Source organism: Megascapheus bottae, chromosome 8, assembly GCF_031878675.1.
Source record: "Megascapheus bottae isolate mThoBot1 chromosome 8, mThoBot2.hap1, whole genome shotgun sequence".
Taxonomy (NCBI): domain Eukaryota; kingdom Metazoa; phylum Chordata; class Mammalia; order Rodentia; family Geomyidae; genus Megascapheus; species Megascapheus bottae.
This window is the reverse complement of record NC_143516.1, coordinates 724753-796061: the sequence shown is the minus strand read 5'-3', so window position 1 is coordinate 796061 and position 71309 is coordinate 724753. Positions and strand designations below refer to the sequence as shown.

The 71309-nt window shown below is 53.8% G+C and overlaps 1 protein-coding gene across 1 annotated transcript; it reads right to left on the bottom strand.

The window, feature by feature from the left end:
• Positions 1–28999: 28999 nt before the first annotated feature.
• Positions 29000–67138, bottom strand: Thbs2 (thrombospondin 2). The gene is made up of 22 exons (XM_090337807.1): positions 67038–67138; positions 64405–64483; positions 62522–63081; positions 60814–60898; positions 58818–59011; positions 56313–56453; positions 55632–55728; positions 52664–52834; positions 52156–52332; positions 50922–51095; positions 50439–50566; positions 50189–50341; positions 49126–49344; positions 47026–47133; positions 44736–44895; positions 38222–38340; positions 37461–37695; positions 35634–35861; positions 34958–35229; positions 34107–34204; positions 32328–32467; positions 29000–30843 (listed from the first exon to the last, which is right to left on the bottom strand). Exons 2-22 carry the CDS (start codon positions 64460–64462, stop codon positions 30836–30838), a joined length of 3525 nt encoding a protein of 1174 aa, XP_090193933.1. The 5' UTR covers positions 64463–64483; positions 67038–67138; the 3' UTR covers positions 29000–30835.
• Positions 67139–71309: the final 4171 nt, after the last annotated feature.

The window sequence follows — 71309 nt, the reverse complement described above, 5'->3', positions numbered from 1 at the left end:
CGCAGACGGGCACACCGGGGCTGGGAAAAGCCGTGAGCTCATCTCGTCCCACAAGGCAGGGCTGTTGACCTGCAGAAGCGTGTCCAAACCCAAGAACTGTGATGATGCAGGCTGTTTCTGACAGGCAGAGCCTTCTTGTCCGGGGATCGTTCCTATCTGGCTGGCCTCGTCACAAGCGGGGCCGGCTCAGGTGTCTCGGTCAGGCTGACATTACATGAAGTAGAGCAAGGAGCTGCAGGAGAAGAGGCTCTGAGAGCCGTCCTACCCCGCCTTGCCAGCCCACTCACCCCTCGTCCCTCCCCTTTTCTCCTCTCTCTCTGACACCCCCATCTCGTGCAGGCTGGCAGTTTGCTCTCCTCAGTAAAGTCTTTTCTGCTCCTTTCTCTGGACCTAATGGTTAGAGGGGCATTGAGTATCTCCGCTAACGACCGCTGTAAACAGCCTTCACACCAGACAAATCTCCCAGCCTTCACCTGTGACACCATCTGTCCTTCCACGTCTCCAGTCACCACCACAACAGGCATGGGCCCTCCGAGGTCAGCTGAGCACCAGTCCTGCAAGTTCCTTTGGCTACTACTGGTGTCCTCGTGGGTGGACACAGGCCTGGCCCCAGAGTCAGCTCCCGGGGCAGTGGGGACCTTGCATCCTTCCACGCTGGGCGCCTGCAGTCGAGAGCTGAGTAGGAAGCTGTGGTAGGAAGTCTGTCTTCCAGCACAGTTGTCTCAGACTCCTGAGCCCCTCAGCCACCAAGCCTGTCTCCCTGCCATTACGGCCTCAGAGGCCACCAGAGCGGCTGCTCCTCTTCCTCAGTGGCTCCACCACTAGCGGCGGCCGTGGGATCCGGGCTGGGCTCATTGGGAATCTTTTCCTTTCTTCTGGCTGTTCATTCTCCAAACCCCTCAAAAGCCATCGCTCTTTTGGAAACCGAGGCGGGTTCATTCACACTGTGTTTTATACATTAAATCCATACTGTGTGTGTGTATAACATGTGTGTGGATACAATGCGCCTTCTTTATTCTCTTCACCTCTCAGTTCCCATATCTCCTGTTAGCGACCCACTAACGACCTCCTTCCGTGTGGCTCTCGGTGGTTGACCTTACCGCACGGTGCTCTTTAGTTCATTTAGCAGAACTGTGGGCAGTAATAAGCCGTGGCTGACCTGAGCGGTGTGGAGGGAAAGTGTGGTGCAGAAAAGGCAGGCAGCGCATGGCAGGGCAGGCACAGCGCACCTGGGGCTTGTCCACAGAAGCACGTGTTTTCTTTTAAAGTTCACGTTCCACCCAGGAAGCACATGAATGCCTTGTGAAGATTCACCAGCAGCTAGTATTTGATGCAGGCCTTCTATCTGGGTCCTTGCTCTGGGGACATCTCTGCAGAAAGGGCAGTGGGAGAGCTCTGCGAGGACAGGAGATGTGGCGTTTTATGCTGCTTACGTCTCTCTAATTGGCCTCCCTGTGGCTGGCGTGTACAAACACTCCTCACCGTTCATTCCCTGAGAGACACGCGCGTCCAAGCCTGACGAGAGGTGAGGTGTCAGGTCATCCAGATGCCGCCCACCCTCTTTAAACACACCGAAATCTGAAGAAAGCATCCACAGGCGGGACCTGGTGGTTGCACTTCCAGTCCTCCCTACTCGGGAGGCTGAGACCCGAGGAGTGTGGCTCAAAGCCAGCCCTGGCACAGAGGCCCACGAGATCATTATCTCCCATCAAGCACCAGAACACTGGAAGGGGCGCGATGGCTCAAAGTGGTAGAGCACTAGCCTTGACCTGAAGAGTCAGGGACAATGCCAGTGTCGGGGTTTTTAGTCCTTGGTCCCTCCCGACCCGCAGGAGGGACAGAGAGAACACGCCCCGACCAGGATGAGCCGAGAAAGGAGAGGGCTGACTGACCACTCGCACCCAGCCCTCCCTCGCCAGAGCACAATCAGAACTCCATCAAGGCAGGGACTCGTTTATTGAGGAGGTCCATTCAGCTCATATAGGGTTCAGGAGCCCATCAGCACAAAGGTGGGCAGGGCTGGGGAGGTTCTCTCATTGAGGAAGTAGGATGCCTGTGCTGTCGAGAGGGCAGAAGGGTTCCATCCCAGAGGGGGCCTCACAAACCACAGCCATGCAGCAGGCACCATCTCAGCCAGGTGCAGTCCCAAGACCAGGGAATGCGCACTGGGCCAGGAGTTAGGCCTCCTTTACAGCGTAGGTTCCCATTTCCCTGATGTGATGTGCCCCATAGCCCAGGTCCAGAGTTCAAGCCCCATGACCAATCAGAAAGCAAGGAAGGAGGAAAGGAGAGGAGGGAGGGAGGGAGGGAGGGAGGGAGGGAGGGAGGGAGGGAGGGAGGGAGGGCAGGAGATAACACTTCCAGAGGCTCCCCTCCTTGAGTAACTCCCTTGTTACAGTCCCATCACGCCCATGAGGCCTGGGTCCATCCTGTGCCTGACAAGCGTGTACCAGCTGCAGAGGGACAGAGCCATCCACAGACACAAGCCAGCACCACCAAGGTCATGGGTTCAGGCCGACACTGGCATGTGGCTGAGCTCTCTCCTGCATGTGGTCCACATAGCTGCCCCCTGTCTGTAGCCAGAACCTGCCTTCTCCTGATGGCCTCCAGCCCAGTCAGTGACCTCACTGCCACACTAGGACATCACAACACCCTCTGGCCACATTCCCTGAGGAAGAGGAGAAGGCAGACAGCAAACGCTGAGCAGCTTCAAGCCTCCACCTGAGCTCTGAGAAGAAAGATAAGCAGGGGGGCACCTCTTATCCCAACATTTGCCTGACTTTGGAATTCTTTCCAGAAGAAGAGAAGTGAATAAACACTAATTTGCATCTGGGCAGCCAGGGGAAAAGTGCAAAGGGGCCTAGCTGAAAATGCTGGTGTGTGTGCACGCAGCCTTCCGCCTGCTGCTTTGACTGTATTTTTACTTTTGTAAAAATCCCACGTATAAACTTCTGACACTGCAATTCCTGGAAATTATTTTAGAGTCAAAGAATTTAGTATGTCAAGAGAAAAAAACAGATTTTTCTGTAGCTCTAGGACCCGTGCCAACTGAAGGGGTTCAACGACCTTCTGAAAAAACTTCTACAATGTGGGAACTAAGCCTAGGCCTGTGAGGACAGAGACCAGACCTGCGAGGACAGAGACCAGATCTGTGAGGACAGAGACCAGGCCTGTGAGGACAGAGACCAGGCCTGTGAGGACAGAGACCAGACCTGTGAGGACAGAGACCAGACCTGCGAGGACAGAGACCAGACCTGCGAGGACAGAGACCAGGCCTGCGAGGACAGAGACCAGGCCTGTGAGTATTGAGACCAGACCTGCGAGGACAGAGACCAGGCCTGCGAGGACAGAGACCAGGCCTGTGAGGACAGAGACCAGGCCTGCGAGGACAGAGACCAGATCTGTGAGGACAGAGACCAGGCCTGTGAGGACAGAGACCAGACCTGTGAGGACAGAGACCAGGCCTGCGAGGACAGAGACCAGGCCTGTGAGTATTGAGACCAGGCCTGCGAGGACAGAGACCAGGCCTGCGAGGACAGAGACCAGACCTGTGAGGACAGAGACCAGGCCTGCGAGGACAGAGACCAGGCCTGCGAGGACAGAGACCAGGCCTGCGAGGACAGAGACCAGATCTGTGAGGACAGAGACCAGGCCTGTGAGGACAGAGACCAGGCCTGTGAGTATTGAGACCAGGCCTTCGAGGACAGAGACCAGACCTGTGAGGACAGAGACCAGGCCTGCGAGGACAGAGACCAGGCCTGCGAGGACAGAGACCAGGCCTGCGAGGACAGAGACCAGATCTGTGAGGACAGAGACCAGGCCTGTGAGGACAGAGACCAGGCCTGTGAGTATTGAGACCAGGCCTGCGAGGACAGAGACCAGGCCTGCGAGGACAGAGACCAGGCCTGTGAGGACAGAGACCAGGCCTGCGAGGACAGAGACCAGACCTGTGAGTATTGAGACCAGGCCTGCGAGGACAGAGACCAGGCCTGCGAGGACAGAGACCAGGCCTGCGAGGACAGAGACCAGACCTGCGAGGACAGAGACCAGGCCTGTGAGGACAGAGACCAGGCCTGCGAGGACAGAGACCAGACCTGTGAGTATTGAGACCAGGCCTGCGAGGACAGAGACCAGGCCTGTGAGGACAGAGACCAGACCTGCGAGGACAGAGACCAGGCCTGTGAGGACAGAGACCAGACCTGTGAGGACAGAGACCAGACCTGTGAGGACAGAGACCAGACCTGTGAGGACAGAGACCAGGCCTGTGAGGACAGAGACCAGGCCTGTGAGTATTGAGACCAGGCCTGCGAGGACAGAGACCAGGCCTGCGAGGACAGAGACCAGGCCTGTGAGGACAGAGACCAGGCCTGCGAGGACAGAGACCAGACCTGTGAGTATTGAGACCAGGCCTGCGAGGACAGAGACCAGGCCTGCGAGGACAGAGACCAGGCCTGCGAGGACAGAGACCAGACCTGCGAGGACAGAGACCAGGCCTGTGAGGACAGAGACCAGGCCTGCGAGGACAGAGACCAGACCTGTGAGTATTGAGACCAGGCCTGCGAGGACAGAGACCAGGCCTGTGAGGACAGAGACCAGACCTGCGAGGACAGAGACCAGGCCTGTGAGGACAGAGACCAGACCTGTGAGGACAGAGACCAGGCCTGCGAGGACAGAGACCAGACCTGTGAGTATTGAGACCAGGCCTGCGAGGACAGAGACCAGGCCTGCGAGGACAGAGACCAGGCCTGCGAGGACAGAGACCAGACCTGCGAGGACAGAGACCAGGCCTGTGAGGACAGAGACCAGGCCTGCGAGGACAGAGACCAGACCTGTGAGTATTGAGACCAGGCCTGCGAGGACAGAGACCAGGCCTGTGAGGACAGAGACCAGACCTGCGAGGACAGAGACCAGGCCTGTGAGGACAGAGACCAGACCTGTGAGGACAGAGACCAGACCTGCGAGGACAGAGACCAGACCTGCGAGGACAGAGACCAGACCTGTGAGGACAGAGACCAGGCCTGCGAGGACAGAGACCAGGCCTGTGAGGACAGAGACCAGGCCTGCGAGGACAGAGACCAGACCTGTGAGTATTGAGACCAGGCCTGCGAGGACAGAGACCACGCCTGTGAGGACAGAGACCAGGCCTGTGAGGACAGAGACCAGGCCTGTGAGTATTGAGACCAGGCCTGCGAGGACAGAGACCAGGCCTGCGAGGACAGAGACCAGGCCTGCGAGGACAGAGACCAGACCTGCGAGGACAGAGACCAGATCTGTGAGGACAGAGACCAGACCTGCGAGGACAGAGACCAGGCCTGTGAGGACAGAGACCAGACCTGCGAGGACAGAGACCAGGCCTGTGAGGACAGAGACCAGACCTGCGAGGACAGAGACCAGGCCTGTGAGGACAGAGACCAGGCCTGCGAGGACAGAGACCAGGCCTGCAGGGGCAGACAGCAGGCCTCCACAGAGAGGAAGGTTTGCAGGACTCTGAGGGGTTGGTTACACAACACAAGAGTGGCAGTGGAGAGGCATGGCACCTGCAATAAGGCCATAAAAACAGACCGGCTTGAGTGCAGATAAGGGTTAGATTAAAATCCATTCTGATGGTAAAACCTGAGCTGTTATGTTTTCTTTTGTGCAGGCGTTTTAATGATTTTTTTTAATTTTTAAAATTATCTTCAAGCAGTTGTAGGAAGGTGTTGCCATGTAGCAACGTGGTGTATGCACACCGTGTATCTGGTCACCCTCTCCCCAGTCTAGAGCTTGACTTTGCACTGCTCCATCCTGTGCCAATCCTTCTGCCGGTCCTTTTGAAAGGACCGTCGAGGCTGTCCCTGACACAGGGTCAGCAGGGAGGAGCATTCAGCAGGACCCTAGTCCAGGAAATTCATACGCTGTTCACCCATATCCTGTGGTGGTGTCGGGAATTCTGGGGTCCTCCTGAGCTCTGTGGCTCCTTGAGATTCGGGACAATCAGTGCTAATGTCACTGAGGTCTCGAGGAGCGTCGAGCCTACGTTTAAAATCTGCCCTTCACCACAAGTGCTCAGGACTTGTCCCGGGTCCAGCCCACGGCCCAGCCCAGCTCAGAGTGGGGTCCACTCGTGGGCCTAAAAGGTCCCAGAAACTTAGAACCAAATCTTGGTATATTTGTAAGCTGTTTGGAAATTCACATTTGTTATTTTTGGTAAAATAATTCCAGCAGTTCTAATTGGCTTCACAGACCCATGTAAGGATGGACCAGGAAAGGTCAGGTGACTTATCACAGAACTCAGAGCACTGAACACACTCCCTCCTCTTGCCCTGGGGTCCATTGTGCTCTCTTGACTGTGCTGAAAGACCGTCTTCACTAGTCTCACATCAGGCATCATGAAGTTCCTTGACGAATGGTGTCGTGTTGTCCCCGACGCCCCAGGACGCGTTCTAGGGACAGTAGCTGAGGGCGAGCGGGCAGGTTGGCACTTCCTGGGACTTTGAAGGATGTGTGCCCACGGGTTCCATCAGCGCCTCTCCCCAACGAGGGGCCAAGCAAGCGAGGACCAGTGCCCTGTGGAAGCTGTGACGACAACGACGACAACGACGACGACAACAATGAGGTAGAGTTCTGTGTTAAGTGCTCGGCTCAGTCCTGGTACACGGAGAACAATGGTGGAGATGGGGACGAACCAGCAACCCCACCCTGGCCCAGCTGAGCCCAGCACCTGCCAGGACGAGGGGTTATGCTTTACAAAGATGAGCAGGCCAACCACACCCTCATCCCAACAATGGAATCCAGCAGAGCAGTGAGAACTAGTGAGGCGTCCATGCACCGCGGGGCTGGATGGCGTCAGCTTTCAGCAGTCAGAGACTCCGGTGGGCCTAGCGCCCGACTGGGACACAGCTATGTCAAGAGCTGCATGGAGCCGAGGATCCCTGCGTCTCCACGCAGCCCTCCATTCCGCGGTGATCCCTGCGTCTCCACACAGGCTGGCTCCACAAGAGCCTCCAGTGCTGGCCTCCAGCACCGGCCTCCCACAGAAGCACGTGGCGGCCCACGGAACATGCTGGAGCTCTGAGCAGGCTGCACCGGCCCACGCGCTCTGTTCACTGGCTCCGTGAGTGCCCACACCTTCTCCTCTCAGTGGTTCCTTGGCAGTTGAAGGACGCCCCTCCCCTCCCCAGCCTGCCAGGACCCCAGGTCCTCCGTGGCTTCTTTATTCAGGACACGAAAGGTGGCTGGCTCTCACTGCTGCTTTCTCCCCTCATCCGTGTGTCCAGTCCCGGGAAGTCAGGCTTTGCTTTTATTACTTCCCCACCTCATGACAAACCCTGCTCCTCTGACTCACAGGCTGTTGACAGATGAACACCGGCCAAGCCAGCCTGCCCCAAGCTCCTGACTTGTGTGCGAGCCCACAACGCATCTCCCAACCTCCCTGCCCAGCTGCAGAGCCTGGACTCTTCCTGGGGTAAGGATGGCCCTCGACTGACACCCATGAGGTCACGGAGCATCGAAAGAAAAGCCACACAGTCCGGAAACCAGGGAGACAATACAGGCAAGAGGGAGACAGTCCCTGCTGTCTGCCATCTTCTACCACAGAGGCCCTCTGGGCTGCCTGGTGGCAAGGTGACATGGCAAGGGGAGGAAATGTGGCCACAGTTTGACTGCGGCCCATCACAGGCATGGAAGAGTGACTATGCTGACCACTGCGTTGTTTTTATAGACAAGGAAATGGAGACGCGGGGAATTACAGGGAGTAGAAACTGTCAGGTAGGGAAAAGATAAAACAAGAAGACGCGTACAGCCCGGTCTCACCAACAGCTAGGACAGAGCGGGGAAGGGCTGAGGCGGGGAGGTGGGGAGGCACAGCGTTCACCTGAACAGAGCAGGGAAGGGCTGAGGCGGGGAGGTGGGGAAGCACAGCGTTCACCTGGCGCGATGTGAAGGTTCATAGGGCCCACCTTAATCATCTCCCCGTCCATCTAGGGTGCTCTCTAGAGTAAGGGATGGCTGCTTGGAAATTAACTGTCTGTGGGGTGTGTGAATGGATGTGTCTAGAAGCCGATCTTAGGAGCACCTGAATGCAGACCTAGAAAAGTCCCTGGGCTCCAAGTCTGATGATTTCAAGGAAGATGAGGTCACTGTAGAAAGTGACCCAGGAGAAAGAAATCGAGCCAAGTTGTGTCGAGCGTATGTAAGTGGGGGTTCGTGGACATGGCTTTGCAGGTGTTAGCAGGCCAGGGCGTGGCCTGCACATCCTGGATGAGAATCCACAGGCCTCAAAGGTGCCCTGGCCCCCTCTTTCTAGAGCCTCCAGGAGGGGTGGATGGAGATGGTAGGCCACCCTGAGGGTGAAATGTGGAGACTGGGCCTGCAGGAGAGCAGGGTGGGCCTTGGGTTCTTGTTGAGAGGTAAAGAAGAAGATAGGAGGGGGAAGATAAACATGAGCTATACACATGCCCTCCAGAATTTGGGGTAAATACGAGAAGAATGGAAATTTAGGGGCATCACAGGTCAAAGGTCCTACTGGCACTTATAATTCTAGTGTGTGTTGAATTTGGATGGAAGAGACCTGGAAAAAATGTCTTGCCAAGACTCATTTGGAAAAGGAGTATCTTGACATTAGTTGTGTTACCAAATGTCAGGCTGGCTTAACTTTTGAGCTGTGTACTGCAATAGGACCCTGAGCCCTTGAAGGCAGCTCTAGGCCCCGGCAGGAGGCCCCTGGCAGGAGCGTACATTCTGATCTTGCACAGACAGCCTGGGAGAGACACGTGGCAGTTCTCAGCCTTGGCACAGGCTTGGGAAAGAGAGGGAAGGGGAAACAGAAAGAGAAGCTGGTTTTATGTTGCAAAATGAGTTAAGAATAGACAAACTCTCAGCAATTTTGTCTGGCCAAATTATACTTTGGGGCCCATATCTATACTTTACATTTTAAAAGCTCAAATTATTTTTTAATCTCCTGAAAATACATCATCTTGCCATTTGTTTTTAATACCATGTCTTCAACTCTTCATACTATTTAAGGGAAAAAAACCCACATTTTTCTCCATTTGAATAAAGGGATGTGATCTTGTTCAAGCTAACTACTATATTATGTTATTTATTTGCTTTTAAACAGCTTCTATTCTGGTTTCTCTTCATAGAGCATAAATCTTTCACCTTTTAAAACAGCTTCTCCTCGGAGACGCCTGAGCACAGCACAGCACAGGGCAGCAGTCCACGTGCACTTCACGGTCTAAGGCAGGCGGGCTATCTCAGTGTAAAGGAGGAGCTGATCTCAGAGAAGTTCTTAACGTGACACTTGAGATGGAACCATTCAATGCTGTGTGACCATCACAAAACACAGTGGCTGCTGCCTTCATAAGGAGAGGCTTGTGTAGCTTTTCTTCGGAGGCTGGACGCCTAGCGCTGCATTCTCAGCCCCTGGTGAGGAGTCCCAGCCACGCACTCCATGGCATGGCGGAGGAAGAGGTCAACCTCAGGACCGGGATCCAGAGGACTCGCTGTCACAGCACCCACACCCCCGGATCTCGGGGCTCCTCCAAGAGCTGCCTTAGCACATTTAAGAGCAGCTCCCCCAGTGACGCCTCTCCGCACAGCCTCTCCCTCTTACCTGCCCACATTGCCTGCCAGGGCACCATGCCAGGGGCCAAATGCACAACACAGGAACCCAGGGGAGACGAACCACATCGAAGCAAAGAAAGAGTAAGTCGTGAGGGCCTGCGCAGGGCCAGGGAGCCTCACGTACAGAAAGCTGAGTTTATCTATGGAATCCCTCTCCTCCTTGCCAAGGAGGAGCGTGGACATAAACCGTATGACATAATTAGGAGCAGTCTCCAAAGTGGCTGTCATGTGAGTGTTCTCTGAGACACTGGCTCCATTCTCATTTAATTAACACAGATAGGAAGACTTGAACACTTGAAAATCTTTAAAAAAAATAATATTTAAGCCAAAGGATTTATCTCACAGAAGATATTTTCTAACTCAGCCAAGAATAGCAAATAGTTGCTAGTTCTGGAATGTGTTGCAGGGCCATAAGACACTCACACACTTGCTGGTGTGGATTCGTCTTCTGGCTGTCCGTGTGTGACCGCTTGCCTGAGCCCTGGGTCCTGGGAAGACAGGAAGTAGCCCCGATGGCCCCCAGATGAGTGGAGGTTGAGCTCTTGCGTTCAAGCGATTTCTGGGTACTCTCGTCTCCAGACAGAGTGCCTTTTACTGACATCTGCCACTTGTTGACATTATAGACTTCACTTGATAGACTTCACCAGGTTACTTTGCCCAGAGGCTAGCATTGGGTGAGACATCCACGTAAGTATCTGAATGGGCCGCTCAAGTGCCCCACCCCAGCTGGGCAGAGCCATTGCCAACAACACACAGAAGGTCATTGACATTCAAGGACAGTGGCAGAATTTTCCAGAACGTTTCTATGAACGCTACTGCAATGAGATATGACAGCAGCTACAATCCTTCTTTTATAACAAGCCCATGCAACTTGGAAATCAACAATTATAGTCGATTTTTGGCTTCAAAATGAGAAGGAATCCATATGACCTTTTCTAAAGTACTGGTAGAAATTTGATAGAATCTAGAAACTGACAGAGAACATACATAAGGTTCGCCTCACCAGTGGGAAAACATGAACACCACCTATTTATTTTCTGAGAGAAAGGGAGAGGGGAGAAGGAGGAGGCCCTGCAATCAAACTTAGTGCCAAAACAGCTCAGTGCACCAGCCCTGAGATGTGGCCCCCAGAACGTGTGGAGAGGCTAGTAATGACCAGCCAGCAATCCGGAGCTACAGAGTTCTTTCTGTTACAGCCAAAGACATTCCAAAGCTAGCCTTCACTCTCGGTCTTACAGAGTGTGTTCTAGCCACCTACAGAAATGACAAAGTAGGGTATCGACTTCCGGTTCAGAGACTGTAATGACAGCTAGTGATGTCGTCTGCTGATAAAAAGCAAAGCTTTTAGCTAAAAGTACAATGGGGAGAAGCAGCAGCAGCAGTGCATGTGTCATGGGGTCGCAGACATTTGGGGCTCCTCACTCTACTGGAGGGCTCTGCTGTAAAGCTGACTGGCCCCTCCCCGCAGCACAGGCTCTGTGCTGTCAGGGCACCTTCCCCACAGCCCCCACAAAGGAGTTTTCCTTCTGTTTCCCACCCACACTATCAGCCAGTTAACACAACTGACAGACTGGAGTCACGGTGTCTGCACAAAAAATAATACATGCAGAAGTCATTAGAAGGAACCCCACGTGACTAATTACCCTAACAATCAATACTCCTGATAGCTATTGGCACAAAGCAAAACTTTCTAGGGTACTTATACAAGAACATTGTTCAGAGTATTGGTAAAAGAGGTGACAGCCGGAGGCCGAGAGTTTGGCCTAGTGGTAGAGTGCTTGCCTTGCATGCATGAAGATCCAGGTTCAATTCCTCAGTACCACATACATACAAAAAAAAGCCAAAAATGGTGCTGTGGCTCAAGTGGTAGAGCTCTAGCCCTGAGAAAGCCCAAAGACAGTGCCTAGGCCCTGAGTTCAAGGCCCAGGACTGGCAAAAAAAAAAAGTGCCATGAAGAGGTAACAGCTGCTCTTACCAGAAGGGAAATTTAGGGTAGCTTTGTGAAGGATCTGGAATCTAATTTGTTCCTCTGCTAACTGCTTCACTATATAACTACATTACAGCATCATAATGCTTACCTTTACTATATACAATATGATTATGTGAACAAGAAAAGGCTGATTCAGCCCAGCAGCCCTCTCCAAGCCAGAGAAGAGGCAAACATGCTATTTGGAAGGTGGCCATTTTGACAGAGCTGAATGCAGGCCGTATGCCAGCTGAGGCCACGTTAACAGAGATGACCACACTTTTCTAGGCTCAGAAAGCCACAGGGACAGTAAGTCATGGTGTGTGGATGGGAAACGGGAGGACCCCCGCCCCAAGGTTTCACTTATGAAGCCACCTGGAAGTGGTAGAGTGGGCCTAACCTGCTATTCAATGAAAATAAAATTCACAAATAATAAGTAGACCGTGGATGAAAACATTATTAACTTACTACAAAGGACACCTGTAGCTGAACTGAAAGAATCCTTGATGGGAGCTGTCACTGATGGCCTCCGCTTGCACGTCAGGCTATCTGGATTTTGAGTAAGGGCCAACCTTTCAATTGTGCTACAACAAGCAAATGCAGAGTCCATGGTCTTCTCCAGGTGCTGCTTTATCTTTCTTTCCCTCTCCTCACTCAGGAAGGACTTTCTCAATCGTGTGAAGGCCAGTCCGGTGTGCACCATTCAGCTTGCCCTGAAGTCACGCACACTTGGCAAATCAATACTATGCTTGATTTTTTATGCTCATTTTATTTGCCCAGGAACATTTGCAGGGATTCACGGGGAAGTCTGAACAAAAAGTTCCGAGGAGAATTAAGGCAAGTCAAGCCCTCCATTGGCTTCAATGCCCCCACTCCCAGCCCCTCACAAGCCACAAAATGCATTTTCTTAGCAAATGCCATCTAAACACAAGTGTTTGCTGGGAAACAGTGAGCTTGAATGCACATGTGGCCAGCTCTCTCCTGTGGATGCAGAGTTGCTGCTTAAGTGGTTTTCAAGCTCTCAGAATTAATAGCTCTGGGACAGCATTCAACAGAAACAGCTTCTAGTGAAGGATCGGGTACCAAGCACATGCCAGCCGCTGGCACTGTGAGGAAACACTCCCAGCCCCTTGCGGGACTTAGAGATAGAAAAACAACCCTGTGAGGATGGCCCAGCCAAGTCCAGACTGGAAGACAACTTCAGCTTTCCTTCTACACCCTTGTCAAATACACAGGTGAAAGGTTCCTCTGGGAGGGGCACTGGACGGGCAGGGCCAGCCCCTTCCCTTCCACGGCACTGTGTCAGCCACCAAAATGACCCTCCTGAGTTATCAGTGACACTGCCTGTGCACTGTGTACATAGGTATGTCTTCCTCTCAGCTCACTCACAGATCAAACAGCCCCTCGCTTACTAGAGTCTATTTCCAAACCTAGGTGGCCACGTGATGACAGGCTCGGCCTGGCTGTTCTCCTGGGCAGGGAGGAGTAGAGAGGGCGAGCTGGGCCAAGGCAGGTCCTGCTGGCCACTCCGGGGAAGGCTCAGGGGCTGATGAGGTGGGAGCTGGGGGGGGGGGGGCAGTCTGAGGTGGGAGAGCCCGGGAGGGCATGGGCTGGCTGGCAGGCTGCAGGCACGTGCCTCTGGCTTCACCCATCAGAACGCTATCTTCTGGGTGGAGTGGCAGCATTTGAAATCCACATCTCATCTGCAGCTGGGACTAGAAAGACACGTTCATTCTGCTCTGCTAGAAGAGCTGCTTAGCTCAACCAGAAGGGAGACGTGGAGGCCGGCCGCTGCTCCTGCTTTGAAAGGGCTTTCAAGGACAAAATGAGATCCAGAATGCTCTCTGGATCTCAACAGCACCTTCTTTGGCAGTGAGTTCTGTCCATCTCCTTTGGGGTCCTTGGCACATATCACCACCTCTGGCCTCTGGCACAGCCCCAGGGGACTGGTGCTTCATCTTCCAGGACCATGCAGCTGCCTCAGCCTTCTCTGACTGCTTCTGACCTTGTCCTTTTGTTTCTGCCATCCCAGGGGAGCTCTGTGTTCTCACCTGATGCCCAAGCTCTCTTCCCCCTGCTTCCCCTTCAAAACTCCATTCTGTGCTGGCAATTCTGACATGAAGTCCTCTCTGCTCAATAACAGTGGAACATCTCTCTTCTGATCAGACTCTCACTTCCCTGGCAGTGGCAGGGCACATTTTCTTTGGGCCAGGACCCCTCACTTGGCTTTGAGATACGGACCCCTCGCTTTGCTTTGAGATACGGGGCTCATACAGAGGAAGCCCTTTGCCCCTGGCCTTCTTGCAACAGTGATGGGTATCGGGTTGGGTGGTGATGCTGCAGCAGGTCAGTGGGAATCTTCCCCCACCTCCCTCAGGGATCCCGAAGTCCTAGAGCCATGCAAGCCAGTCCAACTGCGGCACAGCCCTGAATCCAGCTACCTCTGTGGCTTCTACTGTTCTGTCCTCTGTGCTCTAACTCCGGGCCTCGCCTGGAGCTCCTCTGGACTCAGCACCACGTGTCACCTGGAGCACATAAGGACAGCTAGCCAGAGCTGACACAGCTGCCCTGTGTCCTGCTTCGACTCCCAGCTGGACTCCAGGCCTCCTATGGCAGGAGCCAGGCATTTCCTTCCATGCCAGAGCAGCCTGATCCCAAACAAAAATTCTCTAGGATACGGCATAAATAACCACTCTTGCACCCTCTAGGGCCCTTGGCATCTGTCTCCGTGGGGATGTGTCACAGATATGGTATCTAATGGTTGCTGTCAGAAAGCAGCTCAGTAAGACACCTCTGTTCAGGAAACAACTTTGCAAGTGATTTAAGGAGAAAGGGGGTCCCCAGAGTGAGGCATTGGGAAGAAAGAGTAACTTAGTAGTTGGCTAGGGTGGCCAGAACGGAAGTGACAGAACCCAGAAAACACACATGGGGGGGGTGGCTGAGAAGGCTGATGATGAGCAAGTGACTCTACAGGACATCTAGTAAGAGGCTGGATTGGTATGACTGCATGACAGGTGTCCTTCCTCTGCCCACTACTTCATGAGGGTGGTCAAGTGGCTTTGGGTGGCTTGTTTCTTAGTTTCTGTTTGTTGGATAAACAATCCAACAGTGGATGGGCTGGATGTGGGAAATGTGGGTACAGTGACACCCCTTGTGGATCAGCACACACAGAGCACAACTCTGAGGGGCATACCATAGTGCTATAGCCCTGAGGGACGTACCGTAGTGCCATAGCCCTGAGGGGCGTACCGTAGTGCCGTAGCCCTGAGGGGTGTACAGTAGTGCCGTAGCCCTGAGGGGCGTACAGTAGTGCCGTAGCCCTGCGGGGCGTACCGTATTGCTGTAGCCCTGAGGGGCGTACCATAGTGCGGTAGCCCTGCGGGGTGTACAGTTGTGCTGTAGCCCTGAGGGGTGTACAGTAGTGCTGTAGCCCTGAGGGGTGTACCATAGTGCGGTAGCCCTGAGGGGTGTACAGTAGTGCCGTAGCCCTGCGGGGCGTACCGTAGTGCCGTAGCCCTGCGGGGTGTACCGTAGTGCCGTAGCCCTGCGGGGTGTACAGTAGTGCCGTAGCCCTGAGGGGTGTACAGTAGTGCCGTAGCCCTGAGGGGTGTACAGTAGTGCCGTAGCCCTGAGGGGTGTACCGTAGTGCGGTAGCCCTGCGGGGTGTACAGTAGTGCTGTAACTCTGCAGGGCGTACCATAGTGCGGTAGCCCTGCGGGGCGTACAGTAGTGCTGTAGCCCTGCGGGGTGTACAGTAGTGCCGTAGCCCTGAGGGGTATACAGTAGTGCCGTAGCCCTGAGGGGTGTACAGTAGTGCCGTAGCCCTGCGGGGTGTACAGTAGTGCTGTAACTCTGCGGGGCGTACCATAGTGCGGTAGCCCTGCGGGGCGTACAGTAGTGCTGTAGCCCTGCGGGGTGTACAGTAGTGCCGTAGCCCTGAGGGGTATACAGTAGTGCCGTAGCCCTGAGGGGTATACAGTAGTGCCGTAGCCCTGAGGGGTGTACAGTAGTGCCGTAGCCCTGCGGGGTGTACAGTAGTGCTGTAGCCCTGCGGGGTGTACCGTAGTGCTGTAGCCCTGAGGGTTGTACAGTAGTGCGGTAGCCCTGAGGGGTGTACAGTAGTGCCGTAGCCCTGCGGGGTGTACCGTAGTGCTGTAGCCCTGAGGGTTGTACAGTAGTGCGGTAGCCCTGAGGGGTGTACCGTAGTGCTGTAGCCCTGAGGGGCGTACCGTAGTGCTGTAGCCCTGCGGGGTATACAGTAGTGCTGTAGCCCTGTGGGGTGTACCATAGTGCTGTAGCCCTGAGGGGCGTACCGTATTGCTGTAGCCCTGAGGGGCGTACCGTAGTGCTGTAGCCCTGCGGGGTATACAGTAGTGCTGTAGCCCTGCGGGGTGTACAGTAGTGCTGTAGCCCTGAGGGGTGTACAGTAGTGCGGTAGCCCTGCGGGGTGTACAGTAGTGCTGTAGCCCTGCGGGGTGTACAGTAGTGCGGTAGCCCTGCGGGGTGTACAGTAGTGCTGTAGCCCTGAGGGGTGTACAGTAGTGCTGTAGCCCTGAGGGGTGTACAGTAGTGCGGTAGCCCTGAGGGGTGTACCGTAGTGCTGTAGCCCTGAGGGTTGTACAGTAGTGCGGTAGCCCTGTGGGGCGTACTGTAGTGCTGTAGCCCTGAGGGGCGTACCGTATTGCTGTAGCCCTGAGGGGCGTACCGTAGTGCTGTAGCCCTGCGGGGTATACAGTAGTGCTGTAGCCCTGAGGGGTGTACAGTAGTGCTGTAGCCCTGCGGGGTATACAGTAGTGCTGTAGCCCTGTGGGGTGTACCGTAGTGCTGTAGCCCTGAGGGGCGTACCGTATTGCTGTAGCCCTGAGGGGCGTACCGTAGTGCTGTAGCCCTGCGGGGTATACAGTAGTGCTGTAGCCCTGTGGGGTGTACCATAGTGCTGTAGCCCTGAGGGGTGTACAGTAGTGCTGTAGCCCTGAGGGGTGTACTGTAGTGCTCTAGCCCTGAGGGGCTTACCATAGCACCACAGCAGTGTCTGAGTTATTTCAACCAGACACTCATCAGTCATAGGCTTTGTGCAGGTGAGAGACGTTACAGTTTCTATCATAGAGAAATATACATGGCATCCCTTCATCTACTATGTCTGTGCCGCTGCTCATCTCTTTATCATCTGTCAATAGCATTCATCTACCTACAATTTATTGCCTTTCTATCATCTATCTATTTACGATGTATCACTTATCATCTGTCTGACAACAGAATCGCAGTCATCAGATGCATGGCAAGGACCCCCTGCTCTGGCAGAATGTACAGACTCTTCCTGTGAGCAGGCCACATGATGTGTTATAAACAGACATCTGTCCCATACACCAATGCATCCCATGCACAGATATTACAGATATTAGCTTACACTGGACATTCTGTTAAGCAATGATACATAGCAGAGAGAATAATTGCTTAAATAATTTTCAAATTCTTGAATAATTATTAATTTTTAAATGATTACTAAATTGAAATATTAGCAATCATGAAGAGGAAAACACAGAGAACCGTAAAACCATGAGGTAGAAAGAGCTCTATGGGATATTAGAGTCAAGCATCCCAGTCAGGTCACAGACCCAAGTCAACTCGATGAAATGAAAGGTTCCCATCATTTAACTCAGGTAGGAAGCCATGTTCTTTCACAGGAGAGCCCACAACAGGTAGCCAGGGCAGAAATGCAGGCCTAAATTCCACCACACCCACGTGGATCCCCCCACCACACCCACGTGGATCCCCCCACCACACCCACGTGGATCCCCCCACCACACACACGTGGATCCCCCAACCACACACACGTGGATCCCCCCACCTCACCCACAGGGATCCCCCCACCGCACCCACGGGGATCCCCCCACCTCACCCATGGGGATCCCCTCACCACACACACGTGGATCCCCCTACCGCACCCACGTGGATCCCTACACCGCACACATGGAGCCTGAGGTCCCCACCTTGGCCTCATGGCCTCAGCTCTCTTCAGCCAGGCCTCCCCAGCACACACAGAACACCAAGGAAGAACCTGTATAACCAGTTACCATCTAGATCCAGTGTCACACCGAATCTGACCCCTGGTGGCCCATCTCCAGCAGGCACGGCTTCCGGGGGGACATGGCGGGCTCGCCCTGGTTATATCACAGATGGCTCCCTGCTTTCTCATGTGGTGAGAGATTTGGAAGTGCTGCACTAACCTCTACCACCTTTGTTATAACAGAAGAATTCCACTGCCTCCCGGAACTCGAGGATGTCTCCACCCTGTCTGAGCAGAAACGCACATTTGTGGGTCTGTGTCCACCACTCTTGTCTCCACTGATATGGAGAGGCACACTCTGTTTTTCTTTCTTTTCTCCTTTTTTTTGTGGGTCATGGGCCTGGGTGCCATCCCTAAGCACTTCAGCTCAAGGCCACTGCCCTACCCTTGAGCCAAGCCCCAGTTCCCTGTTTTTGTTGTTATTATTTTTTGTTTGTTTGATTGATGGATTTTTTTCTAGTCCTGGGCTTGAACTCAGGGCCTGAGCACTGTCCTATGGCTTCTCAAGACTAGAGCTCTACCACTTGAGCCACAGCACCATTTCCAGCTTTTTTCTATGTATGTGGTACCGAGGAATTGAATCTGGATATTTGTGTATGCTAGACAAGCACTCTACCACTAGGCCAGACTCCCAGCTCTCACTTCCCATTTTCTAGAGGTTAACTGGAGATCAGAGTCTCAGGTCCTTTATGTCCGGGCTAGCTTTGAACCTTGATCCTCAGATCTCAGCCTCCTGAGCAGCTAGGACTGCACGTGTGAGCCATGGCGCCCAGCTCACAATCTGTTTTCTGTGGTGGAAGTGATGGGCTGTGTGGTCATTAACTTTTGAGGCAAGCTGGCGGGACCTTTCCCCTGAGGTCCTGGGAAGGGAGTCCCACGGCAGAAGGTGAGACTGACTGCGCATTTCTGTGGCCTGTCTGCTCCTTTCTGAGCGCTCCTTCTGCTCCTTGGCTGTGGGGCACAGCGCGTGTGCACTGTACAACCCTCCTGGGCAGGCAGGGAGGGTCAGGCACTAAGGAGAGGGGTGGTGCTGGCCTACGCCCACTGGATGGGGCCTGGTCTTCCGTACGCTGGGTTTCTCTGTGCTCCGCCCAGAGCATTTCCATGGCCAGGCTCCCTGGATCATCCACAGCTCCTCTGCCCAGCAGAGACTCCCCGATCACACTGTGGAGACTCACCAGATCACAGCGTGGAGACTCCCCAGATCACACCACGGAGACTCATGGATCACACTGCAGAGACTCACCAGATCACACTGCGGAGACTCACCGGATCACACCATAGAGACTCCCCAGATCACACCGCAGAGACTCACCGGATCATACCATGGAGACTCACCAGAGATTCACTGGATCCCTGCAAATCAGACTTTCCATTGAGATCATGAGGAGAGAGGAAGGTCATCTCTTATTAATAAAGAGGAAATCACAGTGGTTAATATTTGTGCACCAAACAATAGATCCCCTGAGTACATTAAACACTCGTTGATTTACAGAACATGACAAATCCCAATGCACTAATAGTGGGGGAATTTAACCTCCACCCTCACCAAAGAACAAGTTGACCACACAAGAGATCAGCAAAGGGGCCGGGAGTTTGGCCTAGTGGTAGAGTGCTTGCCTAGCATGTATCAAGACCCAGGTTCGATTCCATGATACCATATACATAGAAAAAAGCCAGAAGTGGTGCTGAGACTCAAGTGGTAGAGCTCTAGCCTTGAGAAAGTCCAAGGACAGTGCTCAGGCCCTGAGCTCAAGCCCAGGACTGGCAAAAACAAAACAAAACAAAAGATCAGCAAAGAAGTCTCTGAATGACACCATAAACCCACATGGACATCCAGATGTATTCAGAGTACTCCACCCAACAACCACACAATGCTCCTTCTATCTGGTGAATATAATGTAATCCTTCTATTAATTACAATAAAATATAAAGCACAAAAATATTAGCCAACATGATTCAGCAACTAATCAAAAGAATCATACATTATAATCAAGTGGTCTTATCCCAAAGATGCAAGGTTGGTTTAATATACATAAATCAATAAATGTTCACTGCATCAACAGAGCCAAAGACAAGAACCATATGATCATCTCCATAGATACAGAAAAGCCTACATCAGAATTCAACAACTAGTTGTGCTGAAGAAGCTAAGAAGAGAAGGAAAGTAGCTCAAATTAATCAAGGCCATCTATGATGTATCAAAAGCCAGCATCATACTAAAGGGTGGAAACTAAATCCATTTCCTCTAAAATCAGAAACAAAGTAAGAATGTCCATTCCCTCTACTCTTCTATAATATAATTATGGAATTCCTAGCCATAACAATAAGGCAAGAAAGACATAAAAAAGATTCACTTGAGGAAAGGAGTCATACTACCGCTCTTTGCAGGTGACATGGTGTATATCTGAAGTACCTGAAATCCCCCGTCCCTACACTCAGCTGCTCTCTGGTGCTGCAGCCCAGGGCGCTGGGCATCAGAACCCCACACTTCCAGTGGCTCCTGGGAACACCTCTATTCCACTGGCTCCTCTGTCTTCCACCTCTGTGCCAGGGACGAAAACCCCAGGTTTCTGCCTGTTCTCTGTCCAACAGTTTGCTCACTTCCCTGTGATAAAGACTGCAGCAGGCAAAAAGAATTGCAGAAAACCCGTTCAGTACTTAAGATCCTAAGAGTCTGAGGAAGTACACAGGAAAAAGCTCCAGGCCCAACCCCAAAGACTGCCAGAGACTCTGCTTGAGTAGGCAGATGAGCAGTGCAGCGTGCTCGGGCACACACTTTAATCTCACCATTCAAAGCGGTGTACAGTTCACCAATCACCGTCTTTACACACAGACCAATCGAAAACCTTTGGCAGGGACGAGTCTTGAGCCTCGCGCTCATCCACCCATCGCGCAGACTTCTGGTCGCATCACTGAGGAGGCAGCGCTCTCCTGTCCTGAGCGGGAAGAGCCAGAACCGCCTCACCATGAGCAGAATCATCAAGCGTCACCAGATGAAGCCCCTGGAGGTTGTCTGCAGCGGTGCTGCTAAATCAGGGCCTCCTGGGATGTACACAGCTACGGGGTGACCACCTGTACTTCCCCAAGACCCGTGGGGAGTGTCTGGAGTCTCCTTGGCAGCCATGGGGAGTGTCTGGCTGCCACTGTAGACCCCTGCTTGGCAGAGGGTGAATCTGCCACCTGAGCCTATTTGAGAGAAAAAGAAGCAATAAAAGGTGCATGCGATAAAGACCTATCTTACCATCGACACCGTCACTGTACTTAACAAGGACTCTCAGCCAACTGGTCAGTCGGCCTCAGAGAGAAGCCCCCGGCCTCCATGCTTGAATGAAAGGACAGACAACACCGTGCAGAGTCACAGTCCTGTTTGGCCAGGAAACTGCCAGGCAGGGAGTCCTGGGGGCAACAATAGGGACGGTTGCCGTGTCTGAGTGGTCTCTGCTCTCCTCACAGCACCCCTCTCCCCAGAACACGTGTGCAGGGGACCGAGGAGGGCAGGGCTTGGCCTGTATGTTGCTAGAGACAGTCTAGAATGTTGCGTGCATCCTGGAAGATGAGGCCCAGTGAGTGCATGCGTGAGCGAGCGCCCTTCCCTTCACTATTTGAAGTCGGAGAGCTTCTAGGACCACCCATGGCTCTTCTCTGCCGTGGGGTTCCTCAACCTTCCTGGTGCTCGGCTCCTCACCTGACACCACAGTAACCCTTCCCTAGGACAGTTAGAAGTCACCCATGGACCCATCCTCTCAGCTCCGGGAGACACAGCCTGAGGACCTCGCGAGCCGTGGTCCTGCCTGAGGTCTTCCTGGTCCCCTGAGAGTTTTATACTGCTGCCCAGGGTCAGGGATGTTTCCCCCGCTCTCCCGTCCACCCCTCCAGGGGACCAGGCAAGCATGGCGGCCCGCTCCTGGAAGCCTTGTGTGCAGCCTGGAGTCTGGGTTCTTCCAGCTTGCATCCTGTTGAGCTTTTCTGGGAAACTCGCATCTTGGTGTCTGAGGAAGTTCATGTTACTTACTGAAGATAACTACTAAAACTTTCCATTTCATAATCAAGTGAAAGCTGGATATATGCTAGCCATTAAGAGAACCACAAATGATTTGCTGGGGTTTTTTTAAGAAATATTTTAAATCGTGTTTTGGCAAGCTCTTCCAAGTCTTTCCTTGTATAAGAATTCTGGATTTAAAGTTTTGAAAGCTACTTTAATGTAAGAAAACAAAACCTTAAGAAAATATACAACACATTATGAAAACATTAACACTGCATAGCTCAGTGGCCTTAGAAATGTGTGAATCTTGCACAAAGAAACCCACACGCAAAACAAGCTACTGTCAGTCACTACCGCTGAACTGTTTTGAAAACACAAAAACGTAAGTACAAATAAGTCAGGTCAGCCAGGTCTCTGCAACCCGGGGCAGTCTGATACAAACTGGCCATGTGTGTGGAAGCTATGCTTCTGTGCAAAGTAGCTGCTCCCTTTTAATAAAGTCGACTTTTAACTTTTGCTCATGCACCAGGTATTTATGTGTTAGGAATAATGTTGTAAAGCAAGAGCCTAAGAATCTGCGTCAAGGTTACGGCCCCTAGCTCCCTTCCTTCATTGCTGTCTGACACTAGACAGGTCCCCTCCCCTCCCAGCTCCTTCTGGGGTCTGAGTGATCCCCCCATCCACCCACACCAGATCTTTTGTTCTTAAAACTAAATAAGCTAAGAAGGCATCAAGGTTATTTTCCTTTGGGATCCTTTGTCAAGTACAACTTTATTCCATCTGGAATTTACTTTTGACAGTGCTTCCTTTCCATCATGCTGTGCCAACCACCATACAAAACTGAGCAAATGAGAACACACACTCAGGAATGTCCCTTCCTATCACACCACATCCAAGGCCTCTGGCAGCAGATTCCTTACTTCTCGACAAAGACCCGGTGGGACATGTCCTCTTGCCCTCTGGGACCTGTCAGGTGGGACGTGGCATGCCTCACCTCCTACAAGGCTGTAAGAGGGGCCTGCTGGGCCCACTCCCCAGCTGGAGACAAGCACGGGGCCCAGGGCCTCTCCCCACAGATGAATACGCATGCCCTGAGGCTTCCTGCCTCCCTCCTCTTGCACTCTCTGGGGTTTCTCTTTAGGCCAGTTTCCTCCTCATTCCCAGAAGGGAAAAACTTTTTTATTTTCCCAGCCGCTTCCCCTGGATGCACACACTGAGTCATTCCAGCTGGAGCCTCTCCTCTCCCTGCCCGCAGTATCTGTGCTGCAGGCCTTCCAGTCCCTCCATCTTGACATGCCGGCCACCTGGCGCTTTGACTTCACCAGAGCCCGCCTACTTCTGCTTCTTCCTTCTGGCCATCTGCTCTTCTGCACCAAACAGCTCCCGCCCTGGACCCTGGGTCCCAGACCCCAGCCACTCACTCCTGCCCCCCTTGTACCCACTGGAAATTTAATTCCATGACACCCAGGGCAGGCCATCTCCAGGCAGGACAGTTCCATTCCGCTTGCTCTGATGTCCTTGGCCTTAGTCCACTTTTGGTTTCTAGAATTGAATGGCAGAGTCTGAGAAATGGAAGAAGTTTATTTCTCATCCTCTGGTAGCCAGGATGTCCCAGGGACGTGGGTGCCACACCTGAGGAAGGTCCTCGGACCACAGCAGAACTGGTGGATGGCATCAAAAGGCCAGAGCCTGGGCGCTGGCTTGGGTGTCTCTTCCAGATGATCACTGAGGCCCTCTGGGGGTCCCAGCCGAACCCTGCTCATCTTCCAGATGACCACCTCCAGATGCCATCAGCACACAAACTGGGGATGAAGGGTCCAATCCATGAAATTTGAGCCACGGCATCATCCACACAAGGAGACACACGGGACAGTCTCTTACTACATCCCAGTGGGAATTGACCTGAAGGCCCATCACCACTGAAGGAGATGCCAAGCTAGGAATAGGGGAGGCGATAAGGGAAGGGAATAGTTCAAGAAAGCCTGTACAGCAGGACGCCTGCCTGGACAACCAGCTTCCATTTCTGCTTCATGCCAAGTTTCAGGTCCAGTTTGCAAAAGTTCATTTTGAACGTTCATTCTTTGGAGGTGGTCACATCTGTGAACTCAGACCTCTTATTCTGGAGCTGTAAAGGCAGTCACAAGCCACAGGGGTTTGTGGTGGAGCTGCCACAAGGAAAGAATTAAAAAATATATAGCCTTTGATGTAGAACACATGTAAACTTGTGGCATTACAAGCCTTGCTGCTTGAAACCAATCTCCATCCCCATCTTTTGTGCTCAACAAATAACGCTGAGCCTGGGAATGCAAGAACGAGGCATTCTTTCCCAGGGGTGCCTCTGCTTCCCCGAGAGGCCAGCGCACAACATGAAATGCTGACTTGTCGAGTGGAGCTGTCTGGAGACGTCCCCATCAGGTATGCTAAGATCAAGCTCTTTTGGATGAAAGTCGCAAAAAATAAAAATAAAAAGATACAAGAGAATACTTTCAGAGCTGGCTTGTAGCACCGAAGGTCTGCTTACCCAGAGTTCTTGGCTAGAAACCAAGATATAAAATACACAGATTCATCCTCGCTGCCCAGGACAGACCCCAGCCCCCGAGTCAGGCCTCTCTCTGTCTGCAGAACACCTTCACCAAGGTCTGTGGTGGCTGCACTGACTTCCCGGCGCTGTGTCCCACCGGCCAGCTGCCACTGCAGCTGCAGCCACCGTCCGTGGCTTCACTCCCGGAGACCCCAGCTCCTGCAGGGCGTCCATGGCTCTTTCTGCCTCCCGTCATTCTCCTTGCTCAGCCTACAGGCAGGCACGACTCTGGAGGACAGGGGAGTAAAAGCCACGGAGTGAGGAAGTAGGCTGGCCGGAAAACGCTTGCTGGGCTCCGCTCTGCAGAGGATTCCATTCCTGATTCCCAAGTGGACCCCGAAAACTCAGGCTTTGCTTCGCAACTCCTTCCCCTCATTTCTTTTCTCTCCTTGGTCTCATTCCCCACCAGTACCTGCAAGCCAGGCGGTGTGCCCCAGCTCACACTCTGCCCGGGGAACTGCCATGGCAGGGCACCCCCGGAGGCCCAGTCTTGGAGGACGGGGCAGCCTTGTGCTTAGACTTTGGCCACCGTGCCATGCTCCCCAGTCACTGACGACCCCACCGAGGCTGGCCCAGGCTCCCTAAGCCCTTTCCTGGCCTGGCCCTCATTGTCTTGGCCCTGCAGCCCTCAACTCTGAATCTCTATCATTTTTCCATCAGTAGAGTGGTTTTATTTATTTTTTTAAAAAGCACATTAATTCGCAATGAAACTCATTTAAGCTTTTAAAACTGCATTCCTCTGGAAGTAGATAGCCAGGCTGTTTTGACTAGGATTTGGGTGTTTCCTCAACCCTTCAGCATCCATTCAGAGAGTCTTACATGGCGCTTTCCCAGCGCCAGAGCTGACCTCGCCGCTCCCTCCTTGCGGACCCTCCACCCCACCGCCTGTGGTGCTCAGAGACTCCCCACAGCCAGCCAGCAACTTTCATCACACCCCAGCTTCTGGTGGGACCTGAGCTGTGGTGCGTCCACACTTCAGGGAGGGTGAGGGTCTTGCACACTTCAGGGAGGACGAGGGGTCTTGCACACTTCAGGGAGGACGAGGGTCTTGTACACTTCAGGAGGGTGAGGGTCTTGTACACTTCAGGAGGGTGAGGGTCTTGCACACTTCAGGAGGGTGAGGGTCTTGCACACTTCAGGGAGGACGAAGGTCTTGTACACTTCAGGAGGGTGAGGGTCTTGCACACTTCAGGGAGGGTGAGGGTCTTGCACACTTCAGGGAGGGTGAGGGTCTTGCACACTTCAGGGAGGGTGAGGGCCTTGTACACTTCAGGAGGGTGAGGGTCTTGTACACTTCAGGGAGGGTGAGGGTCTTGCACACTTCAGGGAGGGTGAGGGTCTTGCACACTTCAGGAGGGTGAGGGTCTTGCACACTTCAGGGAGGGTGAGGGTCTTGCACACTTCAGGGAGTGTAAGGGTCTTGCATACTTCAGGGAGGGTGAGGGTCTTGCACACTTCAGGGAGGACGAGGGTCTTGTACACTTCAGGAGGGTGAGGGTCTTGCACACTTCAGGAGGGTGAGGGTCTTGTACACTTCAGGAGGGTGAGGGTCTTGCACACTTCAGGAGGGTGAGGGTCTTGCACACTTCAGGGAGGGTGAGGGTCTTGTACACTTCAGGGAGGGTGAGGGTCTTGCACACTTCAGGGAGGACGAGGGTCTTGCACACTTCAGGGAGGGTGAGGGTCTTGCACACTTCAGGGAGGGTGAGGGTCTTTCACACTTCAGGAGGGTGAGGGTCTTGCACACTTCAGGAGGGTGAGGGTCTTGCACACTTCAGGAGGGTGAGGGTCTTGCACACTTCAGGGAGTGTAAGGGTCTTGTACACTTCAGGGAGGGTGAGGGTCTTGCACACTTCAGGGAGGACGAGGGTCTTGCACACTTCAGGGAGGGTGAGGGTCTTGCACACTTCAGGGAGGACGAGGGTCTTGCACACTTCAGGGAGGACGAGGGTCTTGCACACTTCAGGGAGGGTGAGGGTCTTGCACACTTCAAGGAGGACGAGGGTCTTGCACACTTCAGGGAGGGTGAGGGTCTTGCACACTTCAAGGAGGACGAGGGTCTTGCACACTTCAGGGAGGGTGAGGGTCAACAGGCACCAAACGTCCCTCTCGGGGAGAGGGTCTTCCCCTGACATGCCCGCCTAGCATTCACCCACTGTCCCAGCAAGGTGAGCGGGCAGAGGCGGGCCTTCCGGTGCTGTGTGAGCATCGTGCAGACTTGAGAGGCTGCAGGCAAGCGTCATGCAGCCCTGTGTGAGAGCATCGTTCAGGCTTGAGTGCGTGCATCGTGCAGCTGCAGGCTGGCCCTGTCCTGCTTCCCAGGCTCAACTGCCACCTGCCTTTCCGGCCCTGCCCACTGCCCAGAACTCTAGCCCAATTAATCTCCCATTTTATAAATGGGGTCTACCACTTGACAGGGTCAGAGGTAGTCACCTCCTTCTCCTCCTCCTCCTTCTCCTCCTCCTCCTCCTCCTCCTCCTCCTCATCTTCCACTTCTTTTTCCTCCTCCACCTCCATCTCCCATTCTTCTGTCTGCACCTCAGTCTCCAAGGTCCTTTCCCACAAAGCAGACGTGACAACATGTCCACAGGGCCTGGATCTTGTTCATGTACTGCTTTCTGACTAAGTCTGCTGGGTCAAGGCAGATAGACAAGAGTATATTTCCTGGAAGAAAAACTGTCACAAGGTTGCCTCTCCTATTGTAGTTGTGTTTGGGGTAAAAAGCCATGATATGATGAAAATGATGTCTTAGAGCAGGGAAGGTTTCACACCTCAGAGTCACCAACTGAAGGGTCTCGTGTGGTCAGCTGTGTCTGTGACAGAGGTTTCCGCAGTCAGGGTGTGCATGACAGAGTCTCATTACCGTTACCAGGAACGGTGCTTGCCTTTGGGGTGGCTATGCTGAGGTCTGCTGGGGCTCCATGCCCACCCGTGACACAAGGCCTAGGGGATCTCACGTGGACGAGGGGACGAGGGCAAAGCTGCCTCTTTTACACCGGGCAGGGCAGGGCAGGGCAGGGCAGGGCAGGGCAGGACAGCACGGTGGCTTCTGGGGCAGACATTTGGTAGCTCGCTCAGCTTTCTCGGCAAGAATGCCGTGAAGGTTCCCAAACTACGGTTTCCACAGCACTCAACCCTGACCTCAGCTCTGCCAAGACCACTTCCTGGGAGTAAAGGCAGGGACTCCCCAGGGAGGCGAATGGCACTGTCAGGGGTGTCCTGGGGTGTCCTTGGCTGCTCCGGGGGCCCAGCCTGCCAGGCCCTGGGGACCCACAGAAGAGGGAGGGACAGGCCTAGGCAGGAGGGCACTTCTGAGCTCTTTCACTCAGAAGAGTCCCCCAAGTCATGTGTCACTGTCACCATTCCATGGAGGCTCACTGGCCGCTAGTCCTGGAGTTGGTAGAAGGCAGGCCTGGCCTCGCTAGCCCAGACCTCCTGCTCAAATGGGGACCGCTGTGCTCCCAGAAGCTCCTGTGTGACCCACATCAGCCCAGGTTCCCAGGTAAGGGACCCGTGTTTAGTCTGTAGTTGGGAGACACAGGTGAAGGTTATGAATTTGCTCTGGAACCTTCTCTGCTCTTGGCCATGACCTACAAAACTGGCTGCTTGGGAGTAACTGTTTATCTCTCATTCCAGAGGCCGAGGGAGGGAAGACTGGTGCCTTGATTCTCGCGGAGCCATCTCGTTTGTGAGCACTGTCTCCAGCCTCTCCAGCCATGGCTCATGGATTACAGATTAAACATGGCAGGTGACAGAATGTGTGGAACCCAGTAGACGCAAAAAGAGTTATGAAGTCAAGGACGCCTCTCCTGTGGGTCATACAAACAGTGGTCCTGGAGCCAGGGGCTCTCCCTGAGAGAGATGCATTGGACAAAACCTAGAGCCAGGCAGAAATCTTGGTTTGTCCATAGACAACCTAAAGCACCTGATGGTGAGCAGTGTCGAGAATGCTGTCACCTTATCAGGGCCTTTGTGCATGCTTCCTTTCTTGAGTAAAACGTATGGCAAGCGTCAGGACTCACGTCTCTTACTACTTGAAGTCCTCCTGGATGTTTGGACACCTAGCATTTTCTACCTGATTGTGACCTCAAATCCACCCCTAGCCCAGCTCCTATCACCACCATGGTCTTTGGGTCATACTCTGTCACCTCTGACAGCCTCTCTCGCATTTCATTGCCCTCAGCCACTCCAGCTCACTGCAGCCCAAGACATGTATTCAGTCTCCAATCTGCCCCTTTCTCTCCCTCTCACTTTTATCTCCTATCCTGTCTTGCTCTTATTTCCTACGCATCCCCAACTGCATATCACACTTTGAAACCCCAAAACAGGGTAAGCTGGAACAGCTGAGCAAAACGCAAGGCTCTGGCCTTGTGACTTCCCTGTCTGTGTGGCCTGAAAGCTTAAAACATGCCTGAAGGTCTTCTGCTCCATCTCATTTCCAGTGAATAAAGCCAGCCCAAAAGGCTGTTAGTCGAGGCCTTCGTGTGTCAGAGCTCTTTACCGCCCATCTCTCCTACCATGCTTCCTCTAGCGGCTATGTGCCAGTGAGAACCGGCAGTGGGTCATTGCTGGCTGAGGGGCTCGAGCAGGCCCTCCGTGGAGCACAGATCTGTGTGAACAAGGATGATTTCCTCCAGCAAGGCTGGGACCTGAGGAGACCTGTCACCACTCTGCCATGTGACTGTTCTGCCTGCATGGGATGTCCCCTTCTGCCCAGCAGAAGACCTGATCAGTCTTTTTAAAAAAGGGAAAGAGATTCATTTACAGCAACCTTTGTTTCATTTATTTCTTGTTCTTTCTTAAGTATAAAAAGGAGGTGCTAGCTAAATGCAGGGTTTCTGGCATGAATTTTTTTTACCAGTTAAACAAATAAATAAACATTTACAATCTTTGGCAAAAACAAAGTTTCATTAACCTATATGAGAAGCTTATATTTTTTAAAGGACATAAATAATTTACAAAACTCATGGTACATTCTAAGTATTCACATCATCGTACCTACAACAAACAGCCCCAAGAAGCAGAAGCCTGCACACTCTTCATGGTTGTCACATTTAATGCAGTCCCCAACCCTGTGTTGGCCTTGGGAATAAGAAACTAAAAAAATGCAGCAAAACAAGACACAAAGAAAATCAATCTCAAAGGAAGCAATGAAGGTAACAGTGTCAAAATGAAACATGTAAATTCAGACGGAAGTTATGGATTCTGTCTATTTGACATAGAAATGCATCCATCATTGACAGACAAGGAGAAAGAGTTTCTCCACATCAGGCAAATATCTCCTAAAGTTCACACGTGAAGGGGGAGAGGCTAATCCCTCCTTCAAGAGACCATTCAGCTTTTAAGAATTCAAATCTGTCTCCTATCACTGCATAAGTTCAGAACAATCAAATGCTGGGTTTTCCACAGCATTCAAACAAAAATTCCTATATACAGAAGATAGATAGCAGTAAAAAAATGCTGAATTAAAATCACTGGCAATAGTATATATTAAGGTTCCATTACAAATTCTGCATTACTATTTATTTACCTCATTATATCTTACAGCACACTTTTTCAAAATATGTTATATTTTTGTAACTGTATCTTCATTTATTACATCCTTATTAGATGTTTAATTCCAGAAGTTATACCACATACTTGTTAATTGGCATTCATTTCAAATAAGTTACTGATGAGTAGAGAGCTGCATCCTATATTCATGTAATAAATATTAACAAACATTTATACCTGGAACCTTAAAGAGATGTGCTACCAAACTAGGTAGCCGCAAGTTTCCTGTGGTTTTCAGAGCTGGAACAGAAAGTAGACCAAGAACAGGGAGTAGAAGCCTGGGACAGGGAGTAGAAGCCTGGGACAGGGAGTAGGCACAAAGTGCAACTTCTCACTTGTTTATCTGCCCATCTTCAGTCCATGGGCTCAGCAGAAGCCACCAGCTCTTACCCAGGGCTGCAGGTGGAGTCTAGTGAGGTCCATTCGGCAGGAATATGCTTTGTTGCTATCAAGTCGGAGAGCTTTTACCATGGGATCAGAGGGGAAATGTAGGTATTGGTCTAATCCTCTATTTCTGATGTTTCAGTTAATCAGTGTCTTACATCATCTGCCTGTGGGGCCCCAATCTCATATTGTTGTGGCGTAATTTCAAACCTGACTGAGTTTACCCTTCTTTGCAAATGACCTGGCAGGATTTGTGTGTCATTGTAAAACAGCTCTCGCCCAAGAACAGTGACAACATTAAGCACGGAACATAGTTGAGCAATATTTTTCATGCTTAATTTATGAAAATGGCTTAGGCACAATATTCCCTTCTACTCCATATACACATAAATACAGTAAGTAATTACATTTTGTATGTAAACGTCATTCTTTTTAAACAAACAAAAGAAAACAACGCAATGTCAATCTCAATCTTCACGAAAGTCTTAATTATCACAAAACTATTTTCCTGTAGTGGGTTTAGAAGTTCATCTTTTGAGTTCTTTTGTGCTCTTCCACTTTAGGCACTTGGGCTTCAGGTTGGTGAAGGAGGCAGAAAACCACTCAGAATTAAAGTCAAGGAACAGGAAATGCCACCAGAGAGAGAGGAGCTGCAAGCGCTGACTTGTCTAGAAAAGAGCATTTGTAGCGCATCGTCTAGACATCTAAAAGAAAAGAAATCACCAGAATCAGGATTACTACACCATGGGATTTATTTTATTCTGTTTTACTTACAATCTTAAACATCATTAATTTTAAAATGACACAAACCAGAAAGAAGGAGGGAGGAAGGGGAAAAGAAAATGGGTAGATTGATGAACAAACGGGTGTTTTGATGAATGGAGAGGCAGATGGAGAAGTGAGTGGGTGAGTAGATAGACGGTGGGTGTATGAATGAGCAGTTGGGTGGATGGATAGATGACCGAGATGGAGGAGAATGAGTACATAGACGGTGGGTGTATGAATGAGCAGTTGGGTGGATGGATAGATGACCGAGATGGAGGAGAATGAGTAGATAGACGGTGGGTGTATGAATGAGCAGTTGGGTGGATGGATAGATGACCGAGATGGAGGAGAATGAGTAGATAGACGGTGGGTGTATGAATGAGCAGTTGGGTGGATGGATAGATGACAGAGATGGAGGAGAATGAGTACATAGACGGTGGGTGTATGAATGAGCAGTTGGGTGGATGGATAGATGATAGAGATGGAGGAGAATGAGTAGATAGACGGTGGGTGTATGAATGAGCAGTTGGGTGGATGGATAGAGATGACAGAGATGGAGGAGAATGAGTAGATGGGTGGACAGGTGGGTGTATTGATGAATGGATGAATAGATGGATGGGTGTATGAATGAGCAGTTGGGTGGATGGATAGAGATGACAGAGATGGAGGAGAATGAGTAGATGGGTGGACAGGTGGGTGTATTGATGAATGGATGAATAGATGGATGGGTGAATAGATGGAAGATAGGTGTTTAGATGACTAAATGGTTGATTAATGGCAGATGGATAGACAGGTGGATTTATGAAAACACAAAATATCCTCAAAAGCATCCTAACCTAAGGACAAGGAAATTTCACTAGAAGCAAGCAGAGAAGTTAAGTTTTGTGTCTACACTTCCTTATTATATGTATTATTCTCAATGTGTCATCAATGAGCCTTACTTACCTGACCCATAAAGGGGTGGTAGGGTTAGACTAGGTGAAAGTCAAGTTCTGCTTCATGTGTACAGTATTTTGATTCAAATATACTCTGGATATATATAAAAAAAGAAACTCCCTTACCTTTTTCCCTCCCTTTCCCCCTTTTTCCCCTTCTTTTTTTCCTTCCTTCCCTCCTTCCTTCCTTTAGTTCTTGACAAAGATAATAATCTGAAATGATTAGAGGAAGCTACGTGATCTAACACAGTGGGGGTCGGCCTATAAATAACCTGAAAGCGTCTGTCCCACCCAAAGCATTCATATCTAATTTACAACAACAAAGACACAAGCTAACCAGAGCTCCATGAGTCAAAGCCCTGCTAAGAGCAGGCAACCCCCCCTCCAAAACCAGGGTGTTATGCCTGGGTGGGGTTTATCCCTCCCACAGCTTCTGCGAAGGAAGAGCATCGTGTTCTGCAGAGCCTCCTCGAACTACGTGCACACACCTCTGCATTCGTATTTGAGGTCGGAGAAGTAGACCATTTCCTGAGAGAAGACGAAGAGACCCAACCGTCCGCCAGAGTAGGTGTGGTCGTAGATGGGTCCCGAGTCGACCATGACCTGCTTTCCCTCGTGCACGAGGACCCTGAAGGCAGATGGGGTTAGAGAGAACTCGACTTCTGAAGCCCGCCAGAGCTGGCTCTGGGTACCCACTGTTGACCAAGAAAGGTCTGCTTCCCCTCTGGCCCTGAGGAGGCTCCGACTCCGGCCTGTTTCAGGCAAGGTTCTGTCACTGTGGTACCCAGCGCAGACCATCTAGAGCCCCAGTACCACTCAAGACTTCAGCACAGCCTAGGCCAGGCTGCCCAAAAGAGAGAATGATGGGACACGATGGCTCCCACTCGCTGGCAATGCCCTCATCTCCCAAGGTCACCTAGGACACAGGCAGTGGGCTGGGTTTGCAGTGATGTGCAGCATTCTGGGGACCTTCACCCGTTCTGGGTCTTTGGAGGGGAGGGACACCGCTCTACGTCATCTGAAGACATACACACCCTCGTGTCTCCTTCTCACCCTCAGCGTCATCTGAAGACATACACACCCTCGTGTCTCCTTCTCACCCTCAGAGTCATCTGAAGACATACACACCCTCGTGTCTCCTTCTCACCCTCAGCGTCATCTGAAGACATTCACATCCTCGTGTCTCCTTCTCACCCTCAGCGTCATCTGAAGACATATACACCCTCGTGTCTCCTTCTCACCCTCCGTCATCTGAAGACATTCACACCCTCGTGTCTCCTTCTCACCCTCTACGTCATCTGAAGACATACACACCCTCGTGTCTCCTTCTCACCCTCTACGTCATCTGAAGACATTCACACCCTCGTGTCTCCTTCTCACCCTCAGCGTCATCTGAAGACATTCACACCCTCGTGTCTCCTTCTCACCCTCTGCAATATCTGCAGACATACACACCCTAGTGTCTCCTCATACTCTACGTTATCTGACAACATACACACCCACATGTCCCCTCATACTCTACATTATCTGAAGGCACACTCACATCTCTCCTTCTCATACTCTATGTTATCTGAAGACACACCCACATGTCTCCTTCTCAATAGGTTTTCTAGTAAGTTACGTTCAATCAAGACACAAGAAACTTATTGGATCTAGGTGCCGGTGGCTCATGCCTGGGGTCCTAGCTACTCAGGAGGCTGAGATCTAAGGATGGAGGTTCAAAGCCAGCCTGGCTACTAAAGTCCATGAGGCTCTTATCTCCAATTAACCACCAGAAAACTGGAAGTAGGGCTGTGGCTCCAGGGGTAGGGTGGTAGCCTTGAGCTGAAGAGCTCAGGGACAGCGCCCAGGCCCAGAGTTCAAGTCCCAGGACTGACAGAAAGAAAGACAGAAAGGAAGGAAAGAAGGGAGGAAGGAAGAAAGGAAGGAGGGAGGGAGGGAGGAAGGAAAGAAAGAGAGAGAGAGAGAGAGAGAGAGAGAGAGAGAGAGAGAGAGAGAGAAAGAAAGAAAGAAAGAAAGAAAGAAAGAAAGAAAGAAAGAAAGAAAAAAAGAAAGAAAGAAAGAAAGAGAAAGAAACCTATTGGACCTGGGCACCTCCTGGGACCTGGGCGCCTCCTGGGACCTGGGCGTCCCCTGGGACCTGGGCGCCTCCTGGGACCTGGGCGTCCCCTGAGACCTGGGCGCCTCCTGGGACCTGGGCGTCCCCTGGGAAGCACTCCGCTTGGGGATGCAGCTGGACACTAACGTGGCTGCGGAGCTGCGCTTACCTCATGTAGCCTGTCCTGGGCCTGTGGATCAGATGCCACCTGTAGGCAGTGTAGTCTTTCCAGCCGATGTTTTTGGGGTCGTGCCACAGCGTGCGCACCTGTGGGGAGGCAGACCCTGAGCGTCTGAGGCCCCGCACCCCTTTTGTGACCTCGAGTTCTGTGGGGTGAGGCTGGGGTGTGCCGGTTGCATGGCTGTCTGATAGGGTTTGGGGCACATGTCACAACGCTCTATCACGTCCCACACTCTGTGACTAACAATACGACAGCGCGTTGCAGGTCAGGGCTAAGACGACCGGCACTTGGCCCGGCACAGGACAACCAAGTTCCACCTCTTCTGCTTCCTCGTGCGGGGCCTCTGAACGCGAGAGAACCGCTCTTCCCGCTCCTGCCCTGTCTTCATAACATCAGCAAGGGCCACAGTTCTTATGAAGACGCAGGGCGCTGATGTGATTACGAGGTGGTGGCTATGGGAGTTAGGGATGGGGTGGGGGGTAGAGCGGGTGTCTCTGATGGCAGGGCGGGGGGCTCACCCACCCCTCTGTGTTCTGAGGGCGGGGGGCTCACCTGCCCCTCTGTGTTCTGAGGGGAGGGTGTGGGGGGCTCACCCGCCCCTCTGTGTTCTGAGGGGAGGGTGTGGGGGGCTCACCCGCCCCTCTGTGTTCTGAGGGGAGGGTGTGGGGGGCTCACCCGCCCCTCTGTGTTCTGAGGGGAGGGTGTGGGGGGCTCACCCGCCCCTCTGTGTTCTGAGGGGAGGGTGTGGGGGGCTCACCCGCCCCTCTGTGTTCTGAGGGGAGGGTGTGGGGGGCTCACCCGCCCCTCTGTGTTCTGAGGGGAGGGTGTGGGGGGCTCACCTGCCCCTCTGTGTTCCCTGTGTGCCACAGTGCATTGCGCAGGTGCTCCCCGGCGCCGGTGGTGGAGTTGACCACCTTCAGAGACACCCCGGAGTAGCCGTACGCCCGACTGGGCTTGTCCTCCCAGTAGGTCTGGGTGACCTGCTTCCACATGACCACGTAGAAGCGGCTGCTGGACTGGTAGCCGAAGACGAAGCCAGCGTAGTCATCGTCCCGGTCCGTGTTGACGTAGAATGTGCCGCTGAAGTCCACAGACCCAAACTCATCAAAACCTGTGGCAAAGGAGACACGCAGCCTCGGGGGTCAGGGAGGGACCTGGGGTGGCCCCAGACCAGCCTCGGCCATCTGAGAGCAGAAGTTAGAGCTGAAGCGGGCCCTGCTCCTTTATCTGACACAGCGTCTCTACTGTTCCATATGTAAAACCCCAACTGACAGCTAGCAATAGTTTCACTGTGTGGTCTAAGCATTTCAGATTGAATCCATAACACGAAACAGGTTGCCAAATATCAAATTTCAAAGCAGAGAAGCAAACTACTCCTTCTCCCGCCTCCTATCAAGATGATTTAGTGAGACGGTGCTGCACATCCAGGCAGGACCAGGCCTGATCTGCCCCTCCCCCTGGCGTCACTGCCCACAGCCTCCGTGGGTCCCACAGCTGGCCCGGGCCCCTGCTCACCCACAGCAATGCCGGGGTCAGAGTTGGCTGTCTGGACCAGCTCCTTCCCCTGGTGGCGGATGACCCAGTTGGGGTCTATCTGCGTGGTTCCCTTGGGGTCCAGGGGGACCATCTGGAAGTTCCTGAAGTCTGTCTCGCTGATGGCGTTGTTTTCCGGGCACACGTCATCAATGTCTGGGACGCTGTCATTGTCAAAATCCTCCTTACAGATATCACCCCGCCCATCACCTGTTCACAAAGACAAAGGAGCACAGGTGGCCGTGAGCGGGAGGGAAGCGGTTCTCTGAGTTTCGGGGGCTGAGGGCCCAGCAGTCACGGGAAGATTTCTGCTCCTCCCTCTCTCAAATATTTAACTTGAATATGACTGAGAAACTCTCTTTTAAACCACCTTCCTGGTAAACACCAGGCTGCAAGAGTCACCGTTCGTTTTGTGCTGAGCATGTGGACAAGCAATCTGGAGACACCCACAGTGACAAGCTGAACTTCACCTTCTTCAAAACTGTCTTCCTTAACCTCGGGTGCCATTTCAACCAACTCAACATTTAAACTAGAATTTTTCAGCAAGCACACTCTTGATCTTTGGAGCTGTGGACTTTTGGTGGTGGTGGTGGAAGTCGTGGGGCTTGAACTCTAGGCCTGGGCGCTGTCCCCGAGCTCCTCAGCTCAGGACTATGGAGTTCTACTACTTGAGACACAGCGCCCCTTCCAGTTTTCTGGTGGTTAATTGGAGGTAAGAGTCTCACGGCCTTTTGTGCCCAGGCTGGCTTTGAACTGCCATTCCCATATCTCAGCTTCCTGAGGAGCTAGGATTGCAGATGTGAGCTGCAGGCCCAGCTGGGCTTCTTTTCTATAGTGTGGTCGTGTAGAAGTCTCCACAAGCTGTGGCAGGAGGCTGGGAAGCTGACGGACCTCCTAGTATGGAAAGGGAGGCCCACATGACGTGGCAACTGCCCTGACCATGGCTACAGGCAGAGCCCAGCATGCTGCCACCCCACTGGCTAACCTGGACACTCCCTCGATGTCTTGACTGTGCTCAACAGCATACATTCTCACATTCTCTTACGACATGTGGAGACACAGAGTCATATTATTTTAAATACTGCGCGCATCTTAGACCCCTTCCTGAGGGAGCGCCTCCAGCCAGGCGCCCCACATTCCACAGAAAGGCTGAGGTCTGGACTGGGCTGCCAGGGGTCAGAAAAGGCTCCATTTCCAGCTAAACTTCCCTGTGCTGGCTGAGGAGGTTTCCTGGAGTTACCCTTTGATCTGAAAGTTTCCTCTCACATGGAGCCCTGCTGGCTCATCGCTCCAGGACTCCTATTCTCCATGTGTTAAGAACACCTCTTCCAAAGAGGACTGGACCCATGGGCATGACAGATCCTCTGCTCACTCATGGTCCAGCCCACCAGACCCTAGCAGGCCACACTGGCCATTCAGCCAGTGGTGGGTGAGTACAATGGTGGCTGTCCCTTCCGGCGGGCTGCACGTCCCCAGAAACCTGCTCAGATCTGCGTGAGTTTCCTTCCTTCCTCTGAGGCTCTACACACCCCCATTTCCCTCACACAATAAAAAACTCCTTGCCACTCACTGGTGTTGTACCCCAAGCTATGTTTCCAAGAGACTTCAGTCATTCCGAAAAGTCCCAGGGACACTGACGTCCCCTCACCCCCACATGCCTCGTGCACACTTAACTCCAGCTGAGCGTCAGACTGACACATGGACCCAAAGCTGCCAGAGCAGCCTGGGTGGAAAGTGAGCAGCGTCAACGCCCAGCAGGGGAGCCCACCCACGGCCATGACCTGGCTTTGCTGGCAGTTTTCCACCCACCGTCTGCATCTTCCTGGCCTGGGTTGAACACGAGCCGGCAGTTGTCCCTGTCGTCGGGGATCCCGTCGTTGTCGTCGTCCGAGTCGCAGGCGTCACCCTGCCCGTCATCGTCGTGGTCGGCCTGGTTGGCGTTGGAGATGTACGGGCAGTTGTCCTGGTTGTTCTGGTGGCCATCATCATCTATGTCTTCATTGTTGTCACACTGGTCCCCGACAAGGTCATGGTCCATGTCCGTCTGGGAGATGGCACAAAACAAACGAGGGCCGTGAGCGAGCCCAGGGAGCCCAGGGTGGGTTATACAGCCAGCCTCACTGTCTCATGAGACCCGTGCCCAGTCCCCTCTACTGTCACCCAGCTCTGGGTCCAGAGTAGGAATCCGGGTCCAGAAGGAGCTCCCACCTCTCACTGGGGAAGACAATGGCCCCTGATGCCAGTCTTCTTCATAGCAATGGTTCTGGGCATTCTAGAGGCCCATTTGGGCTCGTTTGGCCTCTGGCCAGGGAGACATAACTAACATCAGGTTTAGATTCTGAAAAAGTTTCCAACTAAGATGTGGAAGACATTATGTCTGTTGTGATGCCTTAGCTGAGCTGTGGGGAACCACGAAGACTCATCACTGTGTGACTGCCAAGTGCCAGAGAAAGCCTCCAGACACCCCAGTAGATCCCTCCTCAGACACCCCAGAGAGAGCCCCCCGACACCATGAGCTGTGCTCACAGAGTCCTTCACCCTGAGGACCCTCTCAGAGTCCCCCTCATTACCTGGTCCGGGTTGTGCATCAGTGGGCAGTTGTCACAGTGGTCCCCAACCCCGTCACCATCTGTGTCCCTCTGGTCCGTGTTGTAGACATAGGGACAGTTGTCTCTTTCATTGAAAACATCTATTGGTGTCCAGAGAATGAGTGCATTATGTAAGTTTAAAAAATGTACATTACTTCCCTATGACACAAGTAACATGCAATCAATCTGTCGTTGATATTAATGTAAGCAGAGATATAATCAAGAGAAGCGTTAGTTCATGGAAGAGTGGAGGAACCTTTCCTGTTATGGTTCACCTCTTCAGTTTATAATAGAATTCAGTTGAGGAGATCTCTGGGTGAGGATGGGGCAGGGAGGTGTGATGTGCAGGGACAGCCAGGCTCTCTGAGCTGGCCAGACCCACTTTCCCTGCTAACGTCCACTGGGAGAACATGGGAGGGCCCTGTCTCCCATCACACGTGGAGACCATGGGGTGAGGGCTCCATCTCCCATCACACGTGGAGAACATGTGAGGGTCCCATCTCCCATCACACGTGGAGAACATGGGGTGAGGGCTCCGTCTCCCATCACATGTGGAGAACATGTGAAGGCCCCATCCCCAATCGCACGTGGAGAACATATGAGGGTCCCATCTCCCATCACACGTGGAGAACATGGGGTGAGGGCTCCATCTCCCATCACACATGGAGAATATGTGAGGGCTCCATCTCCCATCACACGTGGATAACATGTGAGGGCCCCGTCTCCCATCACACGTGGACAACATGGGGTGAGGGCTTCATCTCCCATCACACGTGGAGAACATGAGAGGGTCCTGTCTCCCATCACACATGGAGAACATGCGAGGGCCCTGTCTCCCATCACATGTGGAGAACATGCGAGGGCCCCATCTCCCATCACACGTGGAGAACATGGAGTGAGGGCTCCATCTCCCATCACACGTGGAGAACATGTGGTGAGGGCTCCATCTCCCATCACACGTGGAGAACATGCGAGGGCCCCATCTCCCATCACACGTGGAGAACATGGAGTGAGGGCTCCATCTCCCATCACACGAGGAGTACATGCGGTGAGGGCTCCATCTCCCATCACACGTGGAGAACATGGGATGAGGGCTCCATCTCCCATCACACATGGAGAATATGTGAGGGCTGCATCTCCCATCACACGTGGAGACCATGGGGTGAGGGCTCCATCTCCCATCACACGTGGAGAACATGTGAGGGCCCCGTCTCCCATCACACATGGAGAACATGGGGTGAGGGCTACATCTCCAATCGCACGTGGAGAACATGTGAGGGCCCCATCTCCCATCACATGTGGAGAACATGGGGTGAGGGCTCCATCTCCCATCACACATAGAGAACATGAGAGGGCTCCATCTCCCATCACACGTGGAGAACATGGAGTGAGGGCTCCATCTCCCATCACACATGGAGAACATGAGAGGGCTCCATCTCCCATCACACGTGGAGAACATGGAGTGAGGGCTCCATCTCCCATCACACATGGAGAACATGAGAGGGCTCCATCTCCCATCACACGTGGAGAACATGGAGTGAGGGCTCCATCTCCCATCACACATGGAGAACATGAGAGGGCTACATCTCCCATCACATGTGGAGAACATGGGGTGAGGGCTCCATCTCCCATCACATGTGGAGAACATGTGGTGAGGGCTCCATCTCCAATCGCATGTGGAGAACATGTGAGGGCTCCATCTCCCATCACACGTGGAGAACATATGAGGGCTCCATCTCCCATCACACGTGGAGAACATGGAGTGAGGGCTCCATCTCCCATCACACATGGAGAACATGAGAGGGCTACATCTCCCATCACACGTGGAGAACATGTGAGGGCTCCATCTCCCATCACACGTGGAGAACATGGGGTGAGGGCTCCATCTCCCATCACACATGGAGAACATGAGAGGGCTACATCTCCCATCACATGTGGAGAACATGGGGTGAGGGCTCCATCTCCCATCACATGTGGAGAACATGTGGTGAGGGCTCCATCTCCAATCGCATGTGGAGAACATGTGAGGGCTCCATCTCCCATCACACGTGGAGAACATATGAGGGCTCCATCTCAATCGCACGTGGAGAACAGGTGAGGGCTCCATCTCCCATCACACGTGGAGAACATGGGGTGAGGGCTCCATCTCCCATCACACATGGAGAACATGAGAGGGCTACATCTCCCATCACACGTGGAGAACATGAGAGGGCTACATCTCCCATCACACGTGGAGAACATGTGGTGAGGGCTCCATCTCCCATCACACATGGAGAACATGGGGTGAGGGCTCCATCTCCCATCACACGTGGAGAACATGTGAGGGCTCCATCTCCCATCACATGTGGAGAACATGGGGTGAGGGCTCCATCTCCAATCGCACGTGGAGAACATGTGAGGGCCCTGTCTCCCATCACACGTGGAGAACATGGGGTGAGGGCTCCATCTCCAATCGCACGTGGAGAACACGTGAGGGCCCTGTCTCCCATCACACGTGGAGAACATATGAGGGCTCTATCTCCCATCACACGTGGAGAACATGGGGTGAGGGCTCCATCTCCCATCACACGTGGAAAACATGGGGTGAGGGCTCCATCTCCCATCACACGTGGAGAACATGGAGTGAGGGTTCCATCTCCCATCACACGTGGAGAACATGGGGTGAGGGCTCCATCTCCCATCACACGTGGAGAACATGGGGTGAGGGTTCCATCTCCCATCACACATGGAGAACATGGAGTGAGGGCTCCATCTCCCATCACACATGGAGAACATGAGAGGGCTACATCTCCCATCACACGTGGAGAACATGTGAGGGCTCCATCTCCCATCACACGTGGAGAACATGTGAGGGCCCCGTCTCCCATCACACGTGGACAACATGGGGTGAGGGCTACATCTCCCATCACACATGGAGAACATGAGAGGGCTACATCTCCCATCACACGTGGAGAACATGTGAGGGCTCCATCTCCCATCACACGTGGAGAACATGGGGTGAGGGCTCCATCTCCCATCACACATGGAGAACATGAGAGGGCTACATCTCCCATCACACGTGGAGAACATGTGAGGGCTCCGTCTCCCATCACACGTGGAGAACATGGGGTGAGGGCTCCATCTCCCATCACACATGGAGAACATGGGGTGAGGGCTACATCTCTCATCACACGTGGAGAACATGTGAGGGCTCCATCTCCCATCACACGTGGAGAACATGGAGTGAGGGCTCCATCTCCCATCACGCATGGAGAACATGAGAGGGCTCCATCTCCCATCACACGTGGAGAACATGTGAGGGCTCATCTCCCATCACACATGGAGACCATGAGAGGGCTACATCTCCCATCACACGTGGAGAACATGTGGTGAGGGCTCCATCTCCAATCGCACATGGAGAACATGTGGTGAGGGCTCCATCTCCCATCACACGTGGAGAACATGTGTTGAGGGCTCCATCTCCCATCACATGTGGAGAACATGTGAGGGCCCCGTCTCTGATCACACGTGGAGAACATGTGGTGAGGGCCCCATCTCCCATCACATGTGGAGAACATGTGGTGAGGGCTCCATCTCCCATCACACGTGGAGAACATGTGAGGGCCCTGTCTCCCATCACACGTGGAGAACATATGAGGGCCCCGTCTCCCATCACACGTGGAGAACATGGAGTGAGGGCTCCATCTCCCATCACACATGGAGAACATGAGAGGGCTACATCTCCCATCACACGTGCAGAACATGTGAGGGCTCCATCTCCCATCACACATGGAGAACATGTGAAGGCCCCGTCTCCCATCACACGTGGACAACATGGGGTGAGGGCTACATCTCCCATCACACGTGGAGAACATGTGAGGGCTGCATCTCCCATCACACGTGGAGAACATGTGAGGGCCCCGTCTCCCATCACACGTGGACAACATGGGGTGAGGGCTCCATCTCCCATCACACGTGGAGAACATGGGGTGAGGGCTCCATCTCCCATCACACGTGGAGAACATGGGGTGAGGGCTCCATCTCCCATCACACATGGAGAACATGAGAGGGCTACATCTCCCATCACACGTGGAGAACATGTGAGGGCTCCATCTCCCATCACACATGGAGAACATGAGAGGCCTACATCTCCCATCACACGTGGAGAACATGTGTTGAGGGCTCCATCTCCAATCGCACGTGGAGAACATGTGGTGAGGGCTCCATCTCCCATCACACCTGGAGAACATGTGGTGAGGGCTCCATCTCCCATCACATGTGGAGAACATGTGAGGGCCCCGTCTCCAATCACACGTGGAGAACATGTGGTGAGGGCCCCATCTCCCATCACATGTGGAGAACATGTGAGGGCCCCATCTCCCATCACATGTGGAGAACATGTGGTGAGGGCTCCATCTCCCATCACACGTGGAGAACATGTGAGGGCCCTGTCTCCCATCACACGTGGAGAACATATGAGGGCCCCGTCTCCCATCACACGTGGAGAACATGTGAGGGCTCCATCTCCCATCACACGTGGAGAACATGTGAGGGCCCCGTCTCCCATCACACATGGAGAACATGGGGTGAGGGCCCCATCTCCCATCACACGTGGAGAACATGTGGTGAGGGCTCCATCTCCCATCACACCTGGAGAACATGTGGTGAGGGCTCCATCTCCCATCACATGTGGAGAACATGTGAGGGCCCCGTCTCCAATCACACGTGGAGAACATGTGGTGAGGGCCCCATCTCCCATCACATGTGGAGAACATGTGAGGGCCCCATCTCCCATCACATGTGGAGAACATGTGGTGAGGGCTCCATCTCCCATCACACGTGGAGAACATGTGAGGGCCCTGTCTCCCATCACACGTGGAGAACATATGAGGGCCCCGTCTCCCATCACACGTGGAGAACATGTGAGGGCTCCATCTCCCATCACACGTGGAGAACATGTGAGGGCCCCGTCTCCCATCACACATGGAGAACATGGGGTGAGGGCCCCATCTCCCATCACACGTGGAGAACATGGGGTGAGGGCTCCATCTCCCATCACACGTGGAGAACATGTGAGGGCTCCATCTCCCATCACACGTGGAGAACATATGAGGGCCCCATCTCCCATCACACGTGGAGAACATGTGAGGGCCCTGTCTCTCATCACATGTGGAGAACATGTGGAGACTTTGTCTCCCATCACCCGTGAAGAACATGTGAAGATTTTGTCTCCCATCACACATGAAGAACATGTGAGGGCTGCATCTCCCATCACCCGTGGAGAACATGTGAAGACTTTGTCTCCCATCACACGTGGAGAACATGTGGTGAGAGCCCCTATCACCTTCTCCGGTGGTGCTGGCTCATCTGCCATCCCCCAGAGTCACAGTGAACAGTGGAGCTATTGTTACAATGAACCCTACATCTGATGAGTTACGGTGAATACAACTTATCAGTCCACTAAGCAACGTCACCAGCAACCAAGTGAACTCAAAGCAGCGCGTGAGAGGGTGAGTCAGGGGAGAGGATGTGGAGGGGATGCTGGTCTTGACTCAGCTCCAGGGAGTCTGAGAAAAGGAGGACACATAACGGGAGCCAAGGTCAACAGGGAAAGCGCCCCCCATAATGGGAGGGCCTCGGAGCAAGAGATCTAGAGGCACCACATCACACGTAACAGCCCAGCTCAGGACAACACCAGGCACCCTCCTCAATGCTGTAATGCCCAGAGGCCATGGAGTCCCTCCTGTCCAAGGGCCCAGAGTGAAAGCAGAAATGAACCAAAGTAAAATCAAGAGAGCACTGAATGTCCCCACAGCTTGTGTCACCAGAATCCACCGAGCACTGACTGTCCCCACAGCTTGTGTCACTGGAATCCACAAAGCACTGACTGTCCCCACAGCTTGTGTCACTGGAATCCACCAAGCACTGACTGTCCCCACAGCTTGTGTCGCCAGAATCCACAAAGCACTGACTGTCCCCACAGCTTGTGTCACTGGAATCCACAAAGCACTGACTGTCCCCACAGCTTGTGTCACCAGAATCCACAGAGCACTGACTGTCCTCACACCTTGTGTCACTACAATCCACAGAGCACTGAATGTCCCCACAGCTTGTGTCACCAGAATCCACAAAGCACTGACTGTCCCCACAGCTTGTGTCACCGGAATCCACCGAGCACTGACTGTCCCCACAGCTTGTGTCACCAGAATCCACCGAGCACTTACTGTCCCCACAGCTTGTGTCATTGGAATCCACCAAGCACTGACTGTCCCCACAGCTTGTGTCACTGGAATCCACAGAGCACAGACTATCCCCACAGCTTGTGTCACCGGAATCCACAGCGCACTGACTGTCCCCACAGCTTGTGTCACCGGAATCCACAGCGCACTGACTGTCCCCACAGCTGTGTCACTGGAATCCACAGTGCACTGACTGTCCCCACAGCTTGTGTCATTACAATCCACAGAGCACTGACTGTCCCCACAGCTTGTGTCACTACAATCCACAGCGCACTGACCGTCTCCATCGATGTCCACTGAGCAGGCGTCACCCTCGCCATTGTTGTCAGTGTCAATCTGTGCAGGGTTGTGTACATAGGGACAGTTGTCACAGCGGTCCCCAACTTCATCCTTGTCATAGTCAAACTGGCGGGGGTTGAAGAGAAGCTGGCAGTTGTCCTGAAAACACAAGAAAGTTCAGAAAGAGCATGGCGACATCTGTGGGCGGATGCACGCACTCTGCAGCAAGGTCAGCGTGACAGTCTCTTGAGCAGGGAGGTGCAGAAGACCAGCCGAGCGGCCCTGCCCAGCGCCTTCAAGCCAGGTCAGCACCCGGTCCTCATCCACCTGCTCACGCTTGATCTGCAGCTTTCTGCAGGAAAGACGCCCTTCCATTGGCTGGCAGGTGCGTGAGCGGGTGTGGCTGAGGGAATGGTCAGGGAGTCCCACACGGGGAGCCTGGAGAGCAGGGGCTGAGGCATCACTCACTGCCACCATGTGTGCCACTGCAGTGGTGCAACCAAGTCCAAGGCCAGGGAGGCACTCACGCTGGCACCAGGCCTTCTCCTGTGCACCTTCTCCTCACCCCTCCACCTTCTTCTCATGCACCCCACCTTCTCCTCACCCCTCCAGCTTCTCCTCACCCCTCCACCTCCTCCTCACCCCTCCACCTCCTCCTCACCCCTCCACCTTCTCCTCACCCCTCCACCTTCTCCTCACCCCTCCACCTTCTCCTCACCCCTCCACCTCCTCCTCACCCCTCCACCTTCTCCTCATCCCTCCACTTTCTCCTCACCCCTCCACCTTCTCCTCACCCCTCCACCTTCTCCTCACCCCTCCACTTTCTCCTCACCCCTCCACCTTCTCCTCACCCCTCCACCTTCTCCTCACCCCTCCACCTCCTCCTCACCCCTCCACCTTCTCCTCACCCCTCCAGCTTCTCCTCACCCCTCCACCTCCTCCTCACCCCTCCACCTTCTCCTCACCCCTCCACCTCCTCCTCACCCCTCCACCTTCTCACCCCTCCACCTCCTCCTCACCCCTCCACCTTCTCCTCATCCCTCCACTTTCTCCTCACCCCTCCATCTTCTCCTCATCCCTCCACCTTCTCCTCACCCCTCCACTTTCTCCTCACCCCTCCACCTTCTCCTCACCCCTCCACCTTCTCCTCACCCCTCCACCTCCTCCTCACCCCTCCACCTTCTCCTCACCCCTCCACCTTCTCCTCACCCCTCCACCTCGTCCTCACCCCTCCACCTTCTCCTCACCCCTCCACCTTCTCCTCACCCCTCCACCTCCTCCTCACCCCTCCACCTCCTCCTCACCCCTCCACCTCCTCCTCACCCCTCCACCTTCTCCTCACCCCTCCACCTCGTCCTCACCCCTCCACCTCGTCCTCACCCCTCCACCTTCTCCTCACCCCTCCACCTTCTCCTCACCCCTCCACCTCCTCCTCACCCCTCCACCTTCTCCTCACCCCTCCATCTTCTCCTCACCCCTCCACCTCGTCCTCACCCCTCCACCTTCTCCTCACCCCTCCACCTCGTCCTCACCCCTCCACCTCGTCCTCACCCCTCCACCTCGTCCTCACCCCTCCACCTCGTCCTCACCCCTCCACCTCCTCCTCACCCCTCCACCTCCTCCTCACCCCTCCACCTTCTCCTCACCCCTCCACCTTCTCCTCACCCCTCCACCTCGTCCTCACCCCTCCACCTCCTCCTCACCCCTCCACCTTCTCCTCACCCCTCCACCTCGTCCTCACCCCTCCACCTCGTCCTCACCCCTCCACCTCCTCCTCACCCCTCCACCTCCTCCTCACCCCTCCACCTTCTCCTCACCCCTCCACCTCGTCCTCACCCCTCCACCTTCTCCTCATCCCTCCACTTTCTCCTCACCCCTCCACCTTCTCCTCACCCCTCCACCTTCTCCTCACCCCTCCACCTCGTCCTCACCCCTCCACCTCCTCCTCACCCCTCCACCTCCTCCTCACCCCTCCACCTCCTCCTCACCCCTCCACCTTCTCCTCACCCCTCCACCTTCTCCTCACCCCTCCACCTCCTCCTCACCCCTCCACCTCCTCCTCACCCCTCCACCTTCTCCTGTGCACCTTCTCCTCACACACCTCACCTCCTCCTCACCCCTCCACCTTCTCCTCACCCCTCCACCTTCTCCTCACCCTCCACCTTCTCCTCACCCCTCCACCTCCTCCTCACCCCTCCACCTCCTCCTCACCCCTCCACCTTCTCCTCACCCCTCCACCTTCTCCTCACCCCTTCTCCTTCTCCTCATTGCCCCTCCACTGTCTCCCACCTTCTCATCGCTCACACCGTCGTTGTCGTCGTCCTCATCGCAGGCATCGCCAACTCCATCCTTATCAAAGTCCTCCTGCCCAGAATTGGGCAGCTTGGGGCAGTTATCCTGAGGTTAGAGGAAGACAGGGTAAATCTTCCTTCCTCTCTCCATCTTCACAAAGTTTACATGTATATAAACTGTGCGGTTTAAAATGCGACACTGTTAAGTATTAAATTCCTACTTGAAATTCCAGGGGAAAAATGTTTTAAAAATTAGGATGCTGTTACAGCAGCATAGACTGGAAGGGAAGGACAGATGGGGAGGGAGGGGGATGGCTGAGGAAGGAGGAAGGATGCTGGTGGAGGGTGGAGGGAGGCTGGAGAGGGAGGGAGGATGGGGGTGGAGGGAGGGAGGGAGGCTGGTGAGGGAGGGAGGATGGTGGTGGAGGGAGGGAGGCTGGAGAGGGAGGGAGGATGGTGGTGGAGGGAGGAAGGATGATGGTGGAGGGAGGGAGGGAGGCTGGAGAGGGAGGGAGGATGGGGTGGAGGGAGGAGAGAGGCTAATGAGGGAGAGAGGATGATGGTGGAGGGTGGAGGGAGGCTGGAGAGGGAGGGAGGATGGGGGTGGAGGGAGGGAGGGAGGCTGGTGAGGGAGGGAGGATAGTGGTGGAGGGAGGGAGGCTGTGGTGGAGGGTGGGGGGAGGATGATAGTGGAGGGTGGAGGGAGGCTGGTGAGGGAGGGAGGATGGTGGTGGAGGGAGGGAGGCTGGAGAGGGAGGGAGGATGGTGGTGGAGGGAGGAAGGATGATGGTGGAGGGAGGGAGGGAGGGAGGCTGGAGAGGGAGGGAGGATGGGGTGGAGGGAGGAGAGAGGCTAATGAGGGAGAGAGGATGATGGTGGAGGGTGGAGGGAGGCTGGAGAGGGAGGGAAGATGGGGGTGGAGGGAGGAGAGAGGCTGATGAGGGAGGGAGGATGGGGGTGGAGGGAGGGAGGGAGGACAACCATGGAGGGCAGAGCCAGGCTCTGGGCTGCAGTCCTTGCCTTGTGAATCAAAAGCAGTTCTGCCTCCCTCACTATTTTCCTTCTTTAATCAAGAGGGGCTGGAAAAAGTGAATTCAGGTACGAATATCACTCAGCTTTAATAATGATGACTAGGTATTTAAACAAATCTACAATCACGCGGTACCGGGGAATGGAATCCAGGCCTTCGGGTACACAAGGTGAGCGCTCCACCACTAAGCCCCCTCGCGCCCCGAGAGGCGGCTTCTTAAGCTAAGGGTCTTGATGGACGGACAGGGGCTCGCCGGCTCTGCCAGCCCTGTGCTGCACCACTCAGTACCAGAGAGGGGGCTGATCTGGGGGCAGGACACGTGGAAGAAAGCCATGGGAATATGCAGGCAGAGATGAGGGAGGAGCCTGCGGCCCTGGAGGCTGGAAAGGCAGGACGGCTTCTTCCTGAAGCCTTTGCTGGAGCCAAAACTGATACAGTGACTATGGTACCTGTGGCCTCGAGAAGCTGGTGGACCACGTTCTGTTGAGTTCCATAGCGGCCACAGACAGTGGTTCTCCCAGGCTCTGGCTCTATCCTACCAGTACTGTTGTTAAGAAACTAGTCCTAGGTACCTGCCAAAGACTTCTGATGGCCTGCGTGTCTGGGGACACCTCTACCTCACCACACCCTGGCCTGGAGTGGAATCCCCCTGCTTCTGTCCCTCTCACCGGGGTTGAACCAAATGTTCATTCCCTAGGCAAGGGGGGGGGTGAACACTGCCACCCAGGACCCAGCAGCTTCACTGCACTTAGTGACTATTTCTGAACAGCAAGGGAGTGTGGCACGGCCTGGCCTGCAAATCCGATCCTTTGGACAGGTGGCCTGGACTCTGGCAGGAGAGCCAACTAGCCAGGCTCCTGCTCCCTTCCCTACCCTCGGTCACGAGAGAATGTTCACTCTAGAAAGCCAGACTCTTGAGGCAGGGAGTCCACGGGCGTGTAGAGGCTCATGCTTCATTTCTAGATTGGCTGCAGCCCCTTCACTGTGGTGGAGGGGACAGGAATGGGGCCTGGTGCTGTCGGAGGAGGGGACGGGAGCGGGGCTTGTACACAGTCTGGTGGGCCTCACCTTGATGCAGTGGTAGGTGGCATTGGTGGCACACACCAGGTTGCTGTTGGGCCAGCCATCCAGGTCCGAATCCTCCCCACAGATGCGCCCGTCACCCGCGTAGCCTGTCTGGCACTCACACTTGTACATAGGGTCGCTGAAGTGGCCCAGGTAGATGCACTCTGCATGCTTGTGGCAGCTGTGCGTCTTGTCCTTGCACGGATTTTCAGGTTCACACACCTGCAGGACCAAGGGCCATGGAACCACCCGTGGGCCCCACCCAGGAAAGACCAAATCCAGTGCCGGAGCAACTGGGGGATACAGGAACCCCCTCGTGAGTGCACCCCCCACCTCGTGGGGTGGCGGCTGAGGTGCAGAAATCCGGAGTTGGGCTAATTCTGGACAGGGCTAGAGGCTCTGGTTAATGGTTCTCCGAGTGAGCCAAGCTTCATTTCGGAGGCTACTCCAGCTTACGTGTGCCATCCCGTGTTCCATGTGGACGGAGTATGTCCCCTGAGAACACGCTAGCACTGAGTGTCTCGTGCTGGGCACACACTGAGAGCGCCACCCAACACACCCACTGGTGGTGGCCATTCCCAGGGCTGCATCCTCAGAAGTGGGTTCTCAATGACTGTCGAGCATGGTCTTTTGCCTTCTCTGGACTTGTCTCTGGTCCTCTACCTCCCTCCACAGGGTGACACTGCAGAGGGGCCCTCACTACATGCCAGGCTTGTGGCCTTGGACTTCCGAGCCTCCAGAAGTGAGTCTCTGTTCTTTATAACTTACCAGCCTGGAGAATCAGGCTACAGTAGCACAGACTGAGAGGTCATCAGTCTAGAAGAGAAATTGCTCCTTCTGCTCAGGGACTCCTTGATCAAAAGCTTGGACCCAAATCCCCTGTGCCCAGAGGAGTAGTGCCACGCAGACAGAGCTGGCATCCGCTTCTCTATGTAGACACACCAGATGTAGATGCTTCCCCAAGCGTTGCCCCAGTCTCTTACTCAAAGCATCTCCATCTTCTCTGGACTTGCCTGATTTTTTCCCAAGCCTTTGCCAATACCCAGGGAAGGCGAGCCTTGCTTACCTGCTTTTCAGTCCTGGCAGCCTCCAGGCCAACCCCGAAGGGCTGGCTCCCCCTGTAGCGTGGGGGGCAGGGCAGGCAGTGGAAGCCAGGCAGGGTGTTGACACAGCGGGAAACCTTACTGGTAGAGAAGCAAATGTCTGTGACCACGGCACACTGCAAGGACAAGTGGACATGAGGAGCCACTCCCGACCCAGGGGGCCCGGGGCCTGGCCTGGGTCGGGGCGGGGGCGGGAGCGGGACGGAGGCCCACCTCGTCCAGATCCTCACAGTGAGTGCCATTGCCTAAGAAGCCGGCAGGGCAAGAGCCGCAGGACCAGGAACCATCGGGAAAGCTGCTGCACTCTGCTCCAGGAAAGCAGGGGTTGGACAGACAGCCATCTGTGTGGAAAAGCAAAGCTGACTACACCGCAGGCAGCCCTGCCTTCACCAGCTGAGGAAGGCTTGTCCCCGCGTCCATCTGTCCCAAAGCTCTGTGCTAGCCATAGTTGTCCACATCACAGCAGCCAGACAGTCCGCGGGCTGTCCTCTCTCAGAATCCACAGCTATCCATCTAGCCTCCCCGAGAATGGACAGCCCCATCAGGTCCACCTCTCCATGCACACACTGGCCTCCCTGTGACGTCCACCGCTCCGTGCACACGCTGACCTGCAGAACAACCCCATCACATCCACCGCTCCATGCACACGCTGACCTGCAGGACCTCCCTGTGACATCCACCCCTCCGTGCACACACCTATGGGGCAGCTCCTCTTGTTACACATCTGATGCTCCTTCACGTCTCCCACGCAGTCCTTGCCTCCATGCTGGGGCTCTGGACTGTTGCAGACCCTGGATCGTTCCCGGATGCCCCCAGCGCAGGTGACCGTGCAGGCTGACCATGGAGACCAGGGGCTCCAGCGGCCATCGACTGCGGTGAAAATAGGGAAAGGGAACTGAGGACACAGGGGATGGCCGCCCACTCTGTGCTGATAGGCACCAGAGGAACTGCAGGGGAACTGCAGAGGAGGGGAGGCCCAGCCTGGCCAGGAGAGCCTGGTTTGTTCCCCATCAACCGTAATCCAGGAGGAGGGGAGACTGGGCCACTGTAGCCGTTTGAGGTCATGGTTATGGGGTGACATAGATGACAGAACTTATTCTTCTAGAGGATAATCTCATAACCTTCTACAGGGACAAGTCCAGGACATCTCCCAGCCATGCTCTAGCATGCACACTGGCCTCCTCTCGGAAACACCGTTGTGACCCTGAGTCTCCCTGAGCAATGCAGGGCAGACGCATGGATGACCCTGCCACAGAGGCCTCACACCTTCTACGCCAAGCACACACCTGACCTCCCTGGAGAGGGCCATGGAGCTTGAACCCTGGGCTCCAAAAGCCTCAGCCATGTCACCCTAGACACAGGCAGAGCCCGATTGTTTGCAGGTTCTGTTTTCTTCAGCAGTCCTGGTGTCCTGGCCTCTCTCCCTCTGAGTGCAGAACCTCACTGCCTCTACTGTGCTCCAAGCCAACTCAGAGGCCACCAGGGCAACTCGGAGTTTCTGGCAGTGACTAGCAACCCTGCATCAATGTCACTCATTAAGCTCTGAGTTTTCACTCCCTACTCACTCAGGTGTGGGAGCTCTGGCCAGCTTTGACCTCCCTCCTGCCTCCCCTCTGCAACCCTCCCTCCTGGGAAGCAAGCCCTGCTCTTCCTGTGGCCTCTATCAGCATCCCAGACATTCAGGCCTGGGGTTCCTCTGCTTGCTGGCCTTCCCCACCCAGTGCCTCCCTCACTGGTGACGCCACTTAGTGGATGCGGAGCTCCCCAGAGGGCCCATCTGCCCCGTCCATTCCCCTCTGGTCCGCCCAATCCACTCCCCTCGGGTCGGCCCCGTCTACTCCCCTTGGGTCCGCCCCGTCCACTCCCCTCGGGTCCGCCCAATCCACTCCCCTCTGGTCCGCCCCGTCCACTCCCCTCAGGGCCCACTTACTGGGGCATGGGATGCCCTGGCAAGGTCTGGTCTCCCGGCCACCTCCCTTGCAGCCCTTGCCGCCCATCTGGGGCACTGGTGAATTGCAGAGACGCACACGTGTCACATTGCCCACACCACATGTCGCTGAGCACGAAGACCAAGGAGACCAGTGGCTCCAGCCACCATTCTGACGGACTGACAGACACAGGAATCACAAAGAGGTCAGGTCCTAGGCCACTCTGGGCCTGGCCCCCGTCCCGCCCCCCAGGCCTGCCTTTGAGCTCAGCAGTGTTCACATGGGGGTGAGGCAAAGGGGCTGCAATTTCACTGAGCGGAAGGTGACCCACACGGCAGGAATCCTTGGCCTAGAAGGCCACTCAGCCTGAGACCCCGGTGACCCTGGCCCCAACCCCACGCCTCTGTCCTTGGAGACCCCACCTGAGCAGCCTGCCCCTTCCTCCCTGCCATCTCCCCCCAGCCCCAGCCCTGCCCGGAGGCAGAGGCTGGGCACAGAGCATGCACTCACTGCGGGTGTCGCACTTGTCCAGGGCACAGGCCCGGGTCTGGATGGAGGCACCCAGGCAGATGTTGCTGGTGACGTCACAGGACCGGCCCCGCTGCTGCGTCCCCGACCCGCATGTGACGGAGCACTGCGTCCACTCGGCCCACGGTGACCAGCCGTCCTCACCCTCACCCGCTGCCAGGGAAGCGTGACACCAGCGTCACCATGGAGGGCCCTGGAGATGACAGCACCACACCACACCGGCCCAGCAGAGCAGACACTGCACCGCCCAGCCCAGCGGGCACCGTGTACCACACTTGGCCAGCAGAGTGGACGATCACCACACTGGCCCAGAGGGCGCCACACTGTCCAGCCCAGGGGGCACCTGCCATCCCAGAGCCAGCTGCCACGCTCAATCCTAAGTGACTCCAGTGTGAATACAAGTCACCAAACAGTATTCACACTGGCATGACTCAACAGTATTCTCACACTGGAGTCACCAACAGTATTCACACACTGGAGTCACCAAACAGTATTCACACTGGAATCACCAACAGTATTCATCAGTACTCACACTGGAGTCATCAACAGTGCTCACACAGGAGTCATCAAACAGTACTCACACACTGGAGTCATCAAACAGTATTCACACTGGAGTCACCAACAGTATTCATCAGTACTCACACTGGAGTCATCAACAGTGCTCACACAGGAGTCATCAACAGTGCTCACACAGGAGTCATCAAACAGTACTCACACACTGGAGTCATCAAACAGTATTCATCAGTATTCACACTGGAGTCATCAACAGTGCTCACACAGGAGTCATCAAACAGTATCCACACTGGAGTCATCAAACAGTATTCACACTGGGAATCACCCAATAGTATTCTCACGCTGGAGTCACCAACAGTATTCACACACTGGAGTCACCAAACAGTATTCACACTGGAGTCACCAACAGTATTCATCAGTACTCACACTGGAGTCATCAACAGTGCTCACACAGGAGTCATCAAACAGTACTCACACTGGAGTCACCAACAGTATTCATCAGTATTCACACTGGAGTCATCAACAGTGCTCACACAGGAGTCATCAAACAGTACTCACACTGGAGTCATCAAACAGTACTCACACTGGGAATCACCCAATAGTATTCTCATGCTGGAGTCACCAACAGTATTCACACACTGGAGTCACCAAACAGTATTCACACTGGAGTCACCAACAGTATTCATCAGTATTCACACTGGAGTCATCAAACAGTACTCACACTGGAGTCATCAAACAGTATTCACACTGGGAATCACCCAATAGTATTCTCACGCTGGAGTCACCAACAGTATTCACACACTGGAGTCACCAAACAGTATTCACACTGGAGTCACCAACAGTATTCATCAGTACTCACACTGGAGTCATCAACAGTGCTCACACAGGAGTCACCAACAGTATTCACACACTGGAGTCATCAAACAGTATTCACACTGGAGTCACCAATAGTATTCATCAGTATTCACACTGGAGTCATCAACAGTGCTCACACAGGAGTCATCAAACAGTACTTCCACTGGAGTCATCAAACAGTACTCACACTGGGAATCACCCAATAGTATTCTCACGCTGGAGTCACCAACAGTATTCACACACTGGAGTCACCAAACAGTATTCACACTGGAGTCACCAACAGTATTCATCAGTATTCACACAGGAGTCATCAACAGTATTCACACAGGAGTCATCAACACTATTCACACTGGAATCACCCAATAGTATTCATCAGTACTCACACTGGAGTCATCAACAGTACTCACACAGGAGTCATCAACACTATTCACACTGGAATCAACCAACAGTATTCTCACGCTGGAGTCACCAACAGTATTCACACACTGGAGTCACCAAACTGTATTCACACTGAAGTCACCAACAGTATTCATCAGTATTCACACTGGAGTCATCAACAGTATTCACACTGGAGTCACCAACAGTATTCACACACTGGAGTCACCAAACAGTATTCACACTGGAGTCACCAAACAGTATTCACACTGGAGTCACCAACAGTATTCACACTGGCATGACTCAACAGTATTCTCACACTGGAGTCACCAACAGTATTCACACTGGAGTCACCAACAGTATTCACACTGGAGTCATCCAATAGTATTCTCACACTGGAGTCACCAACAGTATTCACACTGGAGTCACCAACAGTATTCACACTGGAGTCACCAAACAGTATTCACACTGGAGTCACCAAACAGTATTCACACTGGAATCACCCAACAATATTCTCACACTGGAGTCATCAAACAATATTCACACTGTAGTCACCAACAGTATTCACACTGGCGTCACCAACAGTGTTCACACTGGAATTGTCAACAGTATTCACACTGGCGTCACCAACAGTGTTATTCACAGTGGTGTCATCAGAGGTTTTCTCCCAGAGTCACCAACACTGTTCACATTAGCGTCACTTGGGATGGGGCATGGCAACTGGTGCAGGGAGGGTGGCCCAGGGCAGGGAAAGAGTGGGTGACACGGCTCTGTGACTTAGAGTGGGTCCCTCTGGTAACAGGCTCTGGTCTCTGGATTGTATACTATTCTCCACATTGTAACCAGGCAGCAACTGCACACTGTTTACACAAGCCGAGAGCCAGCCACGCCTCACCCTCACAGCTGGTCCTCGCAGGGCCTCACTGTGGGTCAGGTCTCTGGCCTTGGCAGGATCTCATGACTCCGCCTCCCATCTGCTGATGCTGTCCCAGGTCAGAGTTTCTGGGGTCTGATAGCCAGGTTCTCAGACAGTGTGGCCCACCCTGGTGAAAACCTTCAGGGTCTTGGTGTCTGCCCAGCCCCTTCCACTGCCCAAAGTCTGGGGAGTCCGTGCCCCACTCTCCTCTTTTCAAGCCAAGGAAGCAATTGCAGACACAGCATGAGGACAGACACAGCATGCCCTGCTGGCCGAGGGCGGCACACTCACAGTGAGAGCAGGAGGGACAGCATTCGCCTTCCGTGAAGGAGGGGTTCGCACAGTTTGCTGGTGCACAGGAGATTTGGTGGCAAACGGTTTTAAATTTCTGCAAGTAAAGAAATGCCTTCATGGAACTCTATTTGAAAGTAATAGACATGGGTACAGCGCTGTCACGGGCTGTGTGTCCACGGGACCATTCTACGGAATGACTGCACCTTCACCCCTTCTCCTCCCACGCCCCAGCATGGAGACTCCAGGGAGGACAGGAGGATGGACGGACAATGTGCTCTTTTATTGTCAACTGTCTGCGACAGCGCCTCATAGGAACGGAGCCATCTGCAGCCATTCTAACAACTTGTGTTTTCCCAGACGTGTATGTAGCACACAGGCCCTGTCACAGCTGAGTGGAAACCTGGCTGTCTTCTAGTGGTTCTCACTACCTGTGCTATGGACAAGTGACTCCACTCCTCTGAATTTATTTTACTGTACATGCCAAGCAAAGAGCTTGACATTAAGTTGCATTCTAAAGGTCTCACCCTCAGCCTTCCTCCTGTGCCTGACAGCACTGACGTCCAGCCACTGAAGGTGCAGGTCTTGTGCACACCTGGGTCTTGTGAAGTAAATTTTGCAGGGCTTGGTGGTGGGGACACTCTGTCCCCAGGCTGCCCCTGGCCTCCCGCTGGGTCTCACCTTGCAGGTGCATGAGGTACAGCTGTCCATCACCCATGTTTCATTTTCTGCAAAGAACCGTCCATCCTGCAAGCAGCCGGATACATTCCTGGTCTTCAGAGGACCACCAATGAGTTCCAAGAGAAACTGGTTGTCGTCTGACTAAAGTGGGGATAGAAGTTAGGTACAGATGAGAGAGCTCAGCGTGTTCAGTCACTGTGTGTGTGTGAGCTCAGCGTGTTGTCACCTGGTGTGTGTGTGTGTGTGTGTGTGTGAGTTCAGCACATTGGTCACCATGTATGCAGGAAGTGTGTCCCTCCCTCACTGAGGACCTCTGAAGTCAAGCAGCACAACCCACGGTGTGGGAGATGGACGTGGTGTGGGGACACCACCTGACAAAGGCAGACCACACTCAGACCCAAGGGAGCCTTCAACAAGAGGGGATCACACCAGGGAGACACACAGACACCACCGCTGTTCCTGTACAGACACACGGACACCACCGCTGTTCCTGTACAGACACACGGATACACACTGCTATTACTGTACAGACACACAGACACACACCGCTATTACTGTACAGACACACAGGCACATGGACACCACCGCTGTTCCTGTACAGACACACAGACACCACCGCTGTTCCTATACAGACACACAGACACCCGGATACCACTGCTGTTCCTGTACAGACACACGGACACCACCGCTGTTCCTGTACAGACACACGGACACCAGCACTGTTCCTGTACAGACACACGGACACCAGCACTGTTCCTGTACAGACACACGGACACCACCGCTGTTCCTGTACAGACACACGGACACCACTGCTGTTCCTGTACAGACACACGGACACCACTGCTGTTCCTGTACAGACACATGGACACACAACGCTGTTCCCTCTGCACAATCATACAGCCAACACCGCTGTCCCCTGTGCGGTGTCAGGAAGGTCCATTCTCCTCCCTCTTAGACTTCACATTAACTAACTTTGTACTGGGAGCACACTTGGAGTGGAGAGCGAGATGCCACAGTCAGGGGCCTGCCTCTGTTTCCCTTGCTCTCTCTCCAGCTGCACCAGAGCAGAGCCCTGTCCCTCTGTGGTGTAGGGAGGGATCCAGGGCCCCCTGGGGGGCAGTACTGGGCCTGAGGAGGAGGTGACCTTGCAGTAGGACGCAGCCATTGTTGTGAAGAACAAACACCAGTAGACCACCACGCAGATCTCCTGCTTCTGACTTGTCTAGACTGGTGGCAAGAGCCCTCAAGGAAGTTGCCAGCGAAGGGACAGTGGGAGATGCCTGAGTTCCCACATCCCTGGAGAGGTCCAAAGATGCACCTGGTCGCCAGGATACTGCTTGGCTGGCGTCACCACCTTCAGCAGAGCAAGTGTCCAGGACCACTCCTCCATCTGCCTTTCAGAGGGGCGGGAGCCCTGCTTCTCTTCTGCCAACTCAGAACACCCATGCAAAGTGGCTCCTTGCACATGCGGACAATGTGTCTCCAGCCAGGCTCAGGACCAGGCTGAGGAGCTGCTTCCCTGTATTTCTGTCCCCTTCCCTTCCCCGTGCTCTGCCAACTTCTCCTCGAGTTCCTCTGGGTTGAGACACAGCCTTCCCACAGTGGATTTGTGCAGCCTGTAGCCAGGGACCCCGCTCCCTGCTTCCTTCTCCTCAACCAGGGACCCTGCTCCCTGTTTCTTCTTCTCAGCCAGGGACCCCGCTCCCTGCTTCTTCTCCTCAGCCAGGGACCCCGCTCCCTGCTTCCTTCTCCTCAGCCAGGGACCCCGCTCCCTGCTTCTTCTCCTCAGCCAGGGCCCCGCTCCCTGCTTCTTCTCCTCAGCCAGGGACCCCGCTCCCTGCTTCCTTCTCCTCAGCCAGGGACCCCGCTCCCTGCTTCCTGCTCCTCAGCCAGGGACCCTGCTCCCTGCTTCTTCTCCTCAGCCAGGGACCCTGCTCCCTGCTTCCTTCTCCTCAGCCAGGGACCCTGCTCCCTGTTTCTTCTCCTCAGCCAGGGACCCCGCTCCCTGCTTCTTCTCCTCAGCCAGGGACCCCGCTCCCTGCTTCCTGCTCCTCAGCCAGGGACCCTGCTCCCTGCTTCCTGCTCCTTAGCCAGGGCCTCACTCCAGCACTGCCTCACCTTCCCCATCCCTTGGAAAGGCACAAGGGACCTGACAGTCTGTTGGTCACTGCTAGCTGTAGAGGAGCGAAGCATCGCAGACGTCCATTCTCCTGACAGAACGCCTTCCCAGAGTGAACATGGTATCAATTTTCGGGAGGGGGGATTTCCCCAACATAATGACTGTGAGGAATGTGCACGATGCGCTTGTGTTGTCTTCCCCGCCCCCGGGGTGTGCTACGCCAGTGTGACCCTGACGGCTCTGACCTAGTCTTCCCCACAGTGGTGGGTTTTAAGTGGATCTTGTTCAGACCAGGGGACCGCTGGGCGTCCCAGGGTCTGCCTTCCTGGCCAGCAGGTGCCCCTCCCTGACTCCCAGCTGCCCCGCCCCTCCTCCTCGGCACCCACCACTCTCTCCAGGTTCTTGCTGAGCTGGTTCACCATGAGATGCAGCCCCGACAGCTCCTTCATCATGTTGCTCAGCTCCTCACAGGAGTGCGTGCACACCTCGGGCCTCTTCTGCCCGTGGCCCATCAGGTCGGTGGAGAGGTGAGGGCTCAGGTGCAGCGTCTCCGTGTGCTCACTGATGGTGTTGGCGTCAGCTGTGGGGAAGCCTGGACAGTTAGCAGGGCGCTGGCCCCTGGAGCGCTCGGCCTGCTGCCCTACGCTGGCCCCAGGATCAAGGCCGCATGCTACGTGGTACTATTTCCAACAAAGAACCAAGCGTAACCAAAGATGTCAGCTCCACCTCATAACACCACTCTCGGGCTCTAAAACCTCCACTACAGATCAGAGGCTGCGTGCAAGAACAAGGAGATGCAGCGTGTATAGGAAATGTAGACATCTGTAAATTCTCGGGTCACGCATGGTGAGCCAGGACAGAGCCTCACGCATGTGAACGCTTTTCTCTTCTTTCTGCCCTCAGCGTCCTACTCTCGTTCGCCTCTTCCATTACTGGGGCTCCTTTTCTGAGTTCGGCATTAAATCAGCCCTCAGAGCTGCCTCCCTTCTCCACCACCGGCAGTGGTTCTGCCAGCTACTTCCTACCCAGATGGAGTCAAGCAGAGGCCATGGGCCCCAAAGAGCTCATCTCACATCACCTCTGTCCTGTTCTGGCTTTAGTGCCCCAACCCTAGCCATTCACCACACCCTCTCCCTCTCAGACATCCCGGGATGAGTTACTGCGTGTGTGGGCTACAGTCCTGCTAGGCATTTCCTCAGTTTCAGATTCAAAGCCCCGCCCACCCCCAAATTAAAGTCATTGCACTTCTGCCAACACAAATGTATTTGTAACTCAGTAGACAGAAAGAGACACGTGCTTAAATGGACTGACTAGATTTCACTCCACATTTACTTTTTAATCCTTTGCTTACCCATGACATTTAGTTTTCTATTCATTAAGAATGCACTCTGCGTCTTTCTTTGTCAATTTGTCTGTGTCATCTGCCAGTCTGGCCTGGTCACCACCTCCCTTCCCCTACACAGGCCTCATCGCCCATGGAGTTATCATGGCTTGGCTGTTGGCAGAGGTGAACTCAAATACATAGAATATCATGTGGATACCCAGAGCCAACTCAGGAACTTGCATTTTCTGTAAAACTAGATTTCTTTAACTCTCACAAAACCAGTAGAGGAGAGCTGAAGCTGGTAAAGAAATGTCTGTACCAATCCATGCCTCCGACAGTCCTTAAATGTGCATGTGGGCTATGACACAGGCATCCATACTCATATCCAGCTTGAAAGAACAGACATTTGTGTGAGTCTGTTTTTGAAGAAGGGCTCAGAATGCCCAGTAATTTAAAATGCTTGCTTGCAAAAATTCCAGGGATTACCAGCTTGTAACACTGAACCTAGCATTCACCTATGAAGGAAATTTGCTCTTGCTAGAATGTGAATGGTTAAAAACAAGTGAGAGGGGTAGATTGCATTTGCCACAATGCAGTATTAGCACTAACAGCATGGCAACTGACACAGTCCTGCAAGGAAGAATATTTGCTTATAGTTGTGTATCTGCTATTCCTGCCTGCTCTTCACCTGACCACCAAGGGAAGACCTGTGGTCTTCGTTTGAGAGATTCTCAACCCAGCCAGTGACCACTGCCAACAGAGTAGTACTCGAGTTCACAGCTAGGAGTTTTAGGAACACATGGAAGAGTCAAAATGTCAGTGTTTAATTTTTGGCTTACAAAATGGATTTTTTTAAGATTAAAAATTGATTCCAAATTAATCCTTCGAAAGTATGTCATTTTCAGATGCCAACATGGCTAAGTTGACTGGAAATTCCTCCATAGACAATAACAACCCTTTACAGAAGCGTTTTCACTTGAATCCCCACGTGGCTAGCAGGACCTGCCCCCTTCCCACCCTCAAGACACAGAGGATGGCGTTGTTCAGAGCACACCTACCTCCCAGGCCTCGATGGCAGCCTTTCTTGCTTAGAACATCTTCCACAGAGCTTTCAAACACTAAGTGGACATTCTGCAGCAAACCCTGGGGAGAGACACATGAGGAAAAGGAGTGGGATGCAGAGCTAACAGGCGTTTCTAGCTCCAGGGGCAGAGTCCACCCGCAGAGCGTTTTTGCCTCTGTGCTGACACTTGGAAAGTTAGGCTTCTCCTTATAATCAGCTTGCCTTTTATCTGCTGCCTTAGAAACTGGTTTATAGAGAGGACACAACAGTGGAAGTTCCACATGAAAAGTTTGCTAACTGGGAATCCAGGTGCACAGAGAAGGGAAGGCGGCCCGGGCGTTGTGGGTTCTGTCCACTGGGCATGCACACACACGCAGCAGGGCCCCAGATGTCCTGGTGTGTGTCCCCTGGTCCAGATCAGACTCCGGGTTTGAAAGGGAGCCCTCTACTCCTGAGAGACGTGGCTCCCACAGTGGGCAAGGCCGCCACACACAGCCACAGGACTGCAGCTCGTGGCCTGTGGCACAGTCACTGAGTTTTAACATGCCTGGAGGAGAGAAGCACCGGTGGTCTCTCCCCCTACACTGCGTTCACACACATGACAAGTTCTCCTGGTTAAAAACATAGCACAAGCTCTCTGGGCATTTGGCTCACTTCAACTCCTAGTGAGGGAAGACGGGCCGGGAAGAGCAGGGCCACGCACTGAGCGCTCGGAGAGACCCACAGTTAGAATCTAAACTCTGGTGTCCACTGAACACGTGACTTACACAGCATCCAAGGAGAAAGAGCCCCAAGAGAGCCATCGTGAACAAGGGAAATCTGCACAGACACCCAGTGCGGGCTCCTGGGCCCTGGTCCAGACTTACCCGTCAGGGAGGGACAGGCTGCCATAAAGCCACAGGTCTTCCTCAGAAAGACAGTGTCTAGCTTTCTCTTCAATTCATCCCCAATAACCGGATAAGGGCTTCAGCCCCAGCAGAGTGATTTCAGGATTGTCAGAGCACGTGCGGGAGTCTTGGTCCCTGGATTGGGAGCAGCCCTCGATCCCCCCACCGACCCGATCTGCTGCTGAGGCCCTGAGACCACTGCCCTGTTCTGCCTAGACCAGCGCTGTGCTGGTTGATGGTGTACCGTGTGGATGGCACGTGGGGAATATCTGTGCCTTGTGTGCACTGTGCAAGGGTATGCATGCGTGAGTGTGTGTGTGTGTGTGTGTGCATGTGTGTGTGCACACGACTGTGGCATACATGGGGATGTGCCTGCTCACCAGTGGTGCTTGTGTCTGCACACGTAGGTGGTTCTAGGTGTCTGTGTGCTGTTTACAGTGTATGCGTGATGCCTGTGTGTACTTGTGTGAGTATATGAATATGTACTAGCACTTGTATGGACTGCTTGTGAGAAATGCATATGTGCATCTATGCTTATGTGCATGGTAGTGTTTGTGCCCAGGTGTGTAAGTAAGTACATTGGCATATGCAGTGTGCAGCAATGTGTATGCAGCTGGGCAAGTGTGTGTGCCATGGGTGGTCCACTTTTAAAGGTGCCCGGTATGCAGGTGGGCATGCGTGCATGTGCCCTGCCAAGCGCTGCTCCAGCCCATTAGCTGAGCCTGCACTGCCAGGTCCTGGGGGCTCCAGGCACAGCTCTGGCTTCGTCACTGCCTCTGCAGTCCCCGTGGTGGTCATGCCAGGCTGCATACACACCCTGAAATGACTCTCTCGGGAGGCTCCTCGGGCCACATACATCCTGCTCCTGTCCGCGGTCAGCCGCTCGTAGAAGGGCTCGTCCAGGGCAAAGCTGTCGATGAGGTCGCAGCCCACGTACAGGCTGTAGGTCTCCCCCGCCACCTGCACCGTGATGTTCTTCCACTGGGAGTCAGCCAGGCCCACGTCCTCCAGCGAGACGACGTGCTGCGCGCCCTCCACCCAGTAGGCAAGGTCCAGCGTGTCTCGGGGGCCATTGGAGACGATCTCGAACTGCCTCTGGGAGGGGCTGGGGCCCTCCAGAGCCAGCAGCGTGCCCTGGGACTTGCGGTCCTGCTTCAGCTGGGCTGTCAGGAAGAAGCCCTCCTTCTGCTGCATGGCTTCCACGATCCGGCTGAGGTCCTCGGTGCTCACGGGGGGGATATAGTCAAAGCGGACAAAGCGGTAAGCGGGCACCCCGGGCTCAGGCCCTCGGAACTGCTTGGCACCGATGGTCTTCCGGTTTATGTTGCTGAGGCTGAAGAGGTCGAAGGTAGTAGCATCAGCAGCCTGATCACTGGCTGCCAAGGGGAAGCACAGAGCGGAGGGTCACTCACGGCCCAGGCCCGGCTGGCCAGACTCCGGCTGACAAGCCACAGGCCGGGAGCCGTGCTGCCACGTGGGCCTCAGACCTGCCTGTGACCGCAGACACTGCACCGGCCACACGCACAGCCTCCCACCAGGGCTCGCCTGGAGCCTGTGTGGTTCGCTTTCTCAGGATGATGAAAAAGCAGATCCCAGAGCTTCATTTACTGTCCTGGCACATGTCTGTGCAGCCACCCTTCCCTCGGCCTGACCCGTCACAGGCTCCCGGGCCTAGCCCGGCCCTGCCCGGCCTGCCTGCTGCTCCCCACCAGAGCGGCCACCGTGCGCCGTGAGTCAGGGCTCAGGGCAGCCCCGCCCTCGGCATGCGCCCCCCCGGCCCTCCGTGGGGTGCTCCTAACAGCACTAGGTGGCATGCTGCTCTCTTGTTGGGATATTCAGCCCTAAGCAACGTGTCTTCTTTTTTTTTTAAATAAAAATGTGCCCTCCAGGGGTCGGGAGTTTAGCCTAGTGGTAGAGTGCTTGTCTAGCATGCATAAAGCCCTGGGTTCGAGTCCTCTGTACCCCATACATAGAAAAAAGCTGGAAGTGGTGCTGTGGCTCAAGGGGTAGCACTGTACCCTCAAGAAAAAGTCCAAGGACAGTGCTCGGGCCCTGAATTCAAGCCCCATGTCTGGCATTTTCTTTTTAAATGTGCCCTCCACACTCTATTTCACCGCATGGTTAAGACCCTCAGACAAGGGGGTCTTGTGTCCACAGAGAATGGTTTAAGTCACCATGCAACAGCTCAGTGGACGGCAGCAGCACTGAGTAATATTCTAACAGTTAAGTAATCCAGAAGAACGAATGGATTGCTCAAAGATGAAAGCATCATAATCCCCACTTGGTGACAGAAATGTGAACCTTACACTCTTAATAGAGAGACTGACAGTAGTATGCATAAGTAAAATAATTTAAATCTTTGACTTCTGCTATTAAAAGTATCAAGCTCGGTTTTGCAATTTACCCAAAGGATAAAGTCATAGATTTATTCACAACAGTATTCCTATGACCACAGTCACATAGTAACAGTAAAGCAGCAATCTCAGCAAGAATTGGTCTCAAACATTTTGGGGTTATGATGGAAAAATCACAGAGCCCTTAAGATTATGTTGGGCAAAATAAATTCCTGGGGAAATATAACTATTTTAAGCAGGAAGGACGTGGAGAGAAACAAAGCAAGCCTTTGTGGTCATGTAAGCTTGCAGCCTCCACCCTCCTCTAGGCCCCGCCCACAGCCGAGGTGACACCGCCACACTCACCTTGAGCAGGTCGCCACACGCACAGGGCCAGCAGACCCAGGCCCAGCCTCCAGAGCATCCTGCCCGACTGCGGCAACGCCTAGGAGAAAAGCCCGCCCTCGTCAGCAATGTGCACACAGCTGCAGCTCCCACCGCAGACCGCGAGGTTTGCCCACGTGATCGCTCCAAAACACTGCACATACAACAACCAAAAGCAGGCATCCCTGTGCGACATTAGATGTTTTGCTTCAGTGTTAGGGTTTCACCTCCACCAGCACTGCATGGGCTGGGATTCCTGGGCCATAGCTGCGTGGGAGATATTCTAAATAATATTCCTACATTGCAACACTCAGAGCAAATTTCCATGAAGATACCCATCTCGCAGAGAAGCAAGTAAAGAAGAGGGCAGTTGCTTGCCCTCATTAATTCAGCTACAAGATTAGCCAGGGCTTAGCTCCAGAAACTTGAGTTCAGAAAAACAACAGCCCGGTGAAGATAATCTGTGAAGGCCTTCGGCAAATGTCCAAGAAAAGAAACAGTTATGCATAATTTAATTAAATAGAATCAATATCAACTGTATTTCAAAGTTAGAAACAGACTTGGTGTATCCCTCTTATGAGAAACAGAAGATTTTACTTAGCAACAATTCTTACCCTACTTTTCTATTTTCCTGCAGGCCTGTTTTTCCATTCTCTGAGACTCTAAATTGGCATGGCTCACCAGACACTGGACCAGAAGTCAGGAGACCTGGACAGAAGCCCGGCTCCACTGTTAACTCCTCACGGACCTCCATGCCTGGGTCTCAGCTCCCCTTCTTGGTGAGCAGGGGCAGGACTGCGAGGGTGTCCTGGGCCCCTCATGTCCCAATCAGTGTGAAATCTAAAATCCCACCCCTCCCCTGTTTAGATCACCATTCTGACTGAATTCTCATCGTTAAGGAGATCTAAGGAGTCTTCTCTCTAGAACTCCTTGGCAAAGTACAATGGCCTCTTCCAGGTTCAGGTGGCTCTGTAGAGGGCAACCCCCGTGCAATCCCAGGTCTCCTCTGGAGGCCAGCTGGCCGCAGCACTTCCACAGGTGGCATTGGGGCAGGATGCTCAGTTTTCATCTGTCACGTGGCAGGTGGAAAAACTATGGCTCTGAACTACAGCTTGCTTGACTGGGCTCCAGCTTTGCTGCCCTGACAACTTCTTTATGCTCCCTCAGTTTCCTCATCTCTCCATGGAAAACAACCCCTTATAGCATCTGCTGACTGGGTTGCTATGAAAAGACATTAAGCAAATTAAATGGCCCTCAAGCACCTTTTACCACAGCTAGATCCTGAGCTGGGCCTGCCCAAAGTCTGAGGCTCCTGGTGGCTTCTGCCCGCAGGTGACAGGACAGAGCTCCCAGACTCCTGCTGCAGGCCCAGACCAGTGCCTGTGCACACACAGAGAGCATTCCCCGGGCTGGTGTCCCTGTCTCTGATTAATCATTTAATCAATCACAGTGTGTGAGACTTTCTAAGTACTCCTGCCACCTGTCCCTAACCAGGCGTGCACTCCGATGCTGCCCCTCACCTGCCACATCTGGCTCCACAGGAACAAGCTCCACCCCAAAGTGCAAATTTGACAGCACAGGGTGAACGGTGGCACACCAGTGGTCTACACGCTGAACTCTAGCAAAAATCTACCCCAATAGAGGTGCCACAAGCAAGCAGTGGCCTGCCATTTGTTAGATGACAATCCCACCTCATCTTGGGGGTTTGTCACAATGAACAAGGAGCACAGGGAAGGATGGCTGGGCCTGGTTGAAAGCCTTGTGGCTTCTGGTGTTACCAGACAATGCAATTGGATCCCAGTTCCATAGACAAACTCGCGCTTGCCCCTCAGCCTCTTTGCTTCCATGTAGCCACACTTTCCAAAATAAACTCATCCAAATCCTTCTTGAAGCAGAATGCAACTGAACTTCAGGAGGGTTTAACAAATCCTTCAGAAATAAACTATCAAAGTGAAAAGTCACTATTGTACCTCTATTAGGACCACATCCCTGGGACCTCGCTCAGCCTCCTTCCGGATCTCCAGCACCACACCTCTGTCCTTCAGCTGTGCTAAAAGCTGCCAGATCATTTCATATGCAAGCTTTCCCCAAACTGTTCAAAACAGCTATATTGCCTGGCACTGTAATCCTTCCCACAGACTACCAATGAGATTCTCAGCTATTACTGTGATAACAGTTAGAATCTCTATTGTAACTGATTATTGTCACATTTTTGGAAATGGTTTGAAATCCCTTCTCATGGATTTTCTCCAGTAACAAACTTTGGTGTGAAAACTTATTCTGAATTTACACATAGTGCTCTCCCAGCTTCCCAGGCAGGTTCATAGACGGAAACAGCCGAACCTGGGCCAGAGGTCAGGGCCGACGGGAGCTCCGGCAGAATCCCTGAAAACCAGACCTCAAAGTGAACTTCCTTGGAAGTCAGGTCTCCATTTAATTAACGAAAATGACTCGTGAGAAAGGGCTGCTGCTGAGGCTAGCTGTGAACGGCATGCCCACCACTGTAATTTAGGAGCCTGCCTGGCATATTTTTCTTTTCTCCTATTGGACATCAGGAGGCTTTTCTGAAAGTTACACCCAATGAAATAACTAAGTAAATAAATAGGGCACAGTACCTGGTCCACTGGAAGGCAAGCGTCGGCTGTCCTCGGTGTTCAGGTCCAGATAAGGCAGGAATGAGGTGCTAGGAACACAGAGGGGATAGGGTCCTGGGCGAAGGCTGCTGGCCGGGGGACACTCTTCTGCCTCCAGGCAGCAGCCAGCTCCTTTATATGCTCTTCTCCCTGAGTGGCCCTGCCAATCAGACACACAAGGAAGCACATTTAATTCATTCCTTCGAAGGAATGACCTAATTCCTCTTTCCCAGTCCACCATTTGCTCAGAGTACCTGTGTCTGAGTCCAAGTCCAGCCCCCGGGTGCTGGACGCCGCCCCTGCTCTGAGTCTATCCTGGAGTTGCCAGACAGGGCCGGGGAGGAGCCAGACAGAGAGGGAGAAATGGAGAGACTCACTTTCCTGTCTTCTCTCAGGAAATAAAATGCTATAAATAAAACTAGCAAGATTGGCTGGAACTCCCTATTTTGCTTAAGAGAAAAGTATGCAAGTTCTATGCTTTAAATATGTTTCAAATTATCCAATGTGATATTGGCCTTTCTGAATCAAGTAAGCAGTAATCAGTAACACAAAAGAAGTCAGTGGGCACAAATGATCACACCCAGCATTGGTGAAGCTCCTGGATCAAATAATTAATGTCATCAAGCACAAAATCTTCACTGTAAAAGAGACCACAAACTGCTTGAGGCATAGAAGCACTGCTAAGGGCAGGATTTGTTTTCAAAAGAACAGATTGTGCATCACTAGAAGACCATGCACAGTGTCCCCCTGCAGACATGCAATGTCCTCCTGCAGACGTGCAGTGTCCCCCTGAGACATGCAGTGTCATCCTGCAGACATGCAGTGTCCTCCACAAATGTGCAGTGTCCTCCTACAGATGTGCAGTGTCCTCCTGCAGATGCGCAGTGTCCTCCTGCAGATGCGCAGTGTCCTCCTGCAGACTTGCACTGTCCAAATGCAGATGCACAGTGTCCTCCTGCAGATGCGCAGTGTCCTCCTGCAGATGCGCAGTGTCCTCCTGCAGATGCGCAGTGTGCTCCTGCAGATGCGCAGTGTGCTCCTGCAGATGCGCAGTGTCCTCCTGCAGATGCACAGTGTCCTCCTGCAGACCTGCAGTGTCCTCCTGCAGATGCACAGTGTCCTCCTGCAGATGCACAGTGTCCCTGCAGATGTGCAATGTCCTCCTGCAGATGCACAGTGTCCTCCTGCAGATGCACAGTGTCCTACAGACCTGCAGTGTCCTCCTGCAGACCTGCAGTGTCCTCTTGCAGATGCGCAGAGTCCTCCTGCAGATGCACAGTGTCCTCCTGCAGATGCGCAGTGTCCTCCTGCAGATGCGCAGCCTCCTACTGCAGATGCACAGTGTCCTCCTGCAGACCTGCAGTGTCCTCCTGCAGATGCGTAGTGTCCTCCTGCAGACCTGCAGTGTCCTCCTGAAGATGCACAGTGTCCTCCTGCAGACCTGCAGTGTCTTCCTGCAGATGTGCAGTGTCCTCCTGCAGATGCATACTGTCCTCCTGCAGACCTGCAGTGTCCTCTGCAGATGCACAGTGTCCTGCTGAAGATGCACAGTGTCCTCCTGAAGATTCGCAATGACCTCCTGCAGATGCACAGTGTCCTCCTGCAGACCTGCAGTGTCCTCCTGCAGATGCCCAGTGTCCTCCTGCAGATGCAGTGTCCTCCTGCAGATGCGCAGTGTCCTCTTGCAGACCTGCAGTGTCCTTCCGCAGACGTGCAGTGTCCTCCTGCAGATGCACAGTGTCCTCCTACAGACCTGCAGTGTCCTCCTGCAGACCTGCAGTGTCCTCCCGCAGATGTGCAGTGTCCTCCTGCAGATGCACAGTGTCCTCCTGTACACCTGCAGTATCCTCCTGCAGATGTGCAGTGTCCTCCTGGAGACCTGAAGTGTCCTCCTGCAGATGTGCAGTGTCCTCCTGGAGACCTGAAGTGTCCTCCTGCAGATGCACAGTGTCCTCCTGCAGATGCACAGTGTCCTCCTGCAGATGTGCAGCGTCCTCCTGCAGATGTGCAGTGTCCTCCTGCAGATGCGCAGTGTCCTCCTGCAGACCTGCACTGTCCAAATGCAGATGCACAGTGTCCTCCTGCATATGCGCAGTGTCCTCTTGCAGATGCGCAGCGTCCTACTGCAGATGCACAGTGTCCTCCTGCAGACCTGCAGTGTCCTCCTGCAGATGTGTAGTGTCCTCCTGCAGACCTGCAGTGTCCTCCTGCAAATGCACAGTGTCCTCCTGCAGATGCACAGTGTCCACCAGCAGATGCACAGTGTCCTTCTGCAGATGCACAGTGTCCTCCTGTAGATGTGCAGTGTCCTCCTGCAGATGCGCAGTGACCTCCTGCACATGCACAGTGTCCTCCTACAGACCTGCAATGTCCTCCTGCAGATGTGCAGTGTCCTCCTGGAGACCTGAAGTGTCCTCCTGCAGATGCGCAGTGTCCTCCAGCAGATGCACAGTGTCCTCCTGCACACCTGCAGTGTCCTCCTGCAGATGTGCAGTGTCCTCCTGGAGACCTGAAGTGTCCTCCCGGAGACCTGAAATGTCCTCCTGCAGATGCGCAGTGTCCTCCTGCAGATGCACAGTGTCCTCCTGCAGACCTGCAGTGTCCCCCTGCAGATGTGCAGTGTCCTGGAGACCTGCAGTGTCTTCCTGCAGATGCGCAGTGTCCTCCTGCAGATGCACAGTGTTCTGCTGCAGACCTGCAGTGTCCTCGTGCAAATGCACAGTGTTCTCCTGCAGAAGTGCAGTGTCCTGCAGACCTGCAGTGTCCTCCTGCAGATGCACAGTGTCCTCCAGCAGATGCACAGTGTCCTCCTACAGACCTGCAGTGTCCTCCTGCAGATGTGCAGTGTCCTCCTGCAGATGCACAGTGTCCTCCTGCACACCTGCAGTGTCCTCCTGCAGATGTGCAGTGTCCTCCTGGAGACCTGAAGTGTCCTCCCGGAGACCTGAAATGTCCTCCTGCAGATGCGCAGTGTCCTCCTGCAGATGCACAGTGTCCTCCTGCAGACCTGCAGTGTCCCCCTGCAGATGTGCAGTGTCCTGAAGACCTGCAGTGTCTTCCTGCAGATGCGCAGTGTCCTCCTGCAGATGCGCAGTGTTCTGCTGCAGACCTGCAGTGTCCTCGTGCAAATGCACAGTGTTCTCCTGCAGAAGTGCAGTGTCCTGCAGACCTGCAGTGTCCTCCTGCAGATGCACAGTGTCCTCCTGCAGATGTGCAGTGTCCTCCTGCAGATGCACAGTGTCCTCCTGCAGATGGACAATGTCCTCCTGCAGACCTACAGTGTCCTCCTGCAGATGCACAATGTCCTCCTGCAGACCTGCAGTGGCCTCCCGCAGATGCGCAGTGTCCTCCTGCAGATGCACAGTGTCCTCCTGCAGATGCAGAATGTCCTCCTGTAGACCTGCAGTGTCCTCCCACAGATGCGCAGTGTCCTCCTGCAGACCTGAAGTGTTCTTGGCAGATGCACAGTGTCCTCCTGCAGATGCACAGTGTCCTCCTTCAGATGTGCAGTGTCCTCCTGCAGACCTGCAGTGTCCTCAAGCAGATGCACAGTGTCCTCCAGCAGACCTGCAGTGTCCTCTTGCAGATGCGCAGTGTCCTCCCACAGATGCACAGTGTCCTCCTGCAGATGGACAATGTCCTCCTGCAGACCTACAGTGTCCTCCTGCAGATGCACAATGTCCTCCTGCAGACCTGCAGTGGCCTCCCGCAGATGCGCAGTGTCCTCCTGCAGATGCACAGTGTCCTCCTGCAGATGCACAGTGTCCTCCTGCAGATGCAGAATGTCCTCCTGCAGACCTGCAGTGTCCTCCCACAGATGCGCAGTGTCCTCCTGCAGACCTGAAGTGTTCTTGGCAGATGCACAGTGTCCTCCTGCAGATGCACAGTGTCCTCCTTCAGATGTGCAGTGTCCTCCTGCAGACCTGCAGTGTCCTCAAGCAGATGCACAGTGTCCTCCAGCAGACCTGCAGTGTCCTCTTGCAGATGCGCAGTGTCCTCCCACAGATGCACAGTGTCCTCGTGCAGATGCGCAGTGTCCTCCTGCAGACCTGCAGTGTCCTCCTGAAGACCTGCAGTGTCCTCCTGCAGATGCACAGTGTCCTCCCGCAGATGCGCAGTGTCCTCCTGCAGATGCGCAGTGTCCTCCTGCAGACCTGCAGTGTCCTCAAGCAGATGCACAGTGTCCTCCAGCAGACCTGCAGTGTCCTCCTGGAGATGCGCAGTGTCCTCCCACAGAAGCACAGTGTCCTCCTG

What these genes read in the sequence shown, in the direction of transcription:
- Thbs2 (XM_090337807.1), bottom strand. Translation starts at nt 64,462, where the DNA reads ATGCTCTGGAGGCTGGGCCTGGGTCTGCTGGCCCTGTGCGTGTGGCGA. An exon ending in GCAAGAACCTGGAGAGAGTG is followed by an intron (nt 56,454 to 58,817) that starts GTGGGTGCCGAG and finishes TCCCCACTTTAG; the next exon opens with TCAGACGACAACCAGTTTCT. An exon ending in TGATGCACAACCCGGACCAG is followed by an intron (nt 37,696 to 38,221) that starts GTAATGAGGGGG and finishes GCCATCTCCCAG; the next exon opens with ACGGACATGGACCATGACCT.